We start from the raw sequence: 60948 nt of genomic DNA, 5'->3' as shown, positions 1-60948 counted from the left end.
ACATAGAGTCAAAGGAGATCATTTTGCAGCTTTAAGAATTGACTGCCTTGATGGATATGGACTTGCATGGGGCTTTTAGCTCCTTCATTTTGGCCAGTTTCTCCCATTTGAAATGGGTGTATTTATCCCATGCCAGTACCCCCATTGTATCTAAGAAGCAACTAACTTGCTTTTGATTTTACAGGCTAATAGGTAGAAGGGACTTGCCTTGTCTCACATTAGACTTTGGACTGTGGACTTTTGAGTTAATGCTGAAATGAGTTAAGACTTGGGGGGGGGCCGGGCGCGGTGGCTCAAGCCTGTAATCCCAGCACTTTGGGAGGCTGAGGCGGGTGGATCACGAGGTCAGGAGATCGAGACTATCCTGGCTAACATGGTGAAACCCCGTCTCTACTAAAAATACAAAAAACTAGCCGGGCGTGGTGGCGGGCGCCTGTAGTCTCAGCTACTTGGGAGGCTGAGGCGGGAGAATGGCGTGAACCCGGAAGGCGGAGCTTGCAGTGAGCCGAGATCACACCACTGCACTCCAGCCTGGGAGACACAGCGAGACTCCGTCTCAAAAAAAAAAAAAAAAAAAAAAAAAAAAAGACTTGGGGGGACTATTGGGACGGCATGATTGGTTTTCGAAATGTGAGGACATGAGATTTGGGAGTTGCCAGGGGCAGAACGATATGGTTTGGTTGTGTCCCCACCCAAATCTCATCTTGAATTTTAGCTCCCATAGTTCCTATGTGTTGTGGGAGGGAGCCGGTGGGAGATCATTGAATCATGGGGACAGTTTACCCCATACTGTTCTTGTGGTAGTGAATAAGTCTCACAAGGTCTGATAGTTTTATAACAGGAAAACCCTTTCATTTGGTTCTTTCTCTCAGTTCTGCCACCATGTAAGACATGCCTTTGCCTTCTGCCATGATTGTGAGGCCTCCCCAGTCCTGTGGAACTGTGAGTCAATTAAACCTTTTTCCTTTATACATTACCCAGTCTTGGGTATGTCTTTATTAGCAGCATGAGAACAGACTGATACACCTTCTAATTAGTCTCCCTGCTTCTGTAGTTCAGAATGATCTTTCTAAACTAGATTATGCTGCCCTTCTATTGAAAATATTCCACTGGCTTCTCATCTTAGTCAGAAGATATGGTAAAATCTTGACAAGTGGCTCCCAAGGCACCAAACTTCTAGGACTTAATGTTCCACTACTTTCTACTATGTACATTCTGTTTTAGCCTCAAAGACCTCACCACTCTGACTAGGACCCACCAGGAATATTCCTACCACAGGGCCTTTGTACTTGCTATTTGCACCCGGAATGTGCTTTCTCCAGTATCTAAGGCTATTGACTACCTCCTTGCCTGTGCTTAGATGTCACTTCATCAGAGTCCTTTTCTGATTACCATATACATATCATCCTCCTTCTTATCCCTGTTTTTTTTTTTTTTTTTGAGATGGAGTCTCACTCTGTTGTCCAGGCTGGAGTGCAGTGGCATAATCTCCACTCACTGCAACCTCCACCTGCCTGGTTCAATCAATTTTCCTACCTCAGTCTCCCAAGTAGCTGGGATTAAAGGCGCACACCACCACACCTGCTGATTTTGTATTTTTAGTAGAGACGGAGTTTCCCCATGTTGGCCAGGCTGGTCTTCAACTCCTGTCCTCAGGTGATCTGCCCTCCTCAGCTTCCCAAAGTGCTGGGATTACAGGCATAAGCCACTGTGCCCAGCCCCTTGTTTTTTTTGTTGTTGTTGTTTGTTTGTTTTTGTTTTTCTTTATAGCACTTATCACCACCTCATGTATTATGTAGTTATTCATGATGTGTCTCTTCCCATCAGAATATACACAAGAGAACAGGGACCTTGCTTAGTTCGTTTCTATATCTCCACTGTCTTACTACTGCCTGGCATTTAGTAGGTGCTCAATAAAATCTTTGTTTTAGAAAATGATTTATAAATAATATGTGCATATTGAATATTGTTTCCTCTTTTAACAAATCTTTAATAATAATAAATTAAAAGCAGCAAGATTGCTTTGCATCAGGCACAATGATAAACGCTTTAAACAGAGCACATGATTCACTTTCATTTATAGAGCCCACATGCTCTCTGTCAGGCGCTGAGGGTGCCAGCCCTGCAGGAGCTTCGGGGGCGGAGCAGAAGGCCGCCTAAAAGAGCCTCTGCTAAGAGAGCATGCGTAGGCGGCGCGCTGGTAGAGCTGGGGACCTGCCAGCCTGGGAGGCGGAGGACGGGTCCCATCTCTTAGGACCGCCTACAGCGCATGCTCTGCAGGATCAACTGGCTAGCTGGCAAGCGGCCGCGCTGGGCTGGGGCGGAGTCTCCGCGGCACTTCCCGGTGGCTGGCTGCTCTGATTGGCTGAACAAATAGCCCAAGGGTGGTGGGCACCCGCCCGCCGAACAAGGCCGACCAGGCCCCCTGCAGGTACCCTATCCGCACCCCGGCCCCTGAGAGCTGGCACTGCGACTCGAGACAGCGGCCCGGCTGGACAGCTCCAGGTGAGAGTGCCGGCCCCGCGGCGCTGCCAGGTGCGGGTGCGGCTTGGAAGCTGGTGCCTCCAGCAAGGGGAGGGTCGCGCCCTGAGGCTCTGCCGGCCGGCAGGACCCTCTGCGTTTGAACCCGGCGAGTCTTGCCTGGGGTGCCTGCGGGTGCTTTTTCTGCGGGCGTTGGCTCAAGGCATCTGCCAATCAGAGAGCTGAAGTTGCCCACTCTTCCCTGGGCGCTGTTCACTTTCCTGGACAGGCGCGGTCGCCGGTCAGTGAAGTTGCCCAGTGCTCCTGGACCGTGAGGACAGCAGGGATGTCTGAGTCCTCTCTATCCTCGTGCTCTCCTCCCATTAGCTCCTCCAGGCTTCCCATCCTACCTCTCTTGTTAGCCAACGGCGTGGTCGAAAGCAGACTTGGGTATCAATCCTGGTTAAAGTCCCAGCGATATTGCTTTTTAAACAGCTGACACTTTGCTTCCAGTACTTAAGCTGGGTGAACCTCAGATTCCTGAAAAATGGAATTAATGGTACTGCCATAGGGTCGTTGGAGGAGTAATTGACATAGTAGATCAGATGCGCTCCCTGCGGTGGCTGGCGCCTCGCTAGAGCTTAAATGTGAGTCGTAATAATTGTTGTTAGTAGAAAGCTAAATGGCATGCTGCGTTGGGGCCTTTTCTTCTGCCACTGAACTGTTGGGCTGCTCCTATCTTTTTTCAGAATTTGTACTATGCGTCCAATATATACATGGCACTTCGCTTGGTTCTTGGGGTGCAAAGCTGAGTCAGACTCAGGCTGTGCCTGTGGCCTTGGGCTGGGGTGAAATAAGGGCAGACAAGTATCTAATTGCATTGTTACGAAGTCTAGAGAACTGAGATAAAGGTGTTAATACAGCCCAGAAAAGCACACTGAATTCAGACTGGAGGGTTTTTTTTTTTTCCCCTCCTTCGAGATTTTCACAGTTATCTCCTTTGTAAGAATTGCTTGGCTTTGTATGTTGAGAAAAACATACTAAGTATGTAGTGTTGTGTTGGAAGGAAAACTTAACTGGGTGAGATTTTCAGCTGAGTAGATTTAGCTGTTACTCTCATGGACCTTCCTCTAGGCAGCTGGTGCAGGTTCTGTAGGAAAACTGCTGAATGAAAGCAGCTACTGCAGATGCTACTGTTTTAAATTGTGGTAATTCCTTTGATTTTTTCCCTTTCAGTTTACTCCTTGTTCCTGGTAATAATAGACTTTTGGGAGGTTGCGTTTATGATAAAAAAAAAATAGCCTGTGGCTGTACAATCCTTCCTATCATAAAGAAGTACAAAGTTGTAAGTAGAAGCAGTAGCCTTGCTTTGCCAGTGCACACTGAAGGGGATAACGTTTGCTCCTGTTTAGAATTTCGGAGTTTACGGCCGGGCGCGGTGGCTCACGCCTGTAATCCTAGCACTTTTGGAGGCCGAGGCCAGCGGATCACGAGGCCAGGAGATCAAGACCATCCTGGCTAACACGGTGAAACCCCGTCTTTACTAAAAATACAAAAACAAAATTAGCCGGGCGTGGTGGAGGGCCCCTGTAGTTCCAGCTACTCGGGAGGCTGAGGCAGGAGAATGGCGTGAACCCACGAGGCGGAGCTTGCAGTGAGCCAAGATCTCGCTACTGCACTCCAGCCTGGGCGACAAAGCCAGACTCTGTGTGAAAAAAAAAAAAAAAAAAAAAAGAAAAGAAAAGAAAAAAAGAATTTCAGAGTTCACTACTTCTTGAAAAAAAAATAATCCCAGGAGGAATTCCATCAACAGAAGGGAGTCAGTTCACTTTTGCAATCTCCTGAGAATCAATTTCTTAAGACTTGTGGAATATTCAGTTTAAACACAAGACTAAAAACGAACAGCTGTATTGGAGTATTATTGACATACGATAGCATGGCATATTTCAATTGTACAATTGTATAAGTTTTTACATGTGTACACACGTGTGAAACCATTGGTACATTCAATATTATGAACCTGTACATCACCCCCAAAAGATTCTTTGTGCATACTCCTTTGTAATCCTTTCTTACTGCCCCTTCTCTCCCCAGGAAACCACTGATCTGCTTTCTATGAATATAGATTAGACAGCATTTTGTGGAGTTTTATATGAAGGGAATCAGACAGTACTTTTGTTTTTCTTTATTTTGATCTGGCTTCTTTCAGCATAATTAGTTTGAGATTCATCTATATCGTTTTGTGTTCATTCTCTTTTATAGCTGACTAGTAGGTATATACCATAATTTATCCAATCATCCATTTAAAGCATTTGGGTTTTTCCAGTTTTTGGCTATTACACCCAAAGCTGCTATAAACATTTATGTACAAGTCTTTGTATGGGCATACATGCCTGCATCTTTTTAAGTGATTCTATTTATTTTTTGAAAATGTAGAAGTTCTGGACTATAGTCATATGTTTTTCTCTAACCATTTGTGTTTTCTTAGGAGAGGCATTTAACTTTGCCTTCAGCATCCTCAAGGTCTTTGCTGTGATTTTGAGTCATCACTGCCAGAAACCAAGATGGTCTTTGTTGATTTGATGGTTAGAGAATTTCAGAAGGAGAGAAACGGGTCAAATTTTTCCTTTCTTTTTCTTTTGAAGGCTCTATTTTCTTTCGTTTCATTTTTTTCCCCCATGAATGACAAATTTAATTGCTGACATATAATTGGGGCAAGAACAGAAGTGGTTAAATAAGTAGGAGGAAAACCTAATAGTGGCTGAACTTAAACATGTCTAAATCACAGGTGGAGGGCAAGAGGTAGGAAATAAGCAAGCTCAGAAATTTTGTAGCTCTTTCTTTTTCTCAAACTATCCCCTTCTAAGTTTTACCTTTTGTTATTTCTCCATGAACAATTTGTTTTTAACTTTGGGGTTAGGAGGTATGTGGGTATGCTGGACTCCAAAGGTCGTATATTAACTGGAGGTGGTGGGTGGGAGGTTTCTTAGTTAGAAATAATTCCTCTGGGAGGCGGAGGCGGGCAGATCACCAGGTCAGGAGTTTGAGACCAGCTTTGCCAATATAGTGAAACCTGTCTCTACTAAAAATACAAAAATTAGCTGGGCATGGTGGCCCGCTCCTGTAGTCCCAGCTGCTCTGGAGGCTGAGGCAGCAGAACCACTTGAACCCGGGAGGTGGAGGTTGTGGTGAGCGGAGATCACGCCACTGCACTCCAGCCTGGGTAACAGAGCGAGACTCAGTCTCAAAAAAAAAAAAAAAAAAAAATTCCTGGCCGGGCACGGTGGCTCATGCCTGTAATCCCAGCACTTTGAGAATCTGAGGTGGGTGAATCACGAAGTCAGGAGTTCGAGACCAGTTTGGCCAATATGGTGAAACCCTGTCTCTACTAAAAATACAAGAATTAGCCTGGCGTGGTGGTGTGCACCTGTTGTCCCAGCTACTCGGGAGGCTGAAGCAGAAGAATTGCTTGAACCCAGGAGGTAGAGGTTGCAGTGAGCTGAGATGGCACCACTGCACTCCAGCCTGGGTGACAGAGTAAGACTCTGTCTCAAAAAAATAAAAATAAAAATAAAAATAAATAAAAAAAATAAATGAAATAAAAAATTCCTTATTTTCTCCTTTCAGATATGGCTGGAGTCATTTGTTTCATATTTTCCTGTCACCTTTTACTTGCCCTAAATCTGGTTCAGAACTTTTTGTGGGAGCATTAATTTACCAGAATATTTTTGTGTAGTAAAATAAGAGCAAATAATAATAGACTGTTTTATTATACAGAATGAAAATGCGGTTCTTGGGGTTGGTGGTCTGTTTGGTTCTCTGGACCCTGCATTCTGAGGCGTCCGGAGGGAAACTGACAGCTGTGAATCCTGAAACAAACATGAATGTGGTAAGTTTCTCAAAGTTATGTACTTTTAAAATGCATCTGTGACAAATGTTATTTTCTCAGATCCAGTTATGTGAGCTACATGAAGCCATACTCATACATTCATCTCTTTACAACTCCTTTGCTTTTCAATTTCTCTGAATCTTTTTTTTTTTTTTTGAGACGGAGTCTTACTCTGTCACCCGCCCACCCAGGCTGGAGTGCAGTGGTGCCATCTTGGCTCATTGCAATCTCCACCTCAGGGGCTCAAGCGATTCTCAAGCCTCAGCCTCCCGAGTAGCTGGAACTACAGGCATGTGCCACCACGCCTGGCTACCTTATTTTGTATTTTAGTAGAGACAGGGTTTCACCATGTTGCCCAGGGTGGTCTTGAACTCCTAAGCTCAGGTGATCTGCCTGCCTCGGCCTTCCAAAGTGCTGGGATTACAGGCGTGAGCCACCACAATTTGCCCAATTTCTCTGAATCCTAGGTTCAGTTTGCTAGCTTTTTCTCATCAGGTAATCCGTAGTTAACAAACCTCAGTTTAATGTTATATATACTTCTTAATAAGCTAAATTATGATATTTATTAATTCATTTCATTTTTAAGTCTCAATAAGTTTGTTTAAACTATAAAAAAGTATTTAAACTTTGCAAGAACTTTACCGCTATTGAGTGATGGTTTTAGAATACATTGAACAAAGATTGTGATTAAGAACGTCCAGGGAACATATTTCTATACAGAAGTCAAAGTATCTGAGCAAAATTTTGTTAGAACAAATATGCAAAAATAACCAGTCGACTAATTAAAACATCTGAAAGTTATTAATCTTAAGTAAACAACAAATTCTGGAAATACTTCATTTAGGCACAAAATATCAGAAAAGTACAAATTATTAAATAAAACAGCAACTTTAAAATAGACGTTGCAGTGACCCAGCCGAAGAATCTGGCAAGCTTAGGGACTCAGAGAGAAATTCACAGTGAGCCAGGAGAGTATGACCTGATAGCAGGGTCTTAGAGTTAAGTTTTACTTCTTAGCTCAAAGCTTTTCTTTTGCCTCCCAACTTTTCCAACTTTTAAAAGAATTTTTTTAATAAGAATGATAAAATTAAATTCTTTCAAGTACTTACATAAGAGAGGGTATGTGCGCTTATTTACATTAAATCCTCTGGATACTTGAATTATCAATATCCCACTGAGCTCCTGATTAACAATTGTCCCATGAATCTTTTCCTGTAGAGAAGTGAATGTGACCATAATTCCCTATTTTGTTCAACTTTTCTTCCATCCCACCTTGACATTCTATGTAATCTTTTTAGTCCATTGATAAAAACAGGTTAATATTTTTTATGCTTTATTGGCCAGCAGGGGATCTCTCAAAACAAAGAAAGTATTTTATACATTGACAGTTCTAGCTGGCATATTTAGAAAAGAAAGAAATGAGCATTTATTTGTGCCTGGTAGGCAGGATGGAAACAAAGAGGCCCAAGCTGTGGTAAAGTTAGACACATTTGGTATAAACATGCTAGAATGATGAAACTGAAGTTTAATCAAACATCTGTAGGTAGAACCCAAGCGTGAAACAAGGGAGGATTTACTGTTGTGATGGGCCACTAGATTTAGCAGGCTAAAATTTCAATGACAAATGCTTTCTTAAAGCCTGGAGGACATAGTTTATCTGCTCCTTTGCTTGTTAATGTGGGAGACGGTTTCAGATTCTGTTCACCCAATTTCCATTGTCCTTTTTCTCTACAGAGTGAAATTATCTCTTACTGGGGATTCCCTAGTGAGGAATACCTGGTTGAGACAGAAGATGGATATATTCTGTGCCTTAACCGAATTCCTCATGGGAGGAAGAACCATTCTGACAAAGGTATGGGAACGCTCTTAAAAGTAAAAGCCAGAATTTGGCTGGGTTTTGTGTTAGTAACCAAGTTCAGATTTAACTTAAAAACATTGAAATGGGACTATTTTTAGACCAGAGCACTAGCTGTATTGCAGTTTTGCAAGGCACAGACAAATAATTTTCTTTTAAAGAAGTAAGGACAAGGGTCATCCAATTTTTTGTTCAAAGGTCAGATTCATTTGAGGATATGCTGAAATCTCTGTGGCTTTGTTTTTTGAAGGAAGCATCTTGTTTAATGAACTGTTTTGAGCATTAAGTCAATGACTTTTGCTATGTAAAAATTATTTAATTTTTTTGAATTCACATAATCTAAAAATCAGAGAATTAGAAGACATGCAGTAAAATGCCTCCATTCTCGCTCACTCCCTACTTCCTGCTTTTTTGTGTGTCTTTCTAAAATAACTTCATTTTAAAATCTTTTTATTTCCAAAAATCTCATTAGAAACAAGTACAAACACAGATTCTTATTTTTCTCTTGCCTCCATTTTAATGCAAAAGATGGCACTATTTTCTTCTTTGAATTTTTACTTAGCACTTGGAGATCTTTCCATACAGCACATAAAGCACATCTTCCAGAGGTGCATGGTATTTCACTATATGGCTGTATCATGATTTATTTACCAAGTGTCCTATTAATGAGCATTTGTGCTATTTTCAGTCTTCTGTTAACAAATATTGCTGCTCTAAATAAGCCTTTGTGTATGCAAGTTTATGTATACAATACATGTCCAGAAATAGAATTTTTGGATCACAGGATATATGCATTTGTGATTTTGATATATATTGCCATGCTGATTTTCATGTGCACGTGTCCTGATGATAACTATCACTATGAATATATGAAAGTTCTTGTAGCTTTGGCTTTAAAAGTATATATGTACATATATATGTATATCTTTTTTCTCTCATAACTCAAGCAAAACTGCAGTTTGCAGTGCGGATAAAGGAATTTCTAGACAGACTGATTGAAATTATTAAGCAGGTATCAGAAGAAGGATCTAATCTTTATTCAATTAACTCTCCAGATGTAGCTTATTTATTTATTTATTTTTTTGAGACGGATTTTCGCTCTTGTTGCCCAGGCTGGAATGCAATGGTGCAATCTTGGCTCACTGCAACCTCCACTTCCCGGGTTCAAGTAAGATGTAGCTTATTCTGTAACATTTTTTTGTCTCTGGAGACTTTTCTTGGGGAAATTAAAGTTTAGATTAAGGTAGTTAGGTAGCTATTCTTTAACTTAAGTGTTATACGGGCAGCAGAGCCATCTTTGCCTCAATTCCTGCCCAAATTGTTATTCAAAGCAAACTTAAAAACCCTCTGTGTTAATGTGAGCATTGTATTATTATTTGCTTTGTTTTTTCTTAATTTATCCTAATTTAGCTTTTTTCTTCCATGTGTTCTAGCTATAATAATATTTTAATAATGTTTAGGTGGCCATGACAACCATTATTTTTGAAATTTGATTTCTAACTCTTGAGATTTTTATGGTTTACAGATATATGCCATTAAGCTTCCTTTTTATACATATGTTATAAAATGAGTGATAATTTATAGTGAGAGCTTTTAGTTTTTCCTGTGCTCAAAACACTCAAAACATATTTTATGCTAGAGCAAGCATATAATCTTGGTTTCCTTCCTTTTTTCTGCCAAAGAATAACCTCTGTATACTGATTTCAGACACTATATAAAGAAAAATGTTTTGTATTATTTTTCTTAAAATTATAGTTGATTAATTAGTAATGAGTGAATCACTGTTAAACGATGGTAAGAATTTCAATAAAACATGCTGAGAGCCCTCCTCCTATATCCACCTTCAGACTTCTTTCTCCATACAGTGGTTAAAACACTCAGAGTCACATGCTCTACCTGTGTGTATCACACTGTTGGAGGGGAAGGTGCAGTGCCCTGGAATATGAAGAAAGTGAGCATGAGTCTTGATATGCTCCCAGGTAATAGAAAGGAGACTTATGGGACCTTGGTGCTAGACCTGGGTCTGCCCCTGACTTCTTGTGTGCTTTTGTTTTTCATTTTTTTAAAACCTCTATATTATATATACTTTATTTTATTTTTGGCAGGAGGGTTGGGGATTGGGAGAGTGGAGAGTCTAGGTCTTTAGAATGGGGGAATATAAGCCGGGCGCGGTGGCTCAAGCCTGTAATCCCAGCACTTTGGGAGGCTGAGACGGGCGGATCACAAGGTCAGGAGATCGAGACCATCCTGGCTAACACGGTGAAACCCCGTCTCCACTAAAAAATACAAAAAACTAGCCGGGCGAGGTGGCGGGCGCCTGTGGTCCCAGCTACTCCGGAGGCTGAGGCAGGAGAATGACGTAAACCCGGGAGGCGGAGCTTGCAGTGAGCTGAGATCCGGCCACTGCACTCCAGCCTGGGCGACAGAGCCAGACTCAGTCTCAAAAAAAAAAAAAAAAAAAAAAAAAAGAATGGGGGAATATAGACCGAAAGTACTTACTCTAAGCTAAATCTGTTCATAGCATTTGATCCTTATGTTCTTTCTGTATTCTGAAGAGGCCCTCCCTGTAGGGGATCACTGATATGAATGTCATACCTGCTGTGAGCTAACCTCAATGGGGAGTTTTCAAGGAAGTCTACGGTGAACAACTCAGTTCTCTAAAGGAATTGTGATTTTCCTAAGAACTGCATGGGTACTTTTCTGATGGTTTGCATTTCCACAGTCTAAAACAGAGCATGGACAGAGGCTCTTTACTGTCCTCCACTCGTATTCAAGAGCGAGGTTGTTGCCACTGGTGTTATTTCGGCTGTTTAAAGACAAATAGATAAAAAGAATGGAAAAGGCCTTTCACACCCAAAGTGAAACATGTCCTCTTCTCATGCATCCCACTTCCCCTCCTGACTTCCTCCTCTATTATTAATAGCACCAGCATCCTAATGACCTAGCCTGGAATCTGCAGAATCATTCTTGACCACGGGTCCTTTCTAGGCCACCCACATTAAATTGCTTCAGTTCATATTTTTCTTCTGTTTCCCTGATCACCGTGCTACATTAGGCTCTTGTTACCACTTAACTGGGTGCCTGAAATAAGCGCAGCAGCTGAGAGAGCCTTGAGCCATTTCCCTTTTCAAGGCTCCTCGTATGTTAACAAAAAGAAAGAATTTCCAAACAGGATTTTGAAAATTCAGTTTGCTTATATAGTTTAAGAAATTAATGCTTTTAATACACACAAAAATACTGCTATACCTTCATACTATTTCCAAGTAATTAAAAAATATATTAAAACATTATTCATTTTTTGGTACCACATTCCTTGTGGAACCTGAGTCTACAGCTGAATGGTGGGCATCTTTCAGTCCTGTTGCCGTAGGCCTCTTTGACTCACTGTGTAGCCTCACTTGGAGATCGGATTTTTTTTTATTAACACAGGGCTTGGCCACATGGCTTCTCTGCCCATATTTGCTTAAAAGCTTTACCTAACTGCTCTTTTCTCTGCCAGCCTTCCTGTTCTCGTTCATCCTACATGGTTTTGCAGGATTAAGTTTCTTAAAACTCAGCTATAATTATGTGAAATTGCCATTCAGAAAGCTTCAGGAGTCTCAGAAATGAAGATATACGCTGTTCCTTAAATATTCCGTCCTAGCTGGTATTTGTACTTTTTACCTCCATTCTGTATGGTAGTAGCCCTTGGCTACTTGTGCAGTATGTGCGTGTTGTTTCCCATCATTAAGCAACCTTCTTCGAAAGTGTTGAGCAACCCTTTGCTCCTGAAGGGAACTGAGATTCAGAAATTAATCCTTCACAGGGAAGTGGCTCTGTTTTCATCTGCTCAGCCTTATTTCAGAAAGTCATAGGGAGTTAGCACTAGAGGGATCTCAGATTCCTGCCTGGGCTAGGGATTTTTGTTTTTTTTAACACACTTCACTGGTGGGTTCCAAGGTAGAATTCTTGGTTTTGGCAACTTGTGTTCTAGACTAACACCCTCATTTTGTTGGATAAGATAGCCAGGTTCAAATAGGGAAAGGAATTTGCCGCAGGTCGGAGGGTCATGGCCTGGCCTGTCTAACTACAGATTCAGTGATCTTTGAACTGGAGAATGTGGCCTTACATAATAAATATTAACCAATTGATCCCGTGATATGCACAATATATATTTTATTTGACTAAAATAAGGAAATACCCACTGGTCTTGCATTAAATACGTAAAACAGCAACAACAAGGCAGATTTACTTCTTGCCTGACTAGGATATTGGCCAATCATCAAAACACCAAGAGTGGCACATTTGTATCTGAAAGTTATGCATCAGATTGCCAAGTGGGTGAAGTGGCGCTCTAGACTGTGAAAGCCTGGAATGACTGCCTTCAGCATCCAGAAACAGGCTTTTCAACTGTGGCCTCAGCAAAGATTCCCCAGGGGTTGCCCATTGAGATATTAAGAGTCATACCTGAAAATTCACAGCATGGCTTGTGAGTTAAGTCTTTAGAAGGAGACTATCAACTTATATTTTGCTTTGATTGTTTATTTTAGAATTCTGATTGATTTCTAGATTTTTCTTTCTTTATAGAAAAATCCTTCACTTCTAAAGAAACTATTTTTTGAATCACTGCAGTGCTCTAACAGGCTACACATAGGCCTTGGTGATCGGGGATGTAATTCCTCACCCCTGATGGTGCCGAACAGATGCGGGTTCATTAATCAATGCCTGAGCCTGGTGACTTGGGCTGAACTCAGGCTCATGTAGCACTCTGATGGTGCGTTGAGTAGGGGATTGCATTCAGAACCTTTGCCTAATGGAGCAGCATAAGTGAGGTCAGCTGTACAGTTTGTCTCATAGGCCCAGGATGGGATCAGAGCAGAGAGCCGAGTGGAAAGGAAGACAGTACTCTGCCCTGTCCCCTTCCCTCCTCTTCCTCCTGGTTACCGCTCTGACCTGTCCTCTGTCTTCAACCTAATTTTCACATCTTCAGGGAGGATTTCCTCAGCCTTTCACAACAGATCAGGCACCTGGCTACATATTCTCATAGTTCTCTGTGTTTTTCTCCATTACAATTAAGACAATAAACAATATATTATTATGTAGATGATGATGTGTGTGACCTCTGTCATCCCCACCAGACTCTGTGGGGGTGAAGACTTTTCTGATTCTCTTTAAATGGTAAATTGCTTTAACTCCAGGCTGCAGTCTACCCAAGTATGCTCCTGCAACCCTCCTGTGACACTGCAATTTAATAGTGTCCCCTGCTCAAGGCCACACTGCATTAAGGATTTCCTACTCCTGGACTCCTAGGAGTCCACGAACACAACTTGAAAGCTTCCTGTGGTGGGTAAAACTTGAAGCTGTATTGCCTCGTGATTAAGGTGAACATGTGAAGAGCCACCAGTCATGGGTGTAAGTTCTGGCTCTACTATTTAACTAGCTGTGTGACTTGCCAATTTTCTTTACCTCTCGAAGTTTTGACTTATTCAGTTATTAAACAGGAAGAATAATACTGGCTCCTTCATAGACTGTTGTGAAAATTTGATAAGGCCTGTGAAATATATTATAATAAATGCAGGTGATACAGTTTCTTTTAAGACATTTATTTATCTAAAATATTTAAATGAATAAATAAATATTTTAAAAGTCTCGTCCTGTCTCCCAGGCTAGAGTGCAGTGGTACGATCATAGCTTACTGCAGCCTCAAATGATCCTCCCTCAGCCTCCCAAAGGGCTGGGATAACAGACATGAACCATGGTGCCCAGCCTCTGTTTTTAATTTTGAAATATCAACGTGGATTTGATGGTGGTCTTTGATATTGACTTCTTCAGGATTAAGCCCTCCATGACAGGGATATATTCTAAATTGTATGGAAAGGAGGAAGATGCCTTTGTTTACAGTGGACAGAAGTAAGAAAAGTAAGAAATGTCATAGAACTATGTCTGGGGGGTCAGGTGACACGCACTGTGTCATCTCTAGCCCTGCGTCCCCTGAAAGTGCCTTCTTCTGTGGACCCTCTGCTCCTTCTGTTGAGGGAGCATTTTGGATGAGAGCTGGATAATTTCCCAAAATTCGGTCAACTCTGAAACTCTGGAACTCAAGTTGCTGTGCTGCAAAGCTGTATGAGGACAGGCCGTGGTGACAGAGAGGGTCAGGGAAGACAGAAAGGCAATTTGGCATGGAGATGATGGGCACGTTTGTCACATGACCTGGGTTTGATTCCCAGCTCCATCATATACTAATTGTGTGTCCTGGGTCAAATGATTTATTCTCTCTAAGACTCAGAGGCGCCAAAGGAGGAAGAATGATGTAAATGGCCCAGCACCATCCTGGGTGTATGGAAAACTCTAATTATGACAATGTCCTGGAAAGTTCTGCAGTGAACAAGACAGACCACATTACTGCTTTCATGTTGCCTGGTGATCAGAGTGACTATTGCTAGTGGTGGGGAAAACAGCTTTCTGAGGCATGGAACGGTTTTCTTCCCTGCTCTGTGATGCAGGGCGCTCTTGTTGTGTTCACCCTTGCAGGCCACCTGCTCCCTAGCAGGGTGACAGTGAAGTGTGAGTGCTGTGGACTGCACAGTGGCAAAGGCCATGTGACTCTCTGAATGTGTCCTGTGGACTGGTCAAGCACTGTGCTCTGTGTGAATCATCAGGTGAACTTTCATACAATTCTAGGGTGTAAGAACTCCTATTACCTCCTGTTTTACAGATGAGGAAACCAAGGTTTATAGGGGTTAATTAACTTGCCCAAGATAAAGCAGCTGATGGGTAGTGAAGGTGGGAGTCACACAGCCCATGACTGTTCCTGCCCACTTGGTCCTCTTCTCAGGCCTCAGAACAGCTATGATGTCCCTGATAAAGTCACACTATGGAAAGTATCTGACTTAGATGTCCTGTATCTTCTAGATGTCCTGCTTCTGCCTACTACACCAACTCAGAGAGCTGTTAGGTGACTTATCTGAGATAATGCATGTAAAGCGCTTAAGTGCTTAGCATGGTGCCTGACACATAGTCAACATTTAGTACACTCTTGCTGTTACTATGATTATATTACCTGGACCAAAGAATACCACTTCACTTTATCCTTCTTCATAGCGGTTATGTTCTAATAATATTTTATTACTTACAGTTGACTCTTTAACAACATGGGGGTTAGGGGTGCTGGCCTCCAGAGCTATTGAAAACTGCATATAACTTTTGCATTCCTCAAAATTTAACTAATAACCTAGTTGACCAGAGGGCTTACCTATAATGTACATAGCCGATTAACATATATTTTATATATTATATGTATTATATACTATATTCTTACCATAAGTAAACTAGAGAAAGAAAATGTTATAAGGAAATCATAAAGAAAAGAAAATGTATTTACTATTCATTAAGTGGAAGTGGATCATCATAAAGGTCTTCATTCTCATGTTGGAACAGGCTAAGGAAGAGGAGGAAGAGGAAGAGTTGGTCTTGCTGTCCTATAGCAGAGGTGGAAGAGGGGGAGGAAGTGGAAGGGGAGACAGGAGAAGTAGGCACATTCAGGGTAACTTCATAAAAATACATTGTAATTTCTGACCTTTTTTCATTTCCCTAGAAATGTTTCTATAGAATAGCAATTCTTCCATCATTCGCTTTAGTTTCAGTGCCTGTGTCGTAGAAGCATCAGTGTTGTAAAGGAAGTCTTGAATAATTGCAGTTGCCACCCTTCTCCTGAATTGTCTAATATCAGTTTGTTTTCTGGTACTGTATCTCCCATGTCTTCTTTCCCATAGTCTGGTGCTGTTTTAGAAAGCACTCATCTCCATCAAGTTATCTTCTGTAAATTCCTCTGGTGTGCCTTTTAGCTCTTGACTTTATTTAAGATGCATATCTTGAAACTCTTTACCTGCTCCCACCCTCCACCTTTTTGTCATATCCACAATCTTTTTCTTGATTTCCTTGATTGGCTAAGTCATGGATATGGATTCTGTGAAGTCATGCACAACATCTGGACACAATTTCTCCAGCAAGAATTTATTGTTTCAGGCTTGATAACTTTAACAGCTTTTTCTGTAACAGCAGTGGCATCTTCAGTGGTGTAATTCTTCCAGACCTTCATGATGTTCTCTCTGTTGGGATTCTCTTCCATAACATTGTCCATCGTTTCCATAGTGTATGTGTATAATGAGCCTTAAAGGACTTTATGACCTCCTGATTTAGAGACTGAATTAAAGATGTGTTTGGGGGCAAGTAGACCACTTCGATGCCTTTGGTATTGAATTCATGGGGTTCTGTGTGGCCGGAGGCATTGTCCAATATCAAAAGAACTTTGAAAGACATTCCCTTACTGGCAAGGTGCTTCCTGACTTCAGGAAAAAAAGCATCAATGGAACCAATCTGGAAAAATAGTTCTCATTGTCCAGACCTTCTTATTGTACAGCCAAAAGACTGACAGCTGATGTCTATATTTTCCCTTCAAGGCTCAGGGATTAGCAGATTTATAGATAAGGGCAGACCTGACCATCAACCCTACTGCATTTGCACAGAACAGTAGAGTTAGCCTATCCCTTCCTGTCTTAAATCCTGGTGCTTGCTTCTCTTCCTTACTAATAAATGTCCTTTGTGGGATTTGTTTTTTTTCAGAATGGAACACTTTCATCTGCATTAAAAACCTGTTCAGGCAGACACGTTTTCTTCCAGGAACTTATATGTGGCCTCTTGGCTGGCAGAAGCTGCTGCTTCTGTTATCTTAGCATATTTTTAAAGTTTTTAAAATTTTTAATTCTTAAAATTAATTAATTTTTGGCTTTTTAGAGATGACATCTTGCTCTGTCACCCAGCTGGAGTGCAGTGGCACCATTATAGCTCACTGTAACCTCAAACTCCTAGGCTCAAGCAGTCTTCTTACTTCAGCCTTCTAAGTAACTAGGACTACAAACACGTGCCAAACATACTCGGCTAATTTTTAAAGCAATTTTTGATAGAGATGGGATCTCACTGTGTTTTCCAGGCTGGTTTCGAACTCCTGGCCTCAAGAGATCCTCCCACTTTGGCCTCCCAAAGTGCTGGGATTACAAACATGAGCCACCGTGCCTGGTCTGTCTTGGCATTTTAAAAGCCAAACAAACCTCTTTGTAAAATTATCAAAACATCTTTTATTGGCATTAAATTCTCCAACTTTAGATTCTTCGCCTTCTTTTTTCTTTAAGTTGTCACATAATGACTTTGCTTTTTCTTGACTCTTAGAGTCTAGAATCTATTCTTGCTTTATCTTGAATATAAGAGTCTAGAATCATATTAGGGCAATTCTGCACCCACATCAAAGCTGCATTTTCAATATGAGATCAAAGGTATTTCAGAAAAAGTGCAAGGTTTTGGCATTTGCTGTCATAGCTACAATGACAAATGGCTTCACAAACTTTATTTCCCTTTTTTTTTTTTTTTAACAGTTGTCGTTATATGTTATTTATTTTGAAATGAAGATAATTGAAGCTGCAGACCTTAATCTATGACACATATCAAGCAATCCAACTTTTTCTTGTCTGGATTTTTCTCTGCTTTTTGGGAGCACTCCCAGATCACTATTAGTTCTTTGTATGGGTCCCATGGTGTTACTCAACGTTTATGATATTGCACTAAACATGATGAAAAACATATGAGAACTGCAAGAGATCACTGTTTACTGCAATATGCATTTACTGGAGAGACGAACTGCTCACGTGGAGATGATTAGTGTCACGGGAAATTTAAGCAGATATTTACAACACTCACCACAAGAGCAACAGGAGGTGGCTACAAAATTATTACAGTAGTACACAATATATTCTAGTTAATTTTATGCAGTTATGATTTAATACCGCATCTTTACATTTGTTTACATTTCTCTTAACTGTCAATGGCACCATGTATGGTCTGTAAGTGTGTGTCTAAGTTTTGAAAATGTTAACTTTGGCCGGGCGTGGTGGCTCAAGCCTGTAATCCTAGCACTTTGGGAGGCCGAGACGGGCGGATCACGAGGTCAGGAGATCGAGACCATCCTGGCTAACATGGTGAAACCCCGTCTCTACTAAAAAATACAAAAAACTAGCCGGGCGAGGTGGCGGGCGCCTGTAGTCCCAGCTACTCGGGAGGCTGAGACAGGAGAATGGCGTGAACCCGGGAGGCGGAGCTTGCAGTGAGCTGAGATCTGGCCACTGCACTCCAGCCTGGGCTACAGAGTGAGACTCCGTTTCAAAAAAAAAAAAAAAAAAAAGAAAATGTTAACTTTTTATACTTCGTGTATATTTATGGTAATAAATAAAAAATAGGCCAATATCTAAATATATTTTATACATTCATGACATACCTAAACTTTTAGTAACTTGTTATTATTTCTAGACTAGAGTTGGTCTGTTTTTCTCAAATTGTTGCAAATCTCCAACAAATTTTTCAATGTTTATTGAAAAAGAATTCATGTATGAGTGGACCTGTGCAGTTCAAACCTGTATTGTTTAAGGACCAACTGCATAGATTTATTATGTTACTATCAGGGACCATTATTTATTCAGCTCTACTATGTATTAACTACTTCATCATTCTCACTTTAGAAAAGAACACCTATACTTCACAGAGAGTTGAGCAAATCGTACGAAATTTTGTAGCAGTAAGAACTGAGGTCTGCTTCATGCTAATGCCCCGGTGTCTGACCTCCTCCTTTGTTCTCTGTTTTGGTTCTGCCCTGGACCTCAGCTGGTTTCTCACATGTGTTTTGGAGTGTGACAGGGTCCTGTCCGGACTCAGCATCCTGGCAGAGAAGGCCAGTGCCTTGGGAGGCAGGAGGAACTTCCCCACCCACCCGGTCATCTTCCTCCTGCGGAACTGTGGGCTCAGCACATTCAGTTTCGGAGCCTGAGTAATCCCCTCCTGGCTTCCACCCACACTGGGAAGGCAGCGTCATGGTGGACTGGCACTGGGCTGCTTCTTTGTCAGTTTTGTCCTATAGGGCCATGATGAACTCACGTGCCATCTCCAGGCTGAGAAATGGTCCTTTAGTCTTTTCCCTTAATCCCCAGCCCTCCTAGAGCCACCCATAGGGCACAGTTGGGGAAGGCAGCCCTTGATCTGTCATGCTGGTTTGTCACTCAGACAAACAGGGCTTCAGGGTGCCTGAGTGCATTGAGCAGGTTGGGCCTTGGAGCAGCTGCCTGAGCAGGCGAGGCTGAGTGGGTGCCTCTCCTTTCGTTCCCTATCCCCTCCATCTACTAGAGATTACTTTCTTCAAGCACTTTGTCCATATCCTCTCAAAAAGAGCTTCCTGCCTTCAGCCAGAAACCCTCAGTGTGTTCTAGAGACTTCTCTCTTGTTAACCTTCTGTCCCTAGCAAAGCGGTGAAAAGCATGGCCTGTGGTGTCAGACACACCTTGTTAGACTCCAACTCCCCCGCTTCCTAGCTCTCGTTCAGCCTTAGGCAAGTTACTTGACTTCTCTGCCACAATTCCCTGTTCTGTTCAATGGCAGTAGTGCCAACTTCAAAGGATTTTCAGTACAGTACCTACAGCATATAAGCGTGCAATCGGCGCTAGCTATCATTTCAATCAGCTATTCTCAGCAAGGTGAAGTGAAATCTGAAATAGTTCCCTGGAAGATGTGAGCGGCAATAGGTTTTACCTTCCCAGAGAGAAACATCCTTTGCCAGTAAATCCTTAAATCCTTGTTTGGTGGTGGGATGGGAAAGAACCACGTTGTACCTTCCTTTCTTCCCCCTGCTGGGAGCAGGTGAGAGAAGCTGGTAGACAGTTGGCTGGGCCTGCTTCCAGCGTCCAGTCAATATCATTCCCTTTTGTATTCACCCAGTGCCAGAGGGAAGGGGCAAGCAGTTTAGCAGCCATTTTTAAAGGTTTTCCATGCTAGGATTTGATACTATTTTCTTTGTTGAGGATCCATGATGCCTAATGGAACTGCCGTCTCTGGAAGCTCAGTAAGTTATGTCCTCTGCATCTCCCTCCTCAGAAGAGACTTTTTTGTTCTCAGATGAAAGGAAACTGGCCCAGCCTGGAAGGAGGTGCATCCCATGAAGTCCTTCCTGTTCCCTGTGTTCCCAGGTCAGACAAGGCACTTTTTTCAGACAACAACTTTTCCTAGTTGTTCCCCAGCCTGGCTGCGCATCAGAATCAGGCAGGGAGCCTTTCGTGTGCACACTGGTCCCACCTGGCCAAGGCCTGGGTGGGATGTCAGCTCTCTGTTCATCTGGCTCCTATGTTTTCTCTAGAACCCTTTGTGGAAACATCTGTCTCTTACTTAGAATCCAGGTCAAATATTTCTCCCTCTGGCCAAGTAACTTTCTCCTTCTGGGCCTTCCTGAGTGGTGTTCTAGCCTTCTTCTTCCTGGGCTAGACAGTCATTGTGTGTCTGTCTCCCTAGAGGATGCAGTTCCCTGTGGGAGGGAGCGGGGTTACCCATCTTTGCATTCCTAGCATCTATTAGGTTGGGGCAAAAGTAATTGTGGTTTTTGCCTTACTTTTTTATGTCTTGGGGGTGGGGGCTAATGGAATCCCTCTCTGTCACCTAGGCTAGAGTCCAGTGGTGCGATCTTGGCTGACCACAACCTCCACCTCTTGGGTTCCAAAAATTCTCCTGCCTCAGCCTCCTGAGTAGCTGGGATTACAGGCACCCACCACTAGGGTTTTGCCATGTTGGCTAGGCAGGCCTCAAACTCTTAACCTCAGGTGATCCGCCCGCCTTGGCCTCCCAAAGTGCTGGGATTACAGGCGAGTCACCACGCCCGGGACTGCCATTGCTTTTTAGGGGCAAAAACCACAATGACTTTTGCAACAACCTAATAGCAGTGGCTGCTACTCAGTAGGCACCACTAAAGGTTTACACAAAACGTAATGTGTGTTTTCAGATCACCTCTTGATATTTTACCTTCTAGTGTACTGCTTAAGATACAGCAGATTTCCATTAAAAACTTTTCACCTGAATGTGGAGGACACAGCTGAGTGGCCTCCATTGCTCTAAAGCCATGCCATTTGTCAGACATTTACCTTTCTTCATCAGTCGCTTTCCTCATCTGCCAGCATTTCCCATGAGGAAACAGTGTGGTCTGCAGTACCCTTTGCAGTGCTTGGCCCGGATTCTCCAGATTTGAAAACATTTAGCTTGTAAAGAATAGATTCACTGTTTCCTTCCCATCTGGTGCCTCTTTTGTGTCTGTTGTTAATTGAGCTTTTGTATTCAGCTTGAAGTAGGGGATGGACAAACCCAAACAAACAAAAAAGGACAATTAGAAAAATAGTGGCTTTGACTTGTTCTTTAGAAGGCTCTCCTTCAAAGGATAAAGTAATTCCCTGAGAAAAGTGTTGTGCAGGTGTGAATTAGGTCTGGTGGAACAAGGGTATTTACAGATGTTCTTAGAAGCTGCTCAGCCGCCCTAGGCATGGTCTCCTGGGTAGCGTGTGCTCCAGCTGTCCACATGCCATTCCTTGCTTCACACTCACCTCCCAGGAAAACTGCAGTAGCTCCTCATTGCCCTTGGGAATCCAGGAGTTATTTATTGGGGATGTTTAAAGACTTTCCTGATATGTCTTCAACTTGTCAACTTCCACATTTCCCCATTCAAAGCTCCTGGAGGTTAGAGAGGGAAGTACAGGGACTTCAGGGAAATTTTGAACATTCCCATCGAGAGAAGGTGGGGAGCTGAGTCCTGGTCCCATGCACTGGCCAACATCTCCCCTCCCAGCCTCTGTCCTGGCCTGGCTGCCACACATCACCCTCCTCCTCCTCTTGCAATTATCCTTGCCCCAGGGCCCTCTCTGGTTTCAAACCATTCCTGCCTTTCTCTGGACACTCTCCCCTGAGGAGTGGACTAGGCAGCCCCGGGTTTTCCGTGTTAACTACAGAGGCACAGACTGGAACAAGTGCCAAGGAATTAGGCCACCTACCGAGCCTTCCTCTTGCCTCACTCTGACTCTCCATCCTGAGGGAAGACGATTGCAGTTGTTTTTGTTGGAAATGACCTGACCTGTGGGAGCATCCCGTTCCTGGCCTTTGAAAGTCAAGTCGCCTTCCTCATGGCCTAGTCCCCGATCACTCTTGGTGGGTGAAAAGTGTCTCAACATACCTAAGGAGCTGTGGCATGAGCAGGAAAGCCCCTCTTTCTAGAAAGTGTTGGGCGCCATCAGTAGGGCAGAGCCACTGCATCGTACAGCTCCCGGTCACCATTCTCACTGCATTGTACAGTTACCATGAGATGCTGCTGCTGCCTGCAGTTACACATTTTTCAACTATAATTTAGTGATGAATTAATTTTGGTAATTATTATTGTCACACTGATGTTTATAATTTTGAATTTTTAATGATCATTTTACATATTTTCCCAGCTGGATTATCATCTTCTTCATTGAAGCCAAGAAGCCTGTGCATAAGATGCTGTATCTACCACAGTGCCTTCCACATACACTTTTCATAGTAAATTTAGTCTTGTTACTATCACATTAAAATGAACCTTTGAAGGCAAAAATGAGCACATAAAGCAGCCCTAATATTGTCCTATTTGCTTTCTATTTTCTCCCCATGGGTAAAAGTTCATCTACATGGCCCTGGCATTTCTATTTTGTCATTAGAAAATCACAGCAGCCAGACATGATGGCTCACTTCTGTAATCCCCGCACTTTGAGAGGCCAAGGCAAGAGAATCACTTGAGGCCAGGAGTTTGAAACCAGCCTGGGCAACATAGTAAGACCTCACCTCTATGAAAATTTTTTTAAAAAATTGGCTGGATGTTGTGGTACATGCCTGTAATCCCAGTTCTTCAGGGACCTGAGGTGGGAGGATCACGTGAGTCCAGGAGTTTGAGGCTGCAGTGAGCAGTCATGCCACTGCACTCCCGTCTAGGTGATAAGACAAGACCTTGTCTCTTTTAAAAAAAAAAAAAGTTATGGGAATCATTTTATACTCTTGGCCTGGGGTCCTGCTATTTTAACAACATGAGGGTACAGCATCCCTAGGTTGTACAACTCCAGGGAGTACCATGTATATTTTCAGGTATGTGAGCAGTGCCTTCCAGAGTGGTCCACAGAAGCTGCCTTGCAGCAGAACTGTCATTTAAAAACAATTTGCTAGTTACCAAATCTATATTAGGACATTAGCAGAAGTGAACATTTGTCAATTCACTTATAGTCTTATCATCCGGACAAATCATTCTTCTCATTTTTCCTTGGTATTTTTCACTCCTCTTTGGTGTACATTATTTTTGCATAGCTATAATTCAGAGTAGTCTATAATTTTGTATTTTGCTTTTTTTTTCCTTTTGCAAGGTATGTTATAAGCTTTTCTATGCTGTCACTGTCCTTGTCATGGTCGATAGATAATTATTGTACCAAGTGGATTTCAATGAATTATTTGACCACTTGACAATTAGCTTATTTCCAGTTTTTCACTATTGTAAAGAATGAGCAGAGGGCAAAGGAAGCTCTCATTTGTTTACTGTGACCCATGTGTCAGTCACTATGCTGGGTACTTACCTCACTTATTCCTCTTAATAATTATTTTTGGAACTGAGACGCAGGCTGGTTAAGCAACTTAATTCTATGAGTTGATGTATAGTCAACTCTTACTGTGTGTCAGACACTTTGCTACCTACTTTTCATATAATATCTCATATCTCACTATGTCCTATAAAATGTGTATTATCATTTCTCCTCTTCAGGAAGTGATACTAATTTTAGGAGAAGTTTCCCCAAGGTGTCACATCAGAACTTGGAGAGGACAGAGTTGAGCCTAGGTTTGTCTGAGCTGTCTAAAACTCATGGTCAGACTGGGCGTGGTGGCTCACACCTGGATGTAATCCCAGCACTTTGGGAAGCTGAGGTGGGTGGATTGCTTGAGTCAGGAGTTCGAGAACAGCCTGGGAACATGGTGAAACACTGTCTCTACAAAAAACACAAAAATTAGCTGGGTGTGGTGGTGCATGCCCGAAATCCCAGCTACTCAGGAGGTTGAGATGGAAGGATCACTTGAGCCCAGGAGGTGGAGGTTGCTGTGAGGGGAGATCATGCCACTGCACTCCATCCTGGGCCACAGAGCAAGACCCTATCTCAATCAATCAATCAATCAATCAATCAATCAAATGAGTGAATAAAACTCATGGTCAGTATAATGTCAGCTCCACGGGGGTATTTGTTTTTCCTCTTGTTTTTGTTCTCTGCTGTGTTCTCAGTGCTGAGAAGAATGCCTGGCACATAGTTGGTACTCAGTAAAGGCTTGTTTTTTTTTTGTTTTTTTTTTTTTTTAAAGACAGAGTCTCGCTTTGTCGCCCAGGCTGGAGTGCAGTGGCCGGATCTCAGCTCACTGCAAGCTCCGCCTCCCGGGTTCACGCCATTCTCCTGCCTCAGCCTCCCAAGTAGCTGGGACTACAGGCGCCCACCACCGCACCCGGCTAGTTTTTTGTATTTTTAGTAGAGACGGGGTTTCACCGTGTTAGCCAGGATGGTCTCGATCTCCTGACCTCGTGATCCGCCCGTCTCGGCCTCCCAAAGTGCTGGGATTACAGGCTTGAGCCACTGCGCCCGGCAAGGCTTGTTTTGAATAACTGAATGGTCTCAGCAATAGGTAAGCAGCTTGAGGTCAGGTTTCTTTGGCTCCTACATCTTTGTTTTTTTTCTGCTGTATCACTGTCTCAGGTACAGGTGAGTAGAAAATAAATTCTTACAGGCAGACACAGACACATATATTTATGAATTTGTGTGTGTGAGCCTTTTTATCTATTTAACTTTTATTCAGCTTTAAAAATTTTTATTAAATTTTATTTTTTAAAGCAGTTTTAAGTTCACAGCAAAATTGAGTGGAAGGTACAGAGATTTCCCATATACCCTCTGGTCCCCACACTCCCCTGTTATGAACATCCCCTGCAGAGTGGAATTGTAATTGTTACAGCTGATGAACCTACATTCACACAAAGTCCATAGTTTATATTAGGGTTCACTTTTTTTTTTTTTTTTTTTTGAGACTCAGTCTCGCTCTGTCCCCTAGGCTGGAGTACAGCGGTGCAATCTTGGCTCACTGCAACCTCTGCGTCCCAGGTTCGAGCAATTCTCCTGCCTCAGCATCCTGAATAGCTGGGATTACAGGCATGCACCACCACACCCAGCTATCTTTTTTGTATGTTTAGTAGAGACAGGATTTTGCCATGTTGGCCAGGCTAGTCTCAAACTACTGACCTCAAGTGATCCACCCGCCTCAGCCTCCCAAAGTGCTGGGATTACAGGCATGAGCCACCACACCCGGCCATTACAGTTCACTCTTGATGTTGTATATTCTATAGTTTTGGACAAATGTATGATGGCATGTATCTACCACTATAGTATCATACAGAGTAGTCTCACTGACCTAAAAAATCCTCTTTGCTGTGTCTATGAATGCCTTCCTCCCTCCTAACCCCTGGCAACCAGGATCTCTTTTACTGTCTCTATAGTTTTGTCTTTTCCAGCATGTCATATAGAATGCAGCCTTTACAGATCTTAGTAATATGTATTTAAGGTTTCTCTACGTCTTTTCATGACTTGATAGCTCAATTCCTTTTAGGGCTGAGTAACACTCCATTGTCTGGATGTAGCACAGTTTAGTTACCCATTCATTTACTGCAGCACATCTTGGTTGCTTCGAAATTTTGGCAATTATGAGTAAAGCTACTATAGACATCTGTATGCAGGTTTTTGTGTAGATGTAAGTTTTCAACTCCTTTGGGTAAAATACCAGGGAACGTGATTACTGGATTATATGGTAAGAGTATGTTTAGTTTTGTAAGAAACTGCCAAACTTTTCCAATGTGGTGCTACCAGTTTGCGTTTCCACCAACAATGAATGAGACTTCCTATTCCTCCCCATCCTGTTCAGCAGTTGGTGTTTTCAGTGTTTTTGGATGTTGCTCATTCTGATACATGTATAGTGGTGTCTCATTATGTGTGATCTTTTTCTTTCTTTTGGTTTATTTTGTTAGGAATTATTGTGAGAAATGCAATTATGAAAGCAAATTGTAAAAACATTTTACAAGTTCTTAAAAATATATTATATTGATTTTTGTTTTTGCTGCTTATATAAGTGTGTCTTATTAGTGGACATGCAAAAAATGGTCCAGTTTCACTGCTACCTTGCCAGTGCTGTTTTAAAAAAATTCTTTACTAATGTTATATGGAGTACATCAACACCTCAGTCTTTCAATTTATTTCTAGTTCATTATTTGCTTATGGATCTTTTACGAATGTTCTATTTAGCAAGATGTCATATTTGTTTTGAAGCTTGGTGCTACTGCCTCCTAAACGATGAATGTTTTTCAGGTCCCAAACCGGTTGTCTTCCTGCAACATGGCTTGCTGGCGGATTCTAGTAACTGGGTCACAAACCTTGCCAACAGCAGCCTGGGCTTCATTCTTGCTGATGCTGGTTTTGACGTGTGGATGGGCAACAGCAGAGGAAATACCTGGTCTCGGAAACATAAGACACTCTCAGTTTCTCAGGATGAATTCTGGGCTTTCAGGTATGTTTGAATTGATAATGGCATGGATGTATTTCCTTAGTACTCTTTTTTTTTTTTTTTTTTTTTTTTTTGAGACGGAGTCTTGCTCTGTCACCCAGGCTGGAGTGCAGTGGCTGGATCTCAGCTCACTGCAAGCTCCGCCTCCCGGGTTTACGCCATTCTTCTGCCTCAGCCTCCCGAGTAGCTGGGACTACAGGCGCCCGCCACCTCGCCCGGCTATTTTTTTTGTATTTTTTAGTAGAGACGGGGTTTCACCGTGTTAGCCGGGATCGTCTCTCGATCTCCTGACCTCGTGATCCACCCGTCTCGGCCTCCCAAAGTGCTGGGATTGCAGGCTTGAGCCACCGCGCCCGGCCTCTCCTTAGTACTCTTAAAGCAGGCAACAGGATTCCAGCAGAAGAGGCAGATAGGTGGGTACCTCTGAAGTTGTAGGAGAGGGAAAGTTGGTGTCTTTTGAAAGGTTTTAAACGTTGCTAGGAATTTAATGACTAGCAGTTAGGTAAATTTTAAGCAAATGATTACATTAAGATTTACATTTAGTTAGGAATTCTTAAGTTATTTTGGCATTTCTGGTGGTGTGGGTGCTGCTGGGTAAATGTTGCTCCATAACTTTCCTGCTTTCTCCATAAATATGTAATCCAGATGTTCAATTTTCTTCTTTCCAGAAATTCTCCTTTCCTCCTTCTTACTTCTGGCTCTACCAGTTAATTGCTATATGACATTGGACATCTTACATAAGTCTCCTGTGTCTTGGTTTCCTCATTTGTAAAATGGAGCATAAGAAACACCTACCTCATAAGGTCACTGGGGGCTTAAAGGAGAGGATGCAGAGAAGGAGCCTCCACAGAACCTGGCACATTGTATGAACTTGCTAGGGGTTGGCTCTTCTCCTGCCATGGCAACATGCGCACGCGTATACCTATATGCACACTTGGGTTTTGGTCTATGTTCTGGTACCAGGTATCAGAGAAAGTCAGCAGCACTATAGCAGCCTCCAGGCTGGCTTCCCATTTTTAAAACCAGAGGCACCCCTGAGGACGTGAAACACAAGAATGAGAGTTTTTACCAAAAGGCATATACAAGAATAGGTTTATGGTCACGCTATTTGTAACAGTGAAAAACAGGAAACTATCCAAATGCGTGTCGGCAGTGAATGGATAAAATGTTGTATATTTTTATAGTAGAATAAGAATGAACAACTTACAATTATATGCAGCAAAAAATGGATGAAGCCAGATACAGAAGAATACACGCTGTATAATTCTACTTACAGAAATATTTAAAAACAGGTGAAACTAATTTCTGGTGTGAAAAATGAGGACAATAGTTACCTTTGGTAGACACAACTGGAAGAGAGCCCAAGGGGGCTTCTGCAGTCCTGCTGGTGTTGTTTCCTGGACTCACTGCTCGTTTTCCCAGCTGTGTTTAGTTTGTGATAACTCATCAAACTGCATACTCAGTATGGGTGTGCTCTTCTATTTTATGTACTATTTCAATGAAAGAGTTCCTTTCTTGGATTACAGTTACGATGAGATGGCAAAATATGACCTACCAGCTTCCATTAACTTCATTCTGAATAAAACTGGCCAAGAACAAGTGTATTATGTGGGTCATTCTCAAGGCACCACAATAGGTATGTATGTAAATAAAACTAGAAGTTGGTATAAATTCTTCATTACAGAGTTTGTACTTTTCTTAAAAGTGATATATAAAAAGATGTTAGTTCAAATTCCATTTGTTTTTAAATGCCAAGCAGAAATAATGAATAAGATAAGGAATTTTGGTAACATTTAGTCTTCTGTGAAAATTCATGGTATATGGTTCTCTTGAAATTGAAGAAATTAATGTAAGCCACAATATATTATATGTTTTCCTAGATAAAGCAAGATAGGGATGGGAGAGGGTAGAAAACAAGTAGTTTCTAAATTCAGAGGCTTATATAAAGAAAACAAGAAAATATACAGCCTCCTGAAGTTAAGTGGAATATAACTAACTACAGGTACATTTGGTTTACAAAAGATTTTGAAAAGTTATATGATTTTAATTTATGCTGATTATATAAGTAATGCATATTCACTGTAGAAAAGCAGAACTGAAGATTTAGCAAAATTAAAGAAAATAAAAATTGCCCATAATTCTAGCAAGCAAGAGTCTTTGTAATTAGGGGCTAGGAACCTGTCCTATAATTTATTTAATCTCCCTTTTAATGTTTACTATGACTAACACCTTAGTGTTTCCGTCACATGCGTTCCTTAGAACATATTCCTAGAAGGAGCCTTACTATATGAAAGATATGAATGTTTTTAAGGGTCTCAAAACATGTGGTTATATTGCCAGAAAAAGATGGAGTTAGGCATTTTTCTTTATTTATAGTTCTTCTTTCATGACTTGCCTGCTTGAGCCCTTTGCCCCACTGCTTCCTGAAGTGACATTCTGGGACCAGGTGGCAAGACGTCAGAGAGGGTTGTATTAATTCGTTTTCATGCTGCTAATAAAGACATACCAGAGACTGCTTAATATATAAAGAAAAGGAGGTTTAACGGACTCACAGTTTAATGGATTGTGAGCTAGGGAAGCCTTACAATCATGGCAGAAGAGCAAGGGCAGACAAGAGAGTGAGAGCCAAGCGAAAAGGGGTTTCCCCTTATAAAACCATCAAATCTCCACTGGGCGCGGTGGCTCACACCTGTAATCCTAGCACTTTGGGAGGCTGAGGCGGGCGGATCATGAGGTCTGGAGATCGAGACCATCCTGGCTAACACAGTGAAACCCCGTCTCTACTAAAAATACAAAAAATTAACCAGGTGTGGTGGCGGGCGCCTGTAGTCTCAGCTTCTTGGGAGGCTGAGGCAGGAGAATGGCATGAACCCAGGAGGCAGAGCTTGCAGTGAGCCGAGATCGTGCCACTGCACTCCAGCCTGGGCGACAGAGCCAGACTCCGTCTGAAAACAAAAAAACAAAAAAAACCAAAAAAACCCCATCAAATCTCTTGAGACTTACTACCACAAGAACAGTACTGGGGAAACCGCCTCCATGGTTCAATTATCTCCCACCAGGTCCCTCCCACAACACATGGGAATTATGGGAACTACAATTAGAGATGAGATTTGGTTGGGGACACAGTCAAACCACAGCAAGGGTTAAAATATATTTTAAAGCTAGGGGATTCTAAATGTGTGAGTTCCTTTGAAATCATTGGTGGTTTATTTGAACGTGGTGTCTGTTAATTGTTCGTTGGAGGAGGGGCATGGGGGGCATAAAGGTGATGGGGCGAGGCTCTTGGAAATACAGCCTGTTATTTACATTGTAAAAGGAACTGGGAAGATTTTCTGGTTCCCCCAGCCTGGATTTCTTACAGTGCTTATCTAGGTTGAGATTTGGAACAAGCATTAACAAATGCTTGATTGACTACTTTAACCAAATTCAGTGTTAGGGCACACGGAAGTTCAGAGGGCGCCATGTCAAGTGTTTTGCCTCCTGCTAGTAGTGGTGCTTGCGTGGGTCTCAGGCCGCCACGAGAGGGTGGGCCTTTGTGTTTCCTGAGAAGGAAATCCCAGAAGATGGAATTCCTGTTTTCTTCCCTTTGTTCTCACAGGTTTTATAGCATTTTCACAGATCCCTGAGCTGGCCAAAAGGATTAAAATGTTTTTTGCCCTGGCTCCTGTGGTTTCAGTCGACTTCTGTACTAGCCCTATGGCCAAATTAGGGCGATTACCAGATCTTCTCATTAAGGTACTTGGACCCCTCCCATCCCTCTCCTCTCCCCACAGATTTCCTCCGAGATCTGAAGAACTGGAAAGTGGAGGGAGAATCTACCTTCTTGCCCTGCATTTTGATATCAGTGGAGCAGTGGGCTTTTCTTCTTCCGTTTACCCCTCCTTCCAGACCCGGGGGCTGCGGAGGCCTGTCGTTTCCTGCACACTGGTGCCACGTGTACTCATGGTTGGCATGTGTCAGTACAGCTCTGCCCACCTCACAGGGAGCGCAAGGAGAGTCTGGGAGAAAATAATTTAAGCATTGGTGGTGTTGCCCTTTATCCCATGAGGGGAGCCTGTGCACCGAGGATGTAGGAGATGGCAGGCAGGAAATGTTCCCAAAAGCCCATCCCTAGCTACACTGAGGGTGACCTAACAACGCTATCATTATTGTATTTTATAATATGGCTCCTAAACACAGCCAGTAGCTTCCTCAGGGCTCTGCCCTAAAGCTGTGGCACCCGAACCTCTGTTCAAGGAGGAAATAGATTTCATGAAAAAGAGTTTTAAGCTAGGTAAGAGCAGATGGTCTATTATGCATGCGGTATATGTCTTTTATGAAATATATGTTTACACACACACATATGAAATCCTGTATAGAAATATATACATGAAATCAGGTATAACATCTCTCCTGGACCATTTAGAAGAGTTTAATAGGAAAGATGGAAACTCAAGGCAGTCCTCCTGCCTTGGCCTCCCAAAGTGCTGGGATTACAGGCATGAGTCACCATGCCCGGCCAATAAAAAAATTTTTAAAAACAAAATAAAACAAGAAACAAGTGGTGGGCTGGATTTGGCCTGCTGGCCAATAGCATTGAATTAGATGGACACACCTCCGGCAGACATTACTGATCAATCATAGTCTTGACTGTTTCTTAGAAGTAACCACTGATCCATCAGTCACATGAAAACTACTTGGGATGGCCCTGGGAGGGGTGATCATTAAGGCCCTTTCCCATTGGAGAAGTCTGCTGTAAACTTATTTTTCTCCCTCCATCTCTTCATTTGGAGAATTTCAATACACCTCTGTAGTGTGTGAATTTTGCTTTGGTAAACTTCTGCAAAAGCATCCTGGTTTGATGTCCACTGGCTGCCATTCTTTCCTGAGACCATTCGTGGAGACACTGGGTACTTGTCTCTGCTTCTGAGGTGAATCATGGAGACCTATGCACCAGCATGAAATGCTGAGATGTTCTTGGGTTTCTTTTTATTTTGTAGGACTTATTTGGAGACAAAGAATTTCTTCCCCAGAGTGCGTTTTTGAAGTGGCTGGGTACCCACGTTTGCACTCATGTCATACTGAAGGAGCTCTGTGGAAATCTCTGTTTTCTTCTGTGTGGATTTAATGAGAGAAATTTAAATATGGTATGCATGTTTATAGTAAGACTTGATTTTCTTTCATCTGTGAATGTGCTTATTTGTGTTGAATGATGTGGGAGAGGCAGGAATGACCTCATCAGAACTCTGAAGGGTCTTTCATTTGAGAGGCACAAGCATGAACTTTGGCCAATGCCTAGAATATGGTACCACCTGCTGCTATCCTCAGGCTGGCTGTGGTCACCTTCTTATGTTGTACCTGGATGGAGTCTATTGAATGAGGAGATCTGTCACAAATTAAGTTGTAATATTTATATTTACTCTAGTGATTTGTTTCTTTTAGAAATTATTATAAGTGGTAGACATAAAGATGGGAACAGTAGACACTGGGGACTCCAAAAGGAAGGAGGGAGAGGGAGGAAGGAGGGAGAGTGACAAGGGCTGAAGAACTTCCTATTGAGTACTATAGCCAATATTGAGTACTGTGGTTATGGGATCAATAGAAGCCCGCATCTCAACATCATGCAAGCTACCCTTGTAACAAACCTGCACATGTACCCCCCGAAAAAAATTACTCTAAGTATTTAAATTTGGAATGGCCATTTATATACACATATGTGTATGCTTGCAGTGTGTGTGTATTTATAAAAATACATTTTATAAAATGTAAACCCATTTTATTTTATAGAATGTAAATCCTTGGCCAATACTATGCTCGTGTTTCTGAATGTATTTATTTGTTAGTTTGTCATGTGGCATTTTGAGAAAAAGGGTTAAAATCCTGGAATAAAGGCCCTAAGGAATTTAAGTGCCATTTTCCTTTTGTCTGGTAATTAAAGCAAGGTGTGATTGTTATATGAAATTTGGGAAATTCATGAAAGCATGAAGAAGAAAATGAACATGCCTTGTAAACGCAACCCACACAGTCCCGTGCTTACCATATTGTTGCACCTCCTTCTTAAGGACTCCGTGTGTGGTTGTATGTATTTTTATAGGACAGATTTTTAGTCAAATAATTTTTTTCTATCTCTGATCTCATGTACTTGAGATTATGGCTCTAGTTTTTAGTGCTTTGAAGGGCAAAATACAATGTTTATTATCAATGTCACCTTAATGCTGTTTTCATTCTTCATTTCAATGTATTTATTTTGCAGTCTAGAGTGGATGTATATACAACACATTCTCCCGCTGGAACTTCTGTGCAAAACATGTTACACTGGAGCCAGGTAGGCATTCCGGGAGTGCATTTGGGGCTCATGTGAAATCAACATCAGAAAGGTCTGGGCATGAAAACCCTTCCCAAATAGAAAGACAACCTGCTTACACATCTGATCCGGTTTTCTTCCGCAGAGTCCTGGGTTTTTGTCATCGTGCTTGTGTTGCTTTTGATATCTGTAGTGGGGCACACTGTGTTATACGTGGGTCACAAACAGCTACTGGGGTTGACATTTTTCTTTTCCCTCCTCTCCCTTCCTCAAATCTCAGGTTAATATATTCTCTCCCTTTCCTTCTCCCTGCCTTTCTTTTCCTCCCCATTTCCTCCCCTCCATCTTTTTCTCATTGAGTCCTAGATTTGTTTTATTTGTGTGTTGCTTCATAAAGAGTGATTTTAAAGCTGTTTCGAAGATAGAAACTGCTGTTGCAACATTAACCCCTGATCGCAATATGCTTAGAACAGCAGTGAACAAACTGGAGCTAAACCAATGATAGATGTGAATGGGGGCCCCTGACTTTTGAAATACAGTTTTGATTATTTTATCACTTAAATAAGTCATGTTCATTCTAGAAAATTTAGAAACTACATGTAGAAAAAAATTATCTTAAAATAAAAATAGAATCATTGTATAACCCTAGACAGAGAGGAAATGCATATCCATAGATATTGGATGTCTCTGCATTCTATTCTATACCTCTTTTCAAAACGATGCTGTTAAAGACATGGATAGAAATAGTAGATGTAGAAATAGATTGATTTTTCTTCTGCTTACTGTTTTATAGCTTGCTTTTGTTTTTTTCACCTGACAATATGTCAGGGACTTCTTTCTACCTCAGGACATAATTTTGTGCCATTTATTTTTCAGCTAACTTCATTTTCAATATGAAACAACTCACCATTTAAGCCCTAAACCAAGATACTGTAGGTGTCTTGAATAGTAATTTCAAAAAACACCTGGCAGTCACTGCTTGCATCAGAATCACCAAATTGCTTTAGAAAGTACACCCTTTAATAAATCATTGCTTTAAAAAAGTATTGGGAGTTGGGATTATAGTGGAACTCTTAGATTGGCTACCCTCCAGGCTTATAAAACAAAGACTCCTGTGTCCCAATCATTTGGACTAGAGAATCTGTACTTTTATTTTTTGTTTTATTTTATTTTTTTGTCTGTCGCCAGGCTGGAGTGTAGTGGTGCGATCTCGGCTCACTGCAACCTCCACCTCCTAGGTTCATGTTTCTCCTGCCTCAGCCTCCCGAGTAGTTTTATTATTTTTTTTAAAAAAAAATTTATTGAGGTATAAGTGACATACAGTATTTAAAGTATACAATTTGATATATTTCAGTGTTTGTGTACACCTGTGAAACCATCACCATAATCGACACAGGAAATATATCATCATCCTTAAAGGTCCCTCCTGCCCCTTTGTGACACCTCCCCCATCCCTCCCCTCCATCCCACTGATCTGCTTCCTGTCGCTGTAGCTTAGTTTGCATTTTCTAGAGCTTGTAGGAGAACAGTCATGCAGTTTATACTTGTTTTTGTCCAGCTTCTTCCACTCAGAATACTTGTTTTGAAATTTACCTATGTTGTGTATGTCAGTATTCATTCCTTTTTATTTCTGAGGATCTGTATTTTTAAAAAATCTGCCTGGTAGATTATTTTGCTCAACCAGGTTTTCGGCACATCCTGATACTTTCATCTCCTTCTTCAGTTGCCCCAGGAACTCTGACAGTGCCATAGTTCTCCTCTCCCTGGGGCTCATCTCTAAGGAACTAGGAAGAGCCTGGCCTCAGGCTCTTGGCCCTTTATAGTAACTAGAAGGCTGAGAGTTAAATGTCAGTCCCTCAGGGGCAGTTTGTTGTGGCCTAAAAGAGGGGCATCTGGAATGCAAATAGTTCATGACATGCTGAACAGCACATGCTTACCACTTAAGGAATGCCCCCAAACCTTCAAAAATCCTCAAATTCACAGAGATTGAGGATTTCGGTTCTTGGTTCAGGTCTCTGCTTTTCTCCTTGGTCACATTTATGCTTATAGTCACTTGTTTTCTTCATATACCCTGTCACTAGAATCTCCTACATTTTTGAGGATGCCTAGAACCTCTTACCTAATGGACATTTTCCTAAAAGGCCCAATGTCTGTCACCTCAGCAGTTTTTGCACCCCCAGAGATGATGGAGGGTGACTGAGCTGCCTGGAGGCAGATCCTGAGCTTTCCCACCAGCTTAGTGACTGCCAGCAGCCCACGCGCAGTACACGCCAGGCCTCAGCAAAGGACAAATGGCCACCAGACCTGGGATGTCAGAGGCCCTTGGGAATGTTGAAACCAAGGCTGTCCTAGACCAACCCTATTTTATATTACAGACCTGTGTTGCTTCGCCCTTCTGTGTCTTGGGCCACCACTGAGCATGGGGCTTGCAGTAGAGATGTTGGATTGGCTGTCATCCAGGCTACTGCTCTTGTTCCAGCCCTCTTATCCAGCAGCTAGCCAGGGTCAAAGGCTGCAGGCTGAGGGCCGGGCACTGCTCTGTGCCCCATTTGTGACCTGGTGACTTTAGATTCTAGCTACCGTGGAACATACCTCCAGAATATTTGCAAAGCCCAGATTTGCTGTAGAAGGCAGCCTGGTCCTTTGCTCTTCTGCCCACTGTACCATCTTTTGTCAATAAAATGGTTGGTTGCTTTGTGCAGCCGTTGTGTCAGATCTTCCCTTTGGCCCTCCCTCCTCTGGGCTGTTGACTAGGGGCTGCCACTGGTGCAGGCTGCAGGCTCCAAGAGGCAGCGCAGGAAAAGGCTTCTGTGGAAGGTGACCAGGCCTGGATGCCGGGCAGGCTGGGGCTAGAATTCAGATGTGGCATTAGAGGGCTCTTGTGGTATGAGTTTGGGGTTGACCTTAAAGGCCATTTTGTTTACAGTACATTCAGAAGTTTTTGTTTAAATAATTAGTATTAACTTGTTAATAAATTCCATACCTCATTCTTTAGTGGGCTTTTAAATTTAGTGTACTCATCTTTCCATTCTCCTTATAAACCTGATGAGTATCACAGCTCCCCAGAGCCAAGACTTGATATTACTGCTCACTTTCTCCCTGGCCCTGCCTAGAGCCCGGGTACTCTTGCCTGTTTGAAGAAGGCCATCCCAACATAGCTTTCCAGTGTTGTTCTGAACTACCTAAGGTGCTACTAAAAATACAGGTTCTTGGGCCTGTCTGAGACCTGTGGAGACTCTGAATTCCTAGGACTGTGACCCTGGGATCTGTGTTTGAATAAGTACCTTAGATGATTATGATGTGCTCTTGTTTTTTTTTTTTTTTCTTTAAAGGAAAAATGCATACTTTTGGTAGGCTTTTAAAGAACACTGTAAAAAGGATATTTGTTATCATTTTGTTATATATGTAATACGTTTTATGAAATTTTAGAAAATATGTGAGTGAAAGAAAAATGACTTGTACATCTAGCACCCAGGAATAGCCACTATTAATATTTTGGTATAATCTTACAATTTTGTAATATAATCATTTCCATTACAAAAATCAGATCATACTACATCTGCTTTTAAGTAAATATTCATTTAATGAAATGTCATTATATTTGTTAGATACAAGCTTAGTTGTTGTATTAGAGACCCTAAAATACACCTGATAAATAAAGAGTTTCTTTCTTTCTCATAATAAAGTTTAGAGAGCGGTGGCCCAGACTGATGACAGTGGGGGGTTTGGCTATGTTCCATGAGGCCGTGCAGGGACCCAATTCCCTCCAGACTATAGCTCTGCCATCCTTGGGGTGCTGTTCTCTTCTGCCCGGTTGCACCTGGGTCACCTCCATGTCTCTTCCAACTCACGGGAAGGCAGGGGAGAGGGAGCTCAGGGCAAGTGACTGTGTGTGAAGGAGACAGCTCAGAAGTGAGCGTTATGGCCACAGACTGCTCGCAGGAGGATGAGGATGTGGTTTCTATCCTGGCAGCCATGTGCTTAGGGAAAGCTTTGGGGATTGTTACTGAAAGGAAGAAGGCAAGAATGGGCATGGGGACAGTCTCTGTCCCAATTAAAAATGCCTTTCCAGGTCAGTAACTAAATTTTTAAAATATTTGTCATAAAGGGCAGTTTTCTGTTGCTTGAATTTTATTATCATTTTTTTACAGCAATAGTTGTTTTGCAGTCGTAAGTCATCTGTCCTTATATGTTAGTCAGAGTATTTTCTTAGGATGATACATTCATAGTAGTAGACTTAGTAGGGAGAGGGTAGGCATAGCTTTAACACTTCTGATACATATTGTACTTTAGAAAAGTTGAACCTGTTTACATTTTTGTTACCATTCAAGACCTAAATATAATTTTTTAAATTTCATTTTAAAACCATTTATCCTAACACTATTGTTTCCTCCTGATCATTATCTACATATACTCTGTGATATGATTATCACAGAAGTATAACCTTAGTGTGTATTCAGTTTCATTTTCTTTTTCCACTTAGTATTGTTTATGAGATTATTTATGAGGCATTTTCTGTTTCTCTTTTATTTATATTTATGACAGTGGCATACTCCTTGTATATATTTATGTAACATATTTACCCAAATATCTATTATTGGGCTTTAGTTTATTTCCAGGTTTTTGTTACTGTAAATCATCTTAATACTTTTCTTTTGAAATACCCTTTCAAGTGGATAGCTTGATGTCCTAAGTGACTCTGAGCACAAAGTCAAAGTTAGAACTTCAGTCTGAGCTATAGGCAAGTTTCAGCTTTGTATTCTGTGCTCTCGCTGGTGCTTCATATACATGCTGAAGGACATGTGACAAAGTGGTGAACTGCTGTCTGTGTTCAGTGGCAGAATAGTTTGCATCAATATATTTTCACTGACAAAGATGGGGAACAGATGTACCAACAGGTGCTGTGAATCCAAATTTTGTTTTGCTTGTTAAATATGCCACAGGTATTTAATATCTGTCATTTGCAATGGCAAAAACAGATGCCAAACATTTGTCCTGTAACAATCCCCTGTAGTGTATCATCTCACTCTGTCTTTTATTACATCAAACAGTAGAATTGTATGTAGTTGATAAGAACAGACTTCACATAAATCAAAAGCAGTTTTGACAAAGAATGTCTGGGCATTTCTTTTTACCAGGCGCCACCTTGTGACCAAAACTTACTATTTCCTTTTTTTTGTTTTGTTTTGTTTTGTTTTGTTTTGTTTTGTTTTTTTGAGACGGAGTCTCGCTCTGTGGCCCAGGCTGGAGTGCAGTGGCCGGATCTCGGCTCACTGCAAGCTCCGCCTCCCGGGTTCACGCCATTCTCCTGCCTCAGCCTCCCAAGTAGCTGGGACTACAGGCGCCGCCACCACGCCCGGCTAGTTTTTTGTATTTTTAGTAGAGACGGGGTTTCACCGTGTTAGCCAGGATGGTCTCGATCTCCTGATCTCGTGATCCACCCGTCTCGGCCTCCCAAAGTGCTGGGATTACAGACGTGAGCCACCGCGTCCGGCAAAACTTACTATTTCCAATTCATCAGGCTTGCCAATTTTTGAGTTTAATTCTTGACATACATTTAATTTGAGAATGTAGAGGAAATATGGATTTGCACTATTTTGAATTTTAAAAATAAATGACTTTTTGCTAATATTTTGTATTATACTGTTTTAAATATGAATTAATGTAAATTTCAATACAATTTCAATTTCATGGCTCTAGTATCCCTAACTAGTTAGAGTTGTGCTGGCATGCAGTACTACTTGGTGATTATACTGGTACCAATACTCAAGAAAAAGTGTTTAATCAATACGATCATTAAAATTTGACTAAGTAATATAACTAGACAAGTAGAATGGGTACATAGAAAATATACAGTTGTCCCTCAAGTATCTTTGGGGACTGGCTCCAGACATCACCCCCAAACCAAAATTCAGAGATACTCAAGTCCCTTATATAAAATGGTGTAGTATTTGCATATAGCCTATGCACATCCTTTCATGTGCTTTAAATTATCTCTAGATTACTTATGATGCTTAATACAATGTAAATGCTATGTAAGTAGGTGTTATACTGTGTTTTAAAGTTTGTATTTTTTATTGTTTTATTCCAAATATTTTCAATCTGCAAAATATCACTTGGTTGAGTCCATAGATGGAAAACTGTGGATATGGAGGGCCAATGGTATATTACAATTATTTTATCTATATATATATATCCATCTGTTTCTCTCTCTATATATATACATATATGTGTATGTAGATATGTATCTGTCTACCTATATTTCTCAAGTAAAATCACTAACTCTTTGAAAAAGCTTAGGATGCAAATTTCAGCAGAAAATGTCAGCCTAAAGTTCCCCTAGCAGGAGCAACTGTTGATTTAGTATATTTGACAGCATACGTGCATAGCTGCTTTCTTGTGTCAGGTGGTAGCTGCTTAACAACCATACAATGAGAAATTGAGTCATTCAGTCAAGCAGAGCAAAACCATGCCATTTCAGTTAAAATAATGCCTTGGAAATCAAGAGTAAATCTGGATATTGGTATAAAGTTGATTTCCGAGGTCGTGGCTAGCTCCAGCAACCTAGGATGTTATCTCTAACTTTGGTGTCAGATAATTCTTTCCTAAATTATCTTCTTTTTAGGCTGTTAAATTCCAAAAGTTTCAAGCTTTTGACTGGGGAAGCAGTGCCAAGAATTATTTTCATTACAACCAGGTAAAGTTTTTAGTCTTTTCATTAAAGGGGGCCCTGAAAACTCATCAAGAAAGCCAGCCTGGCCTATCAGGATTCTGGCTAGGCTCGGGTGCTGTGGGAAATGTTTGGGGGGAGTTGACTAGTGTTTGTTTTTCATCAGTCCATTCAGAACAATCCTAGCTTTGTAGCTGATATTGTGGGCTGGGCCTCCTCTCTGTCTTGTCCCCAGCTCTAAATAAGAATCATCACTGTTATGCATTATTCAGAGTAATCACAAACACAGCCTGTAGAGTCAGATAGTACTAGGTCTGTTATCTGGTAGCTGTGGGGCCTTGGCCAGATTACATTGCTTAAGCCTCTTCTTCCCTGTACTAATAAAATTAGCATTTTTGAGCACGCACGCTAAATACACGGAAGTGTGAGACACTTTGCTCTGTTTTTAAAATTTAATTCCCAGAACATCTCTGTGACATAAACATGATTATCTCTGACTTAAACATGAGGACAATGAGGCTTAGAGAATTTCTGTGACTTGTCTTACACCCAAAGGGAGGAAGTAGGAGGGCATGACTCCAAACTCTTTCCAGCCACTTGGTTCTGTTGCCTTGCGTCTACTACCTATGGAGTACAACACCTTCCTTGCCGGGGATTAAACATTCATTTTGGTGCCCAGCCTAGGGTAGCAGCTCCACAGCTAGTGGCGATTATAATTAGCATTCTTTCATTTGGGGTTAGATTTCTTTTTTTGTGCTGGTAATGGTAACTTGAAAAGATACTCAAAGGGATTTTAAAAATTTAGTTTGTTATTCTTAGTCAAACTTATTAGACAATGTTTAATGGAGATTGTGCTTATTGTGATTTTGAAAATTAAAACAACAACAACGAGGCTTTCTGTGGTTCCTTTTCATTGTAGAGTTACCCTCCCACATACAATGTGAAGGACATGCTTGTGCCGACTGCAGTCTGGAGTGGGGGTCATGACTGGCTTGCGGATGTCTACGACATCAATATCTTACTGACTCAGATCACCAACTTGGTGTTCCATGAGAGCATTCCGGAGTGGGAGCATCTTGACTTCATCTGGGGCCTGGATGCCCCTTGGAGGCTTTATAATAAAATTATTAATCTAATGAAGAAATATCAGTGAAAGCTGAATGTGAGCTGTGTACCACCAAGTCAATGATTATGTCATGTGAAAATGTTTTTGCTTAATTTCTGTAAAACATTAGTTTTTCTTTCCCAGGCCTTTTGTATTTTTATATCCAAGAAAATGATAACTTTGAAGATGCCCAGTTCTCTCTAGTTACAATTAGACACATACTAGCTATTTTTTCTTTGATTAGGACTGGAATAGGAAGCCAGTGTCTCAACCATAGTATTGTCTCTTTAAGTCTTTTAAATATCATTGATGTATGAAAAGGTCATTATATCCATTCTATTTTAAAAATTTAAAATATACTATATTGACTTTTTGCCCTTCATAGGACAAAGTAATACAAGTGTTGGAATTTTAAAATTGTGTTATTGGTAAGTCTGTCACTGACTTGAGCTAGGTATAAAATTATGCAGTTTTCATGTCCTTGCCTTAAAGAGTGCTCTAGTCTAATGGTCTTGTAGTTAGAGATCTAAATGACATATTATTATGTTTTCCTGCAGTAGGTGCATAGTCAAATCCAGAAATATCACAGCTGTGCCAGTAATAAGGATTCTACAATTAATTTTATGAAACCTAACTGTGACAGCTGTGATTTGACACATGTTTTAATTGCTCAGGTTAAATGAAATAGTTTTCTGGAGTCTTCAAAAACAAATTGCACTGATAAAAAACCAAAAAACTATGTTTTAAATGCTTGAAGACCGATACACTCAACCATCTATGTTCATGAACTCTTAATTTCATGGCAGGCCATAATTCTACTTATCTGAGAAGCAAATTCCTGTGGAGACTATACCACTATTTTTTCTGAGATTAATGTACTCTTGGAGCCAGCTACTGTCATTACTGATCACATCTGTGTGAAACCAAAGCCCCGTGGTTGCCCATGAGAAGTGTCCTAGTTCATTTTCACCCAAATGAAGTGTGAACGTGATGTTTTCAGATGAAAGCTCAGCTCAGGGATTCATTTTGTGTCTTAGTTTTATATGTGTCCTTATTTTAAATATGCCTGCTTCACGTCTCTATGTTGGGAAGTCCATATTTGTCTGCTTTTCTTGCAGCATCGTTTCCTTACAATAATGTCCAGTGGACAAAATGACAATTAATGTTTTTCTGATACAGTTAATTTGGCTGCAGTAACAATACAGTGCTTGTTATTGGCTAATACAGGCAGGCAGAATACTACTTTGTAACTTTTAAAGTCTTACTTAAACTTTTCAATAAAATTGAGTGAGCCTTATAGGCCCAAAGAATTGTGTGTATGTTTTTTCTCTTTTATTTAATAGCCGTCTGATTCTCCCCTTTCTCCGGTGGCAGGACTTGGAACTGTTCTCTAAGTTAATGTGTTTACTCTGGGAAATGAAGGGCTACCAAGTAACTAGTGATTTTTAAAAATCATTTTTTTGTTTGCCACAAGAGGGCACTCTTGGCTTTGCTTGCAAATCTTCCCACGCTCCCTTCCCTCACTACTTTTTCTAAGATTTTCTCCAGCGTTCTTCCTCTAGGGAAGGTAGAGGACTTTGTTGCTTTATGAGCGGGTTGGTAATTTGATGGCCAGCCATGGTAGTATTATTTCTGTTCAGGAGTATAATTAACTATTGCCTAGTGGATAACATCTGGCAAACCTTCTCAAGGAATAGCTGCCCCTCAAATGTAAACTGAAAATGAAAATTTGCCTAATAGGTAAATGAGTGATCAGAACTTCAGATGTGGTTGGGGGATGGATGGCAGGAAAAGGTTTTAACTCAAGCCTCACACATATATAGGACTGAAATTTAGACTAGTGACATCCCCAAATAATGATTATTTTGTGTTTGTGGGTATTAAAGGTGTTAATCTGTTAAATGTAAACATTAAAAATATACTGTAATTTGATCTCTTGTCATTTAGTTTTTAATGTATTAAGAGATTTTCAAAAGATAAGTCACCCTAATATGTTGTGACACTAAAAGTCACCTTTGAATAGTAATTCTGATTTTTAAAAGTTACTCAACCAGTACTTCATTATGTTGTGCTAGGTGCAGATTTCAAGTTCAATTCCAAATTAAGTAAGCAAAACTCTTTCTCTGTCAAATTGTCTTAGCATTACTAAAAATAATACTTTTCATAAGGCTTTGATATTTGCAATAACCCCTTTGACGGGTGAGGCGAGTATTTGTTTCTCTACAGGCAAGGGAATGCCTTTTTAATGGGGATGATTTTATATGCCTTAAACGTTTCAGAGAGGTTGGTGAGAGTTTCACCAGTATGAGTGAGTAGAAGCGCCCACTTATATGCGACGTGTAAGTGGATCAAAATATGAAGTGTTTAAAACCAAATATGCACAAGTATTTGGACTAATAGGAGCATCAAGGGAGTGTCTGGAGGAAGCTGACATCCCCACATTCTTCATCAGCATCTCCTATTGTTTTTGGCATGACTAATTAATGTTTTCTGAGTCTTTTGTAAGGTGTCACACAAAAGCAGCTTCAATGACCCCTTCCAACACCAAACTCCTCCTGAAGAGATACTTACCTTGGAACCAACACTGGCCCTTTTCTGCTCAGTTTGGCTGTAACTTGCTTTTTAACCCTAGTTAGTCTTGTCTTGACTTTTCCAAGACTGCATTTTTAATCTTTAGTCCTTAAAATGAAGGATTAGATTTTGATATTCGAGATCATTCCACCTCTACGAGTCTTCCCTGTTACATAACACTATACATCTCTAATATCCAGGAACAGTTTTGGTTAGACAGATGCCCACATGGCTTTACCTAATTTGAGAAAGAAAAAGACATCATAAAGGTCATTTTAAAAAAGGGATGATGTGATTGGTAACAGGCTTTGCCACCTACATGTTCTATTTGCTGGGGGAAGGGGAGCGGTATCCACAGTCTTTTGGTAAGTTGGTGCCATATAACTTTGAGATTGTGATTAGTGTGCACAGACTTGATTGTTGTACTCTCAGAAAAGTGACTTGACTCCTGTGATAAGCAGAAAATAAAGGATTCCTGTCCTCCAACCCTGCCAGAAAAACCATGCCAATACAAAAATGATACGCAGGAAGCCATGATCAACTGGAGAAGAGATGGCATGGCCAAAGTTCTAATGCTACCTGTCAGACAACACCCCTTTTTGTGGAAAACTATCAATTGGACAAGAAATGGTATGGGCAAAGTTCTAATCAGAAAACACACCGTTTTAGGGAAGACCATCTTTATAGGTGAGTAGATCCAAACTACATCAAGCGGTACTCCAGAAAAATTTAAAAAAAAAAAGATTTTATTTTTTAGCCTCAACTTACAGCTAATATCCTTTAAAATGAATCTTGAGTCCACAAATATCTTTTGAACACTCATTATATAAAAGACGCAATGCTTGGCACTGTGAGAAGTCCTAGAAGATACACCCGGTGCTCTAAAAAGACCTATTCATCTAGCAAGCTATTACATGCTTGTGCAAATGAAAACTGTTCAAAGGTGCAAGTGTGCCAAATTCAAGAAATGATACCATCTTAGTCAGCACTTGATAGTGTTCCATTTTATTTTGGTCCATTAAGTGATACTGTTTTTGGTTACCTGATATATTGTTCAGCATTCCACATGATATAGAGTGGAGAACTAATGCGACTGTAATTCATCAATTCCCCTGGGATGTTTGCATTTGTATGTTAGACAAAAATTTCTGTCCTGGTCAGCTGCAAGTGCAGAGATGGCAGAGAAGCTTAGTTGCAATTCTTCAAAATGCCACAAAGTCAGTGGGCAGAGTCTGGACAAAGCAGGCTGAAGCCAGAGCTCTCAAGTTTTACTGCCCACAGCTTTCTGTAATCAGTACATGGACACTATTCTAACAGCAATAGATGATGGATGCACCAAAGCAGAAAATGAATGGGTTGGTTGGGGCTGGGGGCTCAAAGGAGACAGTCTTGACAGCAAATCTAGCAGCTAAATCCAAATTAAGCAAACCTGCCAATCCCACTCACTTAAAAAAAAAATCTGCAAGAGCAACCAAAGCACCCAAGCATGATAACTGAGACCACAAGAAAAGGACAATGTGTGCTGAAAGGAAATTTGAGGGCTAACTTCTGTTGAGGGTAAATTTGAGCGATATTTTACTTATGAGCAGAAACCCAATTGTAAGGCTGAGAAAGTGAGCTCTAATGGTCCCTTTGGAGCAGTGAGAAGGACGCTCTTCTCTGAAACACTGCATCAAGGACAAGACCACATCTAGCAGGAATGAGAAAGAAAAGTTTCTGGGTTGCCCTAAGAGTGAACTGAAAACAGAACTGGAGAAGGGAGAGGTTGGGGGGGTGGTGGTGCGGTGGAGGTGGACAGCCTAGCAAGGACAGGTTGTTTAATTGGAAGAAACCAGGGGCCTACATTATACCTATTTTCTGCTATCATAGAGAAATCAAAGCAGCAGCATCAGAAAAATTCAACCTTGTTCCCTTTTTGCATTGGCTGTCAAGAAACTCAACGCTGCTTCTGGACCTTTATCTCATCAATAGCAAATATGTCAGCAGAATATAATAACATTTTCATGGCACACTGGGTTAAATAAAAAGGCTACTGTAGGGCTGGAGGCTACTGCTGAGGGCTCCTGGGAATGAGCATCTAAGGAATGTCAGTATTCCATCAGTGGCAGTTAGTGGACACACACCGGTTAGGAGATTCTGAATTACAAATTAGCCTATTATATGCATCTATATCCTATATATTATATATTATGAATTGGCCTATTATATATATCATATGTATGCATATATACCATCTATTATCATAGTTTTAGGTCCATATATTGGTCCATATTTTTGTAGTATTTGTTCTTTCCTCATAATAGATTGCTTTATATCTTTTATTTCTCTTTACATAACCTTACTTGATTTTAATTTCAAACTTCTCAGTTATTCTTTAGGTAACATGTGGAGTACAAATTTAAAATACCATGCATATTACTTCGTGTGTTTTTTGTGTGCTAGGGCCTATGATTTTACTCCTGTAAACCCACAGCAGTGATAATAATCCTACTTCTCGGCAGGGTGAGGAAGCCAGCTCTTTTGAGGATTGGATAAAATCTATTCAAATAAAACATTCAGCCAATCTGTGGCACCTAGTAAGTGGGTTTTACATGGTAGACATTATTTTTCCATTTAATACTCTCAATTTCCCTTTGTGGGGAATCGGGGAGAATAAGAAAATGCAAGCTTCAAGGAGTGAAGGGCTGGACCCAACCACATAGATACAAGACACTAAGCAAGAATCAGGAGTGCTCCTCGGCTTCAAAGCTGGTGTCCAAAACATCTATCCTCTAAGGCACCCTTGTGTCGTGTCATGTGTCAGACTCCGCGTTGAACGCGACGATTTTTGTGCTGTTCCCAGGGTCTCCCAAGAGCTCTCCTTGTACCGACCTCCTTATGCTGGGTGGTCCCTGGCCCGAGGACCCCAGTTGGGTGGCGGAGAAACGCAGGGGATAGAGACGAGCCCCTAGCCCGGCTCTGTGGGCCCGGAGTGGACTCAAGGAAGGGAGGCGGAGGGCGAGGGCCAGTTGGCCCCGTAAAGCCAACAAGGGGAAGGGCGGGGTAGTGGCGACATCACCTGGTCCTTCAACAGCCTCCTGGGAGGCTTCAGTAACGCACATCTCTTTCCCTTGATGAACAACGCAGGTGGTTTGCTGAATTAAGTGTTCCCACCCCAAATTGAGATACAACGGCTTTTTAGCCAGATTGGCGCAGACTGGGCGTTAAATCCAGCATTTGGGCGTTAAATCCAGCATTTCACCGGCAAAGCGGAGCCTGGCTGCCGCGAAGCCCTCTTTCCGCTGTGTGGTGCCTCCCGGCTCCGATCGCTGGCCTAGCGCCCCGGGACGCGCCGCCGAGGGTAGCTCAGCGGCCGGGCTGCGGCCCCTCCAGGAGAGCCTGCGTGCGGGGTCTCTCCAGCTTGCTGCCCGCCGGCCAGGAAAACTCTGCGGAGAAGCTGGAGCTGGCGGAGGTTCCCATCTGGCCACCCGTCCCGTCTGATTTCCTGAGCTGACCGCCACCGCCGGCGGTCGGGAACCAGCGGTTCCCTGTGCGAAGGGCTTGTTTCCCGATCGCCGCTGGACAGACCGCAACCGGGTTCGCATACAGAAAACACCCGAGCTACAGACTGCATGTCGTTTTAAAGTTTTTAAAAATGCGATTATGCTTGCGTCTTTATGAAAGCACATGGATACAGTTATACGTGTGCATTAAAAAATACAAACTATTCTGCACTGATTGCAAAGGAGCGCTTTCTGGTGGCAATGGAAACGGTCTAGTTTGGGACCTGTGATGACACACGTGAACTGAGTTGCCAAACTCATAGAAACTCCACACGGTAGATCTGTACATGAACACATTATCGTGTGTTAATTGTAGTCAACTGAAAAATCAGAACTTACGTGAAAAGTACTAAGTGCCATTGCATACACGCACATTTAAAACCCGATAAGATGCCGTTATAGATGAGCACATTTACAGCAATCAAGCGCCACTCTGCCGGGCTGCTTTCTTATTCAAGCTTCGTATCGCCGGGAAAGGCATGGAAAGGCAGCTGACATCACTTGGGGCGGGGCCGCGAGTCCTGTGAAAAGTCGGTGGGAAGAGAGCAGCAGCCGCAGCTGCCTGCACAGCCTCGTCATGAGCTACCAGAACTCCTCCGACCCCCAGGTCCTTTGCAGCTCCGAGCAGCTGTTCCTGCAGCCCCTGTGGGACCACCTGAGGAGCTGGGAGGCCCTCATACAGTCGCCCTTCTTCCCGGTCATCTTCTCCATCACCACATACGTGGCCTTTTGCCTGCCCTTCGTGGTCCTGGACATCCTGTGCTCCTGGGTGCCCGCCCTGCGGCGCTACAAGATCCACCCCGACTTCTCGCCGTCCGCGAGGCAGCTGCTACCCTGCCTGGGGCAGACCCTCTACCAGCATGTGATGTTTGTGTTCCCCGTGACGCTGCTGCATTGGGCCAGCAGGCCAGCCCTCCTGCCCCACGAAGCCCCCGAGCTGCTCCTGCTGCTGCACCACATCGTGTTCTGCCTGCTACTCTTCGACACGGAGTTCTTCGTGTGGCACCTGCTGCACCACAAGGTGCCCTGGCTGTACCGCACCTTCCACAAGGTGCACCACCAGAACCCGTCCTCGTTCGCGCTGGCCACGCAGTATATGAGCGTCTGGGAACTGTTTTCTTTGGGCTTCTTCGACATGATGAACGTCACGCTGCTCGGGTGCCATCCGCTCACCTCCCTGACCTTCCACGTGGTCAACATCTGGCTGTCCGTGGAGGACCACTCCGGCTACAACTTCCCTTGGTCCACTCACAGACTGGTGCCGTTCGGGTGGTACGGGGGTGTGGTGCACCACGACCTGCATCACTCTCACTTTAACTGCAACTTCGCTCCGTACTTTACACACTGGGACAAAATATTGGGAACGCTGCGGACTGCATCTGTCACAGCGCGGTGATGTGGCTGCGGTGGGTGCCCCTAAGACGTGGGACTGCTGTGCCTTTCACACTTGAATCAAGAGAAACGCCTGAGCTATAGATATTTTTTACGGCAACTAACTTATTAACCGATGAAAACCACAGATAAAACCTGATGTATTTTTGTAATGTGACAAAGTAATTTACATACTGTTTGTGTATCAATACAATTTTGTGTTCTTGGTATTCTTAGTCTAGCTCACCGCAATAGCCTTGAATCCTGGATATGAATTAGACATTCATCACTGGCATATTTAGAGTATCTCTAAAAGGACTTGTTTGTAGAATAAGGAATTTTCTATGTTTCAAAGTGTTCTAAAACCTGGCTTAAAGAACGTATTTTTATGGGTGGTGTTGACTTCTGACTCTAAAAACAATCAAACATGTTTCTGCTGGACAGTGACCAAGATTATAGTACCTTTTTATATTTTTTATAGAACTGTATATTTATTTGGAAAGAAATGTTATTCGTGCTTTTAAAAAGAAAAAAAAAAGAACATGAATCAAATAAGTATTGACTCCCATTTCACTGGCATTTTGACTGACAAAAAGGGAAGAGGGAGTGGGCATACCAAATGTGCTTCTAGGCCTCCATCAGCCTTACCATGGAAAGAGAGGAATCTGGGTGTAGGGTGTTCTGTCAGGGGTTGTTGGAGAAAAGGAGGCAGGAGAAGGGGGCCTGTTTGTCCTTGTGCTCTAGCAATTTCATGGAGGAAAAAAATGCTAATGCTCCTAATGCGTTTCAGCTGATTTCTGCATAACAGGCAAGTGATAGGATTACTCTGTAAAGTTTCATAAAGAGATTAACACTAAGCAATCAATCATTTTATTATTTGTAAGAAAGGACTGGGGAAGGAACAGAATCGGAGGTGTGCCTTGTTTTGCAGAACTGGTGAGTCAATTGCATACACTAGAGCAGCTGATAGATGCAGAAGGCTATTCTGAGGAGGCTCCCGTTTCGTGAAGCCATCCGTAGCTACTGCAAATGAACCTCAAAGCATTGCTTCTGAAATCTGAAATTTTTGTATATTCAGTTTTCTTAATTAAAACACACATGCGGCAGGTACAGCCCTTTCTAAAAGAAAGATAAAGTGAAATTTGGCCCTGGATCCCTGGTTCCTCATCTGGAAAAGGAGGAGGTGTCCCAGATGTTCTTGCAGATGACAGTAAATATTCTTATTACTAACCACACATCCATCACCCATCATGCGCCCCATCTAACTCCTGCCTATTCATTTTAATTTTGTTTTTGGAATATAGTTTATATAGTGTAAAGTTAAAAATCAAGACAATTTCGACAAAATATAAAGAATGGCAGCTTTGTGTGTAATTCTTGGCTCATTATTTTTGAATCAAACTGTCATGTTTAAAGGTAAAACATCCATTTAGAGACCTGGTCTCCACAGTCTGCCAAATGAGACTCCCAAGAAATATGGTTAAGACCTCCAAATATTTGGCAGAATGCCCCAGCGTGTGGAGCCTCACAGCCAGTTTTCACATGTTCCCTTCAACGTGTGTATTCCTTTAGCTTCTTGACTGAAGTTACCCCCTCCTCTGTCTGTATCAGGACCAGACTGGGATTTAAAGATGGTATTGATTTATAAAAGTGAAATCCATGAAAAGAGGAAGTGTGATGTGAGGAGAAAATGCTACATTGACGGTAGAATATTATTATCATGATGAACATGGCGCCTGGAGTAAGAAGAGAAGAATAAACAGGCAGGTGTGGAGTCTATGGTGCAACTATTAGTTGTAAGCAGCTGTAGGCACGCAAAAGCTGTCCTGTAAATCATGGATAATGACAATTTATTACAGCTTATCCTCAGAGAATTGTAAAAATGTATCATGTTGCATCACTGCATAAGGGAATTTTAGGTTTGGGTCAAATTATACACATGGAAAGTGCACAATTTGGATTTAGAAACACTTTCTCACAATCGAATGTCTTAACAGTTTTTAATGCCTTGGAAGGTAGAACTGGGGAAGTGGAGAGGGTGAGCAGTTTTTCAGATAGCTTGAGAACCTGTTAATAAAAATAGTAAAGAAAAAGTTCATATGCACGTGAGCTTTCACACAATTTCTCACTTGCTCCTTTCAACAACACCATAGGGATGTAGAATAATAACAATTATTATTCTCATCATCATCCTATGTTATGAATAGAGGATTGGTACCCACACAGGTTAAGTACATTTTTCCAGGTTACAAAATACGAGGAGTGGGAGCCAGTTCTACTAAACTTAGGTCTGGTAGTGTATACTGTGCATCTCTTCTGATAATATAACTGCCAGAGAGCTGCAAACCCTGCAACACCAACAAATGGCCTCCCTCTGTTCCTCCTTTGTTACTACCCCTAAAACAATGTCACCCTGGCCCACTACTTCACTTCCACAAGGCTGCCAAAGCCTGTGCCTGGGTACGGGAGAAGGCCAGGGGAGGTAGATCAAGGCCAGTCTAAGCAGGCACTGGGAGAGCAGGAGGCAGGTCAATGACTGTGTTTTCTGCATCCTTCATTGCACCTGTGCTACAAACGCAACCACTGCAGCCAGATTACCTGGGTGGTAATCTGGGTTCTGGGACTTACCAGCTGAGTGACTTTGGATAAGTTGCTTAACCTCTCTGTGCCTTAGCTTCCTTTTCTATTGATCATAGACCGTCCCTTGCTGAGTTGTTGTGAGGGACTTTTGAGTTACTAGACGCAAAGTGCTAGATGAATCCAAAATCCTGGCTGTAGTCGTGTTTGCAGTGACTGATGCTTTCCAATGTGAGTGCTAGGACTGCAGTTCAGAATGCTAAAAGCTTTTGTTCACAAACATGCTTGTGCTCTCTCATCTTCGAGGAATCAAATAAAGCCAAGTTGTTGGTTCTGCTTCCATCACAAGGTACTTCTCCCATCATCCTTTCAAGGCAAAAGTTTTAGAAAGAGACAGAAATCTATGTTTGTTTGATTCTACTTCCTTACCTCTGAGTCATTCTACTCCCACTCCTCCGGAAACTTTTGCTCTGGGTTGCCTACTAATTTCCTAATTATCAAATCCAGTGACATTTTCCCCCTTGGGTTTCCATTTCCTTGACTTTCTTTCTTCTTCTTCTTCTTCTTTTTTTCTTTCTTTTTTCTTTTCTTTTTTTTGAGGAATTTGATTTTTAAACCAGCTCAACTTAGAATGTGGTTCTTGCTTGGCTTTAGTGAGGTTTCTCTCAACTCCTGTCCATTTTCATTCTCCAGCTGTTTCTTCTCTCTTCAATGGCTCCTCTTTCGCCACAATAGAGAGGCAAGCCTCAAGGTGCTTCTCATTTTACTAAAATATACCTGTATTGTTTATAATTAATATCCTCCCTACCATCTCCTAATATACTCTATAAATGTCCTACTGCATTGCATTCTAGTAGATACACACAATGTATGTACGCATGTATATTCACATACACCGTGTATATGTGCATATGCATGTAACATGTAAAAGTGCTATATATGTACACACTCTACACAAAAACTCTATGCCTATATGCTATTATGTGTACACATAGATGTATTTATACCCTGTGTACATATGCTGTATATATGCACACATGTATAATCACACTATATACTATATATGTATACACATTATATGTACACACACTATATATGTAAACATGTACAAACTTGCTGTCTTTGTACTAGATGTGTACACACACACACTATGTCTCCTCTTCTCTCTCTCTTCACATACATAAACGTAAACACACAACTATTTTTGCCCTATCTACCATTTATCTCTGCCTCTAGTACTATGCCTAGTTCTTAATAAACATTGGTTCAGTGTTGCATGAATCCTGGAAGAACTAGAAACACACCTTTACCATTAATCGTGCATTTCTCAAACATTCCTTCTTGTTCTTCTCCATCTTCCATCACTAGTCAATCCCAGATTTCTAACTCAGGCCATGATCACCACTCATAATCTCTGTTCTAGAGGAGGTCACACTCTACTGGGAGAGTCAGGCAAGCGAATGCATTTAATCTAATGTGGCCAGTGCTGTAATGGAGGATGTTAACAGGTTGTTAAAGGAGTTCAAAAAGAGATGGGACATTTGAGCTAAATATGAAGGATTTTTGTGTCTTCACTAAGCAGGGTAAAGGCATACCTAGCAGAAGAAACAGCAGTTGCAAAATTAGAGAGAGATGAAAGAATTTGACATTCTTGAAACATGGCAGGAAGCTCTGAGCACTGAATGAACAAGGAAGAAATGTGTCTGACACTCAAGGCATATGTCTAACAAGGCAGTTAGGGCCTGGGATTGGGTCCCAGCAACAAACATTTGCTGTCTTGCCTCTTCACAAGCTGTTGAAACTCACCTGCTTATGTCCCAGGGTTTTTGAGAGATGTAAAATTGCTTTGAAACAAACGTTAGAGCTTCTTGTTATCTGTTGATTTATAATGAATAGACAGATAAATGCATTGAAACCTGAACTTGGGCAATTGAGGGACTAGGAAGGGTGGTCCACAGATTTCAAGCAAGGAAGTGATATTAGATCTGGTTCAAGAAGTTAACTGGCAGCAGGGAACAGCGGCAGTGATTCCAGTTAGGCGACTGTTGCAAGTTCTGCCTGGATTCCAATCCTGGCTCCACTGTTTATAAACTTTTTGACCCTGAACAAGTTACTTACTGTCTCTTGCTGAGTATTATGAATGCAGTTATGGGACACTACTTAGAAAATGCTGCAATCAATATTCTTTGCTAATCATTTGCATAAACCTAATATAAATAGCTCTGCCGACCTGTAGCAACTTGAGTGAAGTGTTTATTTCCAATTTTGCTAAGATCTACCCTGCCACATATTTTTGTGGGTACTTAGTGTGAATATTTTTTTAATATCTGTGAACTCTGAAAAGTTTTGTTTAAAAAATGTTTTAAAAAGCATTCACACAATGGAATATGACTCAGCAATAAACAGAAAAAGATGATTAATACATGCAGCAATAAGGTTGTGTCCTAATTATGCTGAGTAAAAGAAGCCAGACAAAAAAGATTATTTACTATATAGTTCAATTCATATAAAATGCCAGAAAATGCAAATGAATTAATGGGGACAGAAAGTAGACCAGTAGTTGTTTGGTGAAGGGAAGGGCAGCAAACATGAATTACCTAATGGTTCTGAGAAAACATAGTAATGAGGGATATGTTCACTATCTTGATTGTGGGGATGGTTTTACAGGTGTTCACAAATGCCAATAATTACCAAATAGTATACTTTAAATATGTGTGGTATATAGTACATCAATTAGACCAAATGTTGATGGTGATGACAATTTAATCTAGGACCTCCTGTTCTGAGTTTTAGCTTTGAAGCTAGTTTACCATGAACACACACACATACACAAACACTCATACACACACACACACACACACATATACATACACAGAGTCTATAATCCATCCTTTGCTCATCCTTTCTCCTGACTTACTGGAGAAAGCCTCTCAGGAAGAAGAAGGCATGCATGTCTGGGAGCCTGCAAAACCCAGACCCCTTTCTTTAATAACTTCCTCAACCCCCATTATGCACACGCACAAACACAGATTGGGTCCCTGTATCTATTGTTATATTATATGATCCCCACATCATGGCCACAGCTTTCTGTACCATAGTTGGAAATCTGATCCACCTAGGAAGAATTAGGCTGTTTTCCAGGCATTTAGGATATGTAAACCAGCAGATCCAGGTGACCATTTTGGGGCTGCCATTTGTACTGTGTGAATAATGATGCCAAGAAAGCCCATCTGTACATAGAATGAAAGGAGGATGAGCAGATTTTCAGGGAGGGGGAAATGAGAGACACATACCCCTAGAAGGAGAGGAAAGGGGAATGGCAGTTCTGGGAGTAGACCACTGACCTGGTTTCTGGAAGAAGCTCTATAGGCCCAGGTTCTCGACCCTAAACCTGCTACACTTTTTGCCTTTGGGTTCCATGACTTTCTAATAGATTCCTCTTCTCGGGCTGGTTAAATACCTTTCTGGTTCTTGTATGTAAAGAGGGCATTGGTTAAAACCTAAGGGTTCTGTGGTGTCCTTTTGCCTTTAGATTGTAGGAGGAAGCCCTTTAGCGCAAACCACTATAGGAGGTTTTTTGTGGTTGACATCAGTGGACAATGAATAGCCACATCCTAATTCACAGGCAGAGTCTGTGGTGCCCCACAGGCCAGGAAGGGAAACTGACTATGTGTGGTTGTTAGGGGCCAACGTGAAGAACAAAATGAGTGTTCTGACATGATTTAGTACCAGCCAACCCCATCTTGACCTTCTATTACCCAAGGTGAGCAAGTGCTATTTTATAGCAATTGGAGTACAGAGTTTATTCCAAATGTTTGCCAAAGACATCTCAAGTCTCATAAAAAAGACTTTGAACCTAAGCCTAATTGGAAGCCCAAACTTTACCTCAATCCTATCCTTCCTATAGAGGGCATATCCTTATTTCCTAACAGGCCTCTTATGGGTAATGGGTCCTATAGTGCCACACTGTGTTCCCCAAGGGTTTGAGGTCCCAGCTGATGCTAGCAGCTTTCTAACACACATCTTGACTTCCTCTGTTGGGCTAACTTTCCATTTGACACATCTTGATGCCACTTGGTATTTTTCCTGTCTCTGCGTGTTTGTTTCCAGCTGTGTCTCTTTTGCTGCCTTGTTCTTTTGTTTTGTTCTTGGCTGACATTTATCAAATGCTTACTAGGTATGAGATTCTCTCAACTCATTTTATGTCTAGTAACTCATTTAATTCCTAACAGCAACCCATGAATGACACAGAGACATTCAGAAATTCACCTCGTATCTTTTAGCTAGTAAGTGGCCGAGCCATGGTACACACCAGGCACATCCTTCTGGAACCTGCCTTTATCACTAGTCATCACTGGACTCTGCCATCCCCTCAGGAGCTCAGTTTTTCTTTGTCTCATCTTCTTCTCATGATCTCATAGAAAAATGAGCCAAAGTTTGCTTAGAAGAGTTTTGTCTTTGAGAACTTGTTCCTTTTTCTGCAAGGAAAAGGTGAGTTGCTACAAGCGCAGATTATATTTTCATAACGAGAAGCTGGACTGTGAATCAATCCATTCAAAGGGATATGTCCTTAGGCAGCTTTTTCCATATAACCCACTACTGTACTTGCTCATGGGGATTTTATGAGATTGGATGGAAGGACTAGTGTTCATTAATGAAAGAAAAAAGTGGACCATAAATGAAAAAAGTTTGCAAAACACAATTTGTATACAGTGCAGGTATAACATGCATTTTTCTGGTGAGATGGGTTGGAGACCTCCTGAAGGGCAATGAAGAGGTATAGGAAAGGGACTGCAGAGGGGGGTTTCAGATCTGGTAGCTGAGCAGCCAGCCAGTTGTGCATCCAGCCAGGAGATGTGGTCTGGTTGTCCAAGGTTGGGGCTTCTTTCTGGTTTGACCCTCCTAGTGGGCTGCTCTGATTGAGGGCTTTGACTACGTTACCAGCACAGAGCCCAGCACATCAGTCTACTCAAGACTACTCTACGTTGCCTCCCTGGCGTAATGCTCAGCACTTCAATTTAACCAACAGCTTAATGAGCACTTACAGTGCAATAATAAATAATCATGATAACCATAACAAGAATAATGATAATAATGGCTATTATATAACAATTGCTGACTATGGCTCAGGTGTTGTGCTAAATGCTTTGCACGTATGATTCCTTTTTATCCTTAAAGCAACCTTCTTTGCCTTTTTTTTTTTTAGATGGAATCTTACTCTGTCAACCAGGCTGGAGTGTAGTGTTATGATCTTGGCTCACTGAAACCTCTACCTTCTGGGTTCAAGCAATTCTCCTGCCTCAGCCTCCTAAGTAGCTGGGATTACAGACATGCACCACTACGCCCGACTAATTTTTTTATTTTTAGTAGAGATGGGGTTTCACCATATTAGCCAGGGTGGTCTTGAACTCCTGATCTCAGGTGATCTGCCTGCCTTGGCCTCCCAAAGTGCTGGGATTACAGGCATGAGCCACCGTGCCCGGCCAAAACAACTTCATTTTCAAAGCTAACAATATGCTTGGTTAAGTAATACCTTTATTAACTCACCTCAAAGATCCACCCCAGATGATAAACAAACACATAAATTAATTTCAGATTATGTTAATACTATGAAAAACAATGAACTGGTTTGATATGATGGAGAGGACCTGGGAGGTGGGGAGGGTTACTGCAGAAGGGGGATAAGGGAACGCATCTTTGAGAAAGTGATGTTTAAGAGGAGACCTGAATGACAAGAGGGAGCCAGCCAGGTGAAGTACGTTGTGTGTTCATTCCTATTTCACAGACAAGAAGGAAAATTTAAAGTAATTGCCTAAGATCAAATAGCTGTATGGTAAAAGCCAGAGTTGGGGCCCAGGTTGGTCCTATAATTTTGCTCCAGTCTCTTCCAATGTGTCCACTCAGCATGTCATGCTCTCTTTCAGCTGCCATTGTTTCACCTGTCCAAGGGTTCTTCATTGTTTCTGGCTCTTGCCATTCAAATTCCTTTCCTGTTATCCATTTCTCTCTGACCTCTGATTTTCCAGGTTCAAGCTCATTAGCCTGTTGTTAAGGCAGGTTTTAGCCTTAGATAAAGATTATCTTCTAAAGTGGTATCCGGCCTCTGTAGTAACTGTGGGCTAGGGTTGTATATGCCTTGTACAGAGGCAGTGTGTCTGTAGGATGCCCTTGGGGCTGAAGAGTTTCCATTCCATCCCAGATCCCAGCCTGCAGAATAAAGATAACTAAACTCTGACAGGTTGGGATATGGAATGGAGTGGACGTAAATGGGATATGTAGTGCAAATAAAGTGTGTATGCAGATAACGACATTTTACTCTTCCTTTTCGATCTAGATGCCTCCCCCCCTCCCCTTTTCTTGCTTTCTTGCTCTGTCTAGAAGGCTAGAATCTACAGTAAAAATTGAATAGAAGTAACATAAGAGAGGATATCCTTGCCTTGTTCTTAATCTTAGAGAAAAAACACTCATTGTTGCACTGTTATGTATGAAATTATCTCTAAATTTTTTGTACATGCCCTCCATCAGATTGAAGAATTCCCTTTTTATTCCTAGCTTTCTGAGAGTTTCAAATAAAAAATGGATATAATGTTAAAAATACAATTTTCTTATTATCCTTGTAGTATCTGTAGAATGTATATTTATCTCACCTCCCCATACCTAACATAGATAAGTTGTGTCTTTTTTCCCTCATCACTTTAAATAGAGGCTTATCAATTTTACTGGTCTTCTCAAAGAACGTGCTTTTGCTTTCATTTACTTTTTATATTGTTTTTCTTTTTATATTTCACTTATTTCTATTTTCATCTATAGTATTTCCTGTATTTAGCTTACTTTGAGTTGAATTTGCTCTTCTTTCTGTAGGTTCTTAAAACATGAACTGGGTTGATGTGTGGAGAAGAACTGGGAGGTTAGGGAGAGTTCCTGCCCAAAGGGTAAGAGGGAAGTCCTCTTCCAGGAAGTGCTATTTAAGAGGAGAGTGAAAGTTGATGTCATTGCTTTAATATTTTCTTTTCTAGTGATATAGATATTTTAATGCTATAAAGTTTCCTACAAGTACTGCTTTGGCTGTAACCTAAAAATTTTGTTACGTTGTGTTTTCATTTTAATATAATTCAAAATAATTTCTAATTTCACTTTTATTTTTTGTCCCATAACCATGTCAAGTATGTTATTTAGTTTCCAACATTTGGAGAGCTTCCAAATATCTTTCTGTTACTGATTTCTAATTTAATTCCATTTTGTTCAGAGACCATACTTTGCATGTTTTTTTAAAAAAATGAGATACAATTTACATAACATAAAATTCACCATTTCAATTACTTTAACGTGCCCAACTCAGTAGATGTTAGTATATTCACAAAGTTGTGTAACTGTCACCACTATTGAATTCTAGAGGATTTTTATCACTCCCACCCAAAAATCCATACTCCTTACCAGTTACTCCTTATTCACTGCTCCTGATAGTTTCCAGTAGGGAACACTAATCTACTTTCTATCTCTATGGCTTTATTTTTTCTGCCATTTTATTAAAAATATTATAATTTAAATATTATAGCTATTTTGATGGGGCAATAGTATCTCATTGTGATTTTGATTTGCATTTTCTAATGACTAATGATGTTGAGCATCTATTTATGTTTTTTTTTAAATTTTTTTTTTTGAGACGGAGTTTTGCTCTGTTGTCCAGGCCGCAGTGCAATGCTGTGATTTTGGCTTACTGCAACCTCCGCCTCACAGGTTCAAGTGATTCTCCTGCCTCAGCCTCTCAAGTAGTTGGGGATTACAGGTGCTCCAAACCACATCTGTCTAATTTTTGTATTTTTAGTAAAGACAGGGTTTCACCAGGTCGGCCAGCCTGGTATTGAACTCCTGACCTCAGAGGATCCACCTGCCTAGGCCTCCCAAAGTGCTGGAATTACAGGCATGAACCACTGCCTATTTATGTTCTTACTGATAAAATAGTGTGGAACTTCAAATATAATGTTGAATAGAAGTGATGAGATTAGACATCCTTGTCTTATTATTAGGGAGAGCACTTACAGTCTTTCACCATGGAGTGTGATGTTATCTGTGGGGTTTTTATGCTCCTTATCATGGTGAAGAAGGTCCCTCTGTTCCTAATTTGTTGTGTGTTTTTGACAAGAAAGAGTGTTTGATTTTTGCCAAATGCTTTCTCTGTATATATGGAGATAATCGTGTAGGATTTTTCCCTTTTATTCTATCAATTTAATCTGATTGAGGTTGAAGCACAATGGAATAAATTCCACTTTGTCATGATGCATAATCATCCTTTAAATATGCTGCTGGATTTGGTTACTTAGTATTTTGTGGTGTATGTTTACATTTATGCTTATAAGGGATTTTGACTTGCAGTTTTCTGTATTGACTTTGGTATCAGGGTAATTATGCTGTCTTTCTAGATTGAGTTAGAATGTGTTCTCTCCTCATCTATGTTTTGGAGTAGTTTGAGAAGGTTTGGTGTTAATTATTCTCTGAATGTTTGATAGAATTCACAAGTGAAGCAATTAGAACCTGGACTTTTCTTTATTGGGGTATTTTGATTACTAATTCATTATCTTTAATTGTTAAAGTTTTATTCAGATTTTCTATTTCTTCTTGAGTTAGTTTTGATAGTTTGTATGATTCTAGAACATCGTTCATTTCATCTAGGTCATCTAATTTGTTGTCATAAAATTGTTCATTGTATTCTCCTATAATCATTTTTATTTCTGTAAGGTTGGCTGTAATATCTTCATTTTTATTTCTTATTTTACTTATTTTAGTCTTCTCTTTTTTATTGATCAACAGAGCTCAAGATTTTTCAATTTTATTAATATTTTCAAAGATTCATCTTTTGGTTTCATCAGTTTCTATTTTTTTTGTTCTTTTTAAATTCTCTATTTCATTTATCTCTATTCTAATTTTTATTACTTCTTGTCTTCTGCTGGCTTTGAGTTTTGTTTGCTCCTCTTTTTCTTGTTTTTGAAGGTGTAAAGTTCTTGATTTGAAGTCTTTCTCCTTTTATTTTATTTTTTATTTTTTTATTTTTGGAGACCAAGTCTTTTTCTGTCACCCCAGCTGGAGTGCAGTGACACGATCTCAGCTTACTGCAACCTCCACCTCCTGGGTTCAAGCAATTCTCCTGCCTCAGCTTCCCAAGTAGCTGGGACTACAGGTGCACACTACCACGCCTGGCTAGTCTTTCTATTTTTAAAATGTAGAAACTTACAGGTATAATTTTCCCTATGAGCACTCTTGCTGCCTCTGATAACTTTGGCATGTCATGTTTCCATTTTTTTTCCATCTCAATTAATTTTCTAGTTCCCATGTGGTTTTTTCTTTGACCTATTGGTAATTTATAAACATTATTTAATTTCCACATATTTGTGAATTTTTAAATTTTTTTGTTATTGGTTTCTAATTTAATTCTTTTGTGGGGAGAAAATATATTTCACATAACTTTATTCCTTGGAAGGTAGAGGGAGGGAAAAAGACATTCCATGCAAAAGTACACCAAAAGCAAGCAGAAGTAGCTCTTCTTATATCAGACAAAAAAAAATTTCAAAGCAACAGCAGTTTCAAAAGACAAAGAGAGACATTATATAATGATAAAAGGCCTTGTCCAACACGAAAATATCACAATCCTAAATATATATGCACCTAACACTGGAGCTCCCAAATTTATAAAACAATTACTACTAGACCTAAGAAATGAGATTGACAGCAACCTAGTAACAGTGGGGGACTTTAATACTCTACTGAGAGCACTAGACAGGTCATCAATACAAAAAGTCAACAAAGAAACAATGGATTTAAACTATACCCTGAAACAAATGGGCTTAACAGATATTTACAGAACATTCTACCCAACAACTGAAGAATATATATTCTATCCATCAGTGCATGGAACTTTCTCCAAGATAGACCATATGATAGGTCACAAAACAAGCCTCAATAAATTTAAGAAAATTGAAATTACATCAAATACTCTCTCAGATCACAGTGGAATAAAACTGAAAATCAACTCCAGAAGGAACCTCCAAAACCATGCTAATACATGGAAATTAAATAACCTGTTCCTGAATGATCATTGGGTCAACAATGAAACCAAGATAGAAATTAAAAAATTCTTCCAACTGAACAATAATAGTGACAAAACC

General features: G+C 41.2%; 2 protein-coding genes across 3 annotated transcripts; both read left to right on the top strand.

Annotated features, from left to right (window-relative positions):
* The first annotated feature begins 2381 nt into the window (after positions 1 to 2381).
* On the top strand, positions 2382 to 42034 carry LIPA (lipase A, lysosomal acid type). Of its 2 annotated transcripts, none has more exon segments than NM_001266346.2 (10): positions 2382 to 2505; positions 6238 to 6349; positions 8084 to 8201; positions 26474 to 26672; positions 28196 to 28305; positions 30268 to 30404; positions 31649 to 31795; positions 32902 to 32973; positions 39578 to 39649; positions 40542 to 42020. In NM_001266346.2, coding segments are annotated over 9 exon segments (1200 nt in total). In that variant the 5' UTR covers positions 2382 to 2505; position 6238; the 3' UTR covers positions 40776 to 42020.
* A 5367-nt stretch (positions 42035 to 47401) lies between these two features.
* Positions 47402 to 48236, top strand: CH25H (cholesterol 25-hydroxylase). Its single transcript, NM_001198699.2, has one exon. It carries the CDS (start codon positions 47418 to 47420, stop codon positions 48234 to 48236), a length of 819 nt encoding a protein of 272 aa, NP_001185628.1. The 5' UTR covers positions 47402 to 47417.
* Positions 48237 to 60948: the final 12712 nt, after the last annotated feature.

This window comes from Macaca mulatta, chromosome 9, assembly GCF_049350105.2.
Source record: "Macaca mulatta isolate MMU2019108-1 chromosome 9, T2T-MMU8v2.0, whole genome shotgun sequence".
Classification (NCBI taxonomy): Eukaryota; Metazoa; Chordata; class Mammalia; order Primates; family Cercopithecidae; genus Macaca; species Macaca mulatta.
Note: the sequence above shows the minus strand (reverse complement) of the source record. Positions and strands in the feature narration are given on the sequence as shown.

Bases quoted from the DNA above. Each gene is read 5' to 3' on its own strand.
- LIPA (XM_015147627.3), top strand. From the start codon at position 6,239: ATGAAAATGCGGTTCTTGGGGTTGGTGGTCTGTTTGGTTCTCTGGACC. The intron at 28,306-30,267 runs GTATGTATGTAA...TTGTTCTCACAG, and splicing joins TTCTCAAGGCACCACAATAG to GTTTTATAGCATTTTCACAG. The intron at 32,974-39,577 runs GTAGGCATTCCG...TCTTCTTTTTAG, and splicing joins ACATGTTACACTGGAGCCAG to GCTGTTAAATTCCAAAAGTT.
- CH25H (NM_001198699.2), top strand. From the start codon at position 47,418: ATGAGCTACCAGAACTCCTCCGACCCCCAGGTCCTTTGCAGCTCCGAG.